Genomic DNA, 72,089 nt, shown 5'->3' with positions numbered 1-72,089 from the left:
GAAATGCTGCAGTTAATTTCTGTGAGGAAGCTGTGTTTGGAGATGTGCCATTACCCACATTCTGCAGCGGTACGGCCCACTCACCAGCTACTACAAATCTTTATGTAAGTCACACATTATATTGGCACTAGTTTAAGAGAGTTATATGAGGCACCCAATATTAACAACCTGTCTATTTGCAGATGAGAAACAACCAAGGTTCAGAAGGCTGGTGGAGGCGTTTTCCAATCCCCTGACGGAATTCTACCTCCTGTTCCTTCAGGCCACATTCCCAGTGTTCTCTACAGTGAACCTCCTTCTCCAGAGAGAAAAGGCCTCCATTGGGAAGGGCTGGGCCATTTGTGGCTATTTCGATGTCTCCTTTCTTAAGTGCAACAGCCCTGTGAAAAATAGGTTGTGTTACTTTGTCAAGAAAGACAATAAAGCTATCTGATTTAAAAACAGATGACATATCTTTTTGATTCTGTGCACTACATGTGTGCCTTGATAAATTACTTCTACAGCTTGAAAAAATAACTTAATTATCTCAACTTAAATCCACTCACAGTCATTGAACTGAGTAGCAATTCATCAAGAAACTCTGTTCGAGGTTCATGGCACCAGCAGCACTACGAGGAGGAGAAGTCCATGACATCCCCTTCAAGGACCCACTGCACTAACTGCCAGGTAATGCTTTAAAGTCACATAGAGAGATAAAACTGAAACTTGTATAACCCAGAGATATGCCTGTATTTGTCTAGCTTTCTCTATGTCTTCTGTCTCACTGACAGGAGAAACTCAATGTGGATTTCACCTTCAGAACTACGCTCAACAGGCTCCTTGAGGCTGGAGAGGTCACATCACAGAAGGCTCAACGATTCCAGCAGGCAGCACTGGCCTTGTTAGTGGATGAATAATCTCCTGTTGAAGATGCTCTCCTGAAGCATGCAAGATTTATTGATGTGCAGCTGAGAGCTGAGTGTCAGGTTGAAGATGCCCTATACTTTCTAGACAGGCGAGTGTTTTCACATACTGATTATATATTTTTTGAGTTTTACAATCAAAATTCAACTATTTCACAGAGTCACATGCAATATAATCTTGATCACAATATTGCATACTGTAGACACAAGTGGGCAAAATACACACATCTCTGTCTATATAGATTTTTCTGTCCCACTCTTTATGTTTCATTCCCAGATTTAAAAACCTTTTTGAATTTGATATATTCTTTACCTCGCAGCTCTTGGTGTGCAGCAGCCCGTGGCATCAACTGCAGCACTACATTAGATCAGTCAAAGTGAGCCAGTTCCACACATTTTCAGTAATCTGTACATCTTGTCATGGTCACATAACAATTGTTTAATCAGCTAATATATGTCCCATGTTTGTTTTAATTTCTATTGTCACAGATGACCTCCAGCAGTATCAGCAGCAACATCCCCAGCAAACCCGTCAAAATCAGCTGCTCTCTTTAAGTTATGACGGCCCACAGTGTTTTAAAGCCTGCTGCCTACAATCTTACAAAACAATATGTCAGGGGCCACGTTTATCTTTAAATAGTTAAAATTTCCTACACAGCTGTTCTTTATTATTCTGTATAACAGAGAGAGAAAAACCTTGAGGTTTGAACAACTAAACACACGTCAATTTCTAATCTCTGAGTTATTAATAGGTCCAAAGAAAATAGTTTTTACCTTTTAAACATTAAAGTAGTCTTTTCTGTTATGTTTCTTTTTCAAAACTGCATTGGCTGGTATATCAAAACAGAAGCCTCTGTATGATACGTATATCCGCAAGGAATTTGTCACTATGAACAGTATTGTCACAATAAATCCCTTTTGCGGGCCAAGCATGGCAGGAGCTCCATCTGTGGCAAGGCCACTTAACTTTTCAAATGGTAGTTCAAATTTGTTCATTGCTTAAACAAATCCTCACGTTTTGTAGTGCCATACTTGGCTTGCAAACACAGCAATTCCTTGGTCGTTTCAAACTCTGCAGTAATCCCATGCATAAAAATGGCTAATTGGGCAGTATTTGTTATGTCTGTTGTTTTGTCGCAGGCCAGTGAGTAAAACTCAAGTCTTTTGGCGGTGTCCTTCAGTGTTGTCTCGATGTCTTGTGACATATCCGTAATTCGTTCTGCGTTGGTTCTTCGAGATAAACTGGTACTTTGGAAGAGTTTTACTTTGTCTGGTGCTAGCAGCTCCGCAGCGGCAACAAGGCACTCTTTCACAAACTCTCCTTCCGAATGTTGTTTCAAAGCTAAGGGAATTCATATCAAAATTCTTCATAAAGAAATAATCCGTTTGTTCTTATTCGTTTGTAATATACAATTACAAGATCATTTTGGTTTTGGTTTCACTTTTGATTTTTAAATCTTTCAATAAGTTGATTGACGTCAAGGAAGAAATGGTCCTGTGTTTATACTCAGACACTGACTCTATTGAAATGGACAATGCTATTAAAATGTGATGCATGCTTGGGAAAAATTACATACATAAATGTAAAGTTAAAGGCTTTATCCCTAATATTATAATTTTTTGTATCGAACTAAAATGTTTTAAAGAAAACGTTTGTAAAATGAATAAAAAGAAAGGAGTTAAATCTCTCAAAATATTGAATTTACTCACCAAGGAACAGAAACCCACTATTTGATTAAAAGCAAAGCTGGTTTGGTTATAATCCTCTTTTTTGTTTTTCATGTTTTCATTACATTTTTTTATTATTTATTTTAAATAAATTATCAGAATAACTAATGATCTACTGATGGCAGCTGACTCTGGGCTTTTAACCATACTTGTCCTTCTTGACTTGAGCGCTGCCTTTGATACTGTCTCACATCAGATACTCCTTGACAGGTTAAATTCAATTGGTATTACTGGCACTGTTCTGTCTTGGTTTAGGTCATATCTATCTTGACGCAGTCAGCGCATTTAATTAAAAGGTTTTAGCTCAAGAATATCGACAGTCACCACTGGTGTTACCCAAGGTTCTGTTTTGGGCCCACTTCTCTTCATTATCTATATGCTCCCTCTTGGTTAGATTCTAAGGAAATATGGTATCCATTTTCACTGTTATGCGGATCAGTAGCGGCGCCAGGATTTCGATTGTAGGTGGGCCTCCAGAAAACTGGATGGGCCAGTTAAAATAAGCCCAAAAAACGGGTTCCCCTTTATCTCCTTTCAGCGCTTTGGACAGAGGACAGCGACTCAGTAGCCGACCTGTGTGGCTCTTGTGTCGCTGTCCTCAGCTCAGTGCTGAAGCGGACAGAGACGTACACCTTGGCAGTAAGCCTAACTTCATTTATCTCTTTTGAACGTTCAATACACAAAAAGACTTAAACGGAATTATATCTTTCGAGGGTCTGTTTCTCTCTCCATTTATTCACCCAGCACGGCGGGAAGGGAACTGTCCAAAATGGTTGAACTGTTTCTTATGAATTCAGACATGAAATAACAGCAGCATTGAATTTGACACAGCTGCTAAACACAAACAGCAGGAAAACGATCAAAAATTATTTCTCCTGTATTATTTCTTCAGAATAATTAAGTGAATAGCATATCTAACCATATAGGATTAAACAAACAACTAAACAACATCATAACAATCCGAGATAGCTGATAAATAATAACACATGCACAGAAGCCCATTTTAATGAATCTATCCTCATAAGCTGCTTCAGGGAAATTACGACAATACTTACAAAATACAGCATCTCTTGATATGCTGTATTCCAGCCACGGGAATTTTGAGTACCACCTGTCAGAAAAACTCCTATCTTTCCCCGATATGTGTGTGGCTGGAAATGTACGGAGTTTGGGCTGGCTTGCGGGCTCATCTATTGATGACAGGTCTAGCGGAGGTTGTGACAAGTCTTCTTGGGGAACGGCGTTTGTGCTAGGCTGCTGAACCCTGTCTCCTCCTATAACACATAAAACGCTATCATAATTAGCCTACCTCTGCTTACTGCCAATATTATTTTTCCCTCCAGAAAATGTGCATACAGACAACCAGACACTAACGTTAACATTAGCCTAACTGTTAGCCTACTTGCCTTGCTGGTGTGAGTGGGTGGCTATGAGAGGACTTGATGGAGAGAGGGCGGCCGAGCAGGATGGTAGCTGGTCACTAACCGCATTACTTATGGCAGGAGTTTCCTCCTCCTGCTCCTCGGAGCGTTTCTTACTGAAATTAAATGAAAATAAGCTGCTTTGCTTTGCTTTGCGTTTCATAGCTACCGTGTGCAAAGAAAAACTTGGCTAGGCTACAGAAAAAAAGAGAGAAGAAAAAAAAGAAGAAAAAGTAGCGGCTAGTTTTTCTTCTTTTTTTTCTTCTCTTTTTCATTCATTGAGCTTGCTTGAAAAGCTTGCGCGCCAACGTCATTCATTTCATTGGATCACTAGCTGGTGACGATGCAGCCTGTGGGCGGGCTTAAGAGTCCACACGTGGGGTAGAAGGTTCTCTTAGCCGCTGAAAGCTTTCCTCGGCCTGGGTGAAAATGGGCGGGCCCAGACCTAAAATGGGTGGGCCCAGGCCCACCCGGGCCCAATGATAGCGCCGCGGCTGATGCGGATGATACCCAACTTTACCTGTCTGCCAAACCCTCCGGATCTTTTCCTCCGCCATCTTTGTCAAGCTGTTTGGCTGAAATTAAAGTTTGGCTATCAGCAAACTTCTTGAAGCTAAATGGCAATAAAACTGAGGGCCCGGTTTTCAAAAGGTTTAATCCGGATAAAATTGTTCCGGATTTAGTAATCCTTTTTTTGCGATCCGTGATCACGTAATCCATTTTACTTTTTGAGCCAGTTTTTTAAACAACATCGGATTGGATCAATCTGATCCGGATAGGAACTTTTCAGGATCACCAAATCTGGATAACCAGTGCTGGATAACCAGTGCTCAAACAGGACAGGAAATCACAATGTAGAACTATAGATATGTAAAGAGCAACAAGTAGAATAGCCAGTGTGGGGTCAATATAAATTTATTTGAAATGAAAACACACACATTTAAAAAAAACTAAAAACAAGAAAAACCATCACTGCATCACTAATAAATATTCTAAAAACAAAAATATTTTCGATTGTGATGAATATATATATATCAATTAGTGACAGAATAAAATTTATTGTTTTTGGTCAATTTTGACAGCTGTTTAGAGGATTATTTTATGAGGCCAAACTCTTTCTACTTTGCTGTAGGCCTATACTGAAAGGCTGAATACGTTAAAGCCTACCTAATCACTGTAGCCTGACGGATGAACAAATAAAATGAAAACCTTATGAATAAATAGGGTATCTTGTTAGATACTGCATGATCCAAATATAGTATTATTTGATAAATTTTTTAAGTTTTCATTACATTTTGGGCATGAAATCCACGCTGAATCCACCCTTCTGATGGGATCAGTTTAATCCAGATATTTTGTATCGAAGTGATCCAAATCCTACAAAAAAGTTCTGAAAAACCCAAACTAAAGGTTTGATCCGGATCAAAACCAAAATTGGATTACGTGATCTAATCCGATTATGTAATCCGTTTTTCTTTTGAAAAACACATTTTCAAGATTTGATCCAATCCGTTATCCAAAATCCTAGTGGATTACTTTTGAAAAACTGGGCCCTGGTTGTTGGCACAAAATCTGCTGTGTCTAAATCAAACTGCTTTTCTTTATACATTGACAATATTGAAATTTGTCCTTCTTCTGAGGTCAAAAGTTTGGGTGTCATCATGGATGGCACACTATCCTTCAAAGCACACATTAATAATATCACACGAATTGCATACTTCCATTTGCGCAATATCAACCGCCTCCGTCCCTTTCTCTCAAATAGTCATACTGCAGTTCTTATCCACGCACTAGTCACCTCACGTATAGACTACTGTAATGCTTTTCTCACAGGTATTTCCTCTAAATTGCTGTATAAGCTTCAGTTGGTTCAGAATTCTGTAGCTCGTGTTCTCTCTAGAACACCCTATACTGACCACATTTCTCCAGTTCTCCAGCAGTTGCACTGGCTTCCAGTAAAGTAAAGAGTTGAATTTAAAATCTTGCTACTCACTTATAAGGCACTTCATAATCTTGCACCAAAATACCTCACTCACCTTCTCCATGTTTACACTCCTTCCCGTGCACTCAGATCTTCTTCTTCAATTTCTCTTGTTGATCCGACTTACCACCATGGGTGCTAGGTCCTTTAGTTATGCTGCCCCCCCGCCTATGGAACTCTCTTCCTCTTGATGTTCGCAATAGTGAGTGCTAAAGACATATCTTTTTAAACAGGCTTTTCTTTAACATGTTTTACTGAGACTTATCTGCACTGTACATGTATATGCTGTAGGTTTGTTGTTTGTTTTGTTTTATGTGATCTGTATATTGCTTGTGAGGTAACCTTGGGTGTTTTGAAAGGCGCCATGAAATAAAATGCATTATTATTATTATTATTTTATTTGGGTTTATGTTATATTGAAATGTCTTGATGATAATTTAAGTTTACGCTGGACAGTTTTAACGTGAATGTAATATAATATACTAAAAGGTGTTATTCTTTGTAATATATTACTGTTTTCGCATACATTACGTGTATTATGTGAGAAGCAAAAAAAGAAGTTTGTTCCTGAAACTGCAGCATCCAGTCCGGTAGGTGGCGCAAACATCATTGGTGCGCTCTGACAGTGCAGCCCATTAGCGCGCGCTTCCGCCTGGAGCCTGTAGTTGAATTACTGCGGCTGTTGCTTCTGAGGAGAAACGCAAACCGTTTGGTTGTTACTGTGGATTATGCGCTCGGCTTTTATATCATATTCAAGACTCGATGTGCTGCTCTGGTGAGTAAATGATGTCTGACAAACACTTCTGAGTTTCTAACGACTTGACTTCGGTTTCATTTCGTACGTCAGTGTAATCGGACAGACGTGCAAATCAAGTGACGCGGACACGTTTCGGGAAACCTAAAAGATTCCTGTTTACGCTGTTTACAGTGAGAAATAATACATATATAACAGACGACTGCTATTGAAATAGCATCCCGTTTAACTCGCGCGCGCTGTTGAATCTCCTCTCCTACAATGTCAGTAACGACTCCAGACTTCTCCAGTCTTGTTGTTATACTATAAAGCCTGGTTTTTATAAAGAAAATATGTTATTTTACTAATCTATTAAAAACAATAACTTTATATGAATTGTACAAGTATATCTAGGTCTGCTGTCTTGCCATTGGCTGTTGTTTTGCATAATTAATTCACGTACGTCTTTGCAGGGCTTTTGTGCTGTTTTGTGGATGTTTTTATTCGTCGTTTAGAAATAGAATCACGTGTCAAGTTCCCTTTTTTGCTAATGTGTATAATAAGTCATTCTGTTATGAAGTTCATGTTATTTATTTGTAGTCACCGTTGATGAGACTGTGGGTTCTTCCCGTCAGATTGCTGACGTTGTCCGGTGATCTTCAGAGAGTTTCGGGTGAAGCTCTCTCGGGTTGCTGGTCGTTTGTCTCTCTGAATGCTCAACTGAATCTGGTGTTCAGAGGATCTACGTCAGCCTCCTTAAACTCATATAGGGGGACTGTAGTCCTTCTGGTGTTGAGTGCGCCCATCTCTGATCACCCCTCGGGTTCACTCCCGTGTTCGAGATGTATTTCACCTCAACACTGATAACTCTGTGAAAGACAGAAACACACTGACACAACTCTTGACATCTGAAGGGTCTTTTGCTTCATGACTGTTTTCAGATCGATGTGTAACATGACGTGTGCGCGTGCACGATCACTGGTTTATTACAGACGCGCACGAACATGACCCCTAGTGAACTTCCGGTTTGTGTTTGGCTGGTGTCTAATCATTTCACTATTTACATTCAGATGAACTTTATTATTGGATTGAATAAACGATTTGTTTAATGTGTCCTGCAGTTTGGTCGCAGTCAAACCAACCGACAGAAACTAGTTTGGGTTAAGCAAAGACTTTTATTACTTTTGGGAACAGTGGTTTAAAGTTACATTCAGACAACAGACATCCATACGTCATTGCTTTTAATACAACACGTTGAGAAAAGCTACTTGAATATCGGCACGACCAATATCATTCTGTACAACAGTTCCTTCTGGTTCTGGTGTTTTCTTTACAGGGATTTAACTGAAATAATTCACACGGTTCTTTTACATTGAGACTCACTGCGTTCATGTCACTGAGCCTAAAATCCAACACTTGAAAGAAAAGGCCGGCCTTTAGTATACGAACACAGAGCCTGAAAGAGTCAAGAACCGAACTTTACAAAATATCACTTTGGCATCAGTTTTACAGAGAAAGCTGCTCATGAATCTCCCGTTTGCTTGATCAAATAACAGTGAACTCGCAGTTGTCTGGATTTGTGTGGTTGCGGTAACATAAATCTTTGTTTGTCAATCATGCTCGTATATCCTTTTAAAGTGGTTAGGGTTAGAGTGAGTGCCCACTCACTCCTGCACTGATGGAAACAGTAAAATACATGTTTAATCCTCTTGCCACATCTGACTGTTATGGCAGAGATATTTATATATCTTTGGTTCAATATTTTGAAAGTCTTTTAAATACTCAAACAGCTGTGTGAGACAATTTTAAATGTTTATTTAACAATTTGTGTACATGTTAACAACCTGTGACTGTAATGAATGTAAGTAATTTCTAATTTAACATTTTTAAAACGAATTGAATTTGAATTACTTTATTAACATGAAGATACTCTTGTCAAATACTTCTTTTGTGCCAATAAACATTTTACAAATTGAATTTGTAAATGAAATGTCACAACACTTTAACGTTAACACATTAGCATGAAAAATCTCGTGTCACATACTCTCCAAGAAACAGTTTTACTGTTTTAAAAAAAAAGTGACTCAAAGGGAAGCTGAACATTGTTGAAATCAAAGACATTTTAAACATTATCAAATGACTCGCCATATTTTATAGCCATTCCCATAACGCTTTTAAACTCATTCAGTGTTTTCAGGTGAGCTGTGGGAAATGTAATTGTGCGAGTACATGCGCTCACAGTTGGAAAACACATAGTATGAAGTGCGTCACAGTCGTGGTTGAATTTAACAGTGATGTTGAAGTCCTTTTGGTCACTGGGGAGAATAGGCTTATGTCTCTGGCCAGTCATCCATTGCATAACTTTACCAGCAGTCATTTTTTCACCTTCGCCTTCTTAAAAAAAAAGGAGAAAACTTTGTGGAATGAAACTTAGTCCTGTTAGTCTAGTTATGTTGTGCTATTATAATATACATACCACAATCTTCAATTTCCTGTAGGAAGTCCTGGAGAAAGTTCATTACATTGATTTCTTTGCTGTATTTCACAGAACCCTTCTCACTGAAGACGGGGTGGGAATTCTCCAGAATGAAGGCTGCATCAACCTTAAATAAGAGATTGTGTTAGCATTTCTGCATGTCACACTTAAGATGCCCCTTTATGGAGACACCATAAGAACAAAAATGGCTTACCGGGTCATCTTTTTCCCCTGGTACAAACAGTGTCTGGCATAGGTCTGGATGCATTCCCATGACCTTCTGGAGATCATAGAGCTGTAGGCCTTTTCGAAGCTGCTCTAGCATTGGAACAACTCTCATAGTGGAATGTAGAACAATGGCCCTAGAAGGAATATTTGTGGTTGTCATTTAAACCATTAATTTAGTAGAAAACTCATTAAAAAATGTATGAATGAATTTAACTCCTTTTGATGTACTATCCATGTATTCAACTATGTATCCATATAAAAAAGGTTCACCGTTTCTGTACTTTTTAGAGAATAAAAAAGTATAGTGCACCTGATGATGTTGCTTTTCATGTCAACGGACACATTTCCAGTGTATCCACAGCCTACAATCTCATCAATAAGCTCACTCATGTCATCTGTTGAGTTACATGAGTTAACCTGAAAACAGAAATAGAACAGAGTGTAATTGGAATCCCTTTTTTACTTTTAGAGAGCTGAACATAACTATACATAACATGCATATTTCTGGTTATAATTCACCTTCTCAATAAGCAGTGAAAATTCCAAATCTGTGACATCACTGGTAGACACCCGTATACTGTCATGATCTCCAGAGCAAAGATATTGGAAGCACCACTCGCGTAAAAACACAGGTGGTGGTCCACCTTGTGCCAGACTGACAGCCATGATTTCTCCTGCACTCCTAATACCACAGTGGATGAACAAAACCTTAAAGGGTTAGTTTACCCAAAAATAAAACAAGTACAGAAACAGTGTACCTTTTTGATATGGATACATAGTTGAAGTAAATCACATGGATAGTACATAAGGGATGCCAATAACACACTGTTCTATTTCTGTCATCATTTACTCACCCTCATATTGTTACAAACCTGTATACATTTCTTTGTTCAGCTAAACACAAAGGAAGATATTCGGAAGAATGATCTCAGCCCCATTGACTCCCATAGTATTTATTTTCCCTACTATGGCAGCAAATGGGGGATGATATCCGTTTGGTTACTGACATTCTTCACATATATTTCTGTGTTCAGCAAAACAAAGAAATGTATACTGGTTTGGAACAACTCGAGAGTGAGTAAATTATGAACTATCCATTTAAATCAGTCTAAAATGTTTATTAATGTGTAAACTGAGCAAAGCTTGCATACCTGAAGTAGTTACGATCTAAGCTGTTGAGACAATAGACAGGATTTTTCCCTCTTTTATCTACACCACTGACAAACAGTCTCATTTCAATCTCTGCAATCATTTCTAGACAAGACAGAGAAGACAGACAATTAGACAAAGTGTCTGTTTTTAAAAATAAAACCTTTAATAATAAACATAGTAAGCTGTACCTGTTAGGAACTCTTTGCTAAGAGCACCAGAGTCAACACCTGCTTCGCCAAAAAAGGTAACCTTCAGTCTGCATTTTGGAGAAGTTTTCTTTTGACGCTGCCACTGCTGCATGCCTCTATTAAAGATGTCACTCCGAGAAATGCAGATGGGAAAGGTGCTGGTTTGATCAACTTTACTGCTGATCCAATTTAAAATCTCCCCAGAACTTCAAAATAGAAAAACAAACCTGAAACATGAAGTGTATCAGCAAAGCATGATAGTTGAATATAAATGTTTTACCTTTGAAGTGTATTCATTGGCTCACTTAAACTGATCATATCAGTTTCATGATATTCTGCTGTTCTGCACAAAGACAAAATTAAAAAGTAAATGCTTTAACTTAAGAGTTTATTTTTTCAAGTTGCAGGATAGGAAACATTTAAATGATTAATATTAGATAAAACAATAAGTGATACTAAAATCCTTTTAGTAATTTACCGTAATCCACAGTGGGCTGCGTGTATCTCAATAACATCACAATTAAATATGTCCTTGCACAGTGGACACTCTGCAGTCTGATGTGACATTCAAATACAGAGTTAAATTATATACATAATATAATTCATAGTTCCTAAACAATGGTACAATTGTTTAGAAACTTATCAAATAAAGTGAAAATTCATATTATTCAAGACATAAATAGATCCATAAATATTCTTCTCACCTTCTCTGTCCAGACCTCATTTATATATGAATCACAACTTTCAAATTCTGGTGATTTTTCCAATTCCTGCAACCAGAAAATTCACATCAAAATAGTGTTTTGATTTCATGGCTATAAAATATATACAAAAGATCAGTATGTGCCAAATATTTGGAGCAAAAAGAAAATAAACACCTCTTTCAAAGTGTCAACAGAACTTGAAATGTCGTCTTGTGGGGTCTTTTCCACTGACTGAAATGAAATAGAATCACATCCACCTTATGTTTTCAGAGGTAATTTGTGACTAAAATAAACACCTTAGACTTACATCATCACTTGAGGTACACAGATCCACCTGTTTCATCTCACATTGCTTTATATGCATTGGAAGGCACTGAAGAGGAACCATTTGGCTGCACATTGTACACCGGGCTTTGGGCATTTTCTCAAATTCTTTTGCATCAGGTGGTAATGGAGTTGTATCAATTTGCTCCTGCAGGGGTACTATATACATTGTGCACTTGCCATTACTGCTCACTGCTTTTAACTGCTGTCCATTATATCCATCGGGGTCAGGAGGGATGACGATCAATTTCCGCTGCCCACCTCCACCTCCAATTAAAAATATATAACGGAATATATAAATAAACAATCAACCAAAAAACTTCAATAGATAAAATCTAATATCTATAAACAAAAAAATCTTAACAATCTTACACACCTGAGCACTTGTGCAGTAACCATCCTCCACAGATATTTGCCAGTTTTGGATAGGCATTAACAAGCACCTCTGACAGCTTAATTATCAATGGCAGAATAAAACAGAGTAAGGAAATGCACCAATAAACAAAATTAAAAAAAGACAAATAACATTATCGATCCTACCTCTGAATGAGTGATGTTTTCACTTATTGTCAATGATCTTCTCCCAAGTCCTGCAAGTGTAAGGTCTAGTTCTGACTCTCCTTTGGGTGTTTTTTCAGATTGTTGGTCAAGTAGGAAAAAAACCATTAACAAACTTTTCTCTGGGCGTTTATATGGTCCAAACCGTTTTTTACCCCTTACTTCCTTTCTGAAAAATCCAGGGAATGACCTAAAAATATTTTTTTGTCAGTTTAGAACATTTTAAACCAAAGAACATACACACACTTTTACTGAAGAAACTGTATTCCTCCAGTACAAACTGTATTCTACCAGTAGGCTACACACATTAACAAAAACAATTACAGTCAATCTCACACCTAGCCATTTCTTGCTGTACCGAGCGCCCATGGCAGTTTGACTTGGACCCTCTTTCATGTTGTGCTGACTGTCCACTGAAACTTGACTGTTCTCCCTCGTTCTGTTGTCCAACAGCAAGCTCAGCTGAATTAGGCCTACCCTGTCTGAGTGGCCTCACGTTCCCTGGCGAACTTAAGGTGTCCGTCAACATCGACACTAGATTCTGTGCTGTGCTTAAGATGTCGCCTAATGGCGCCTGATGAACAATTAAATTAGATTTTAACACTTGAATTAAATTAAGTGAACACTTGTATTATATAAATTACAGTGCATGTAAATACTAGTTCAAGACTTAAAATAGGTAATAATATTCAGCATTTCATCTCGCTATAGGCTGCAGTGAAGACATCCTAAACCAGCGTTAATCTATAGGTTCGCGAGATCCACTACCTAAAACTATTCTTTGAGCAGCTAAACGTAACCGAATCTGTCTCTATAATATATCTCCTATCTGTTACAAGAAATAAGTAACTGTTAATCGTGTCCGAATTAAAAGAAAAACTTACCTGAGACGATGAGTGAGCGCTTGGCTGTTGAGCTGTCATTTTGGCGCTAATTGTTTAAGCGGGGGCGCATGCGCACTACGTCGTGGAATCGATCAATCTTCCTTCGGATAGTAATGCCTGTGAGCTGATGACGTATTTTTGACAGTCTCTTCGCACACAGTGCTTCGTGTTCGTAATTCGCACTTCGTGCACGTAACGGAGTTGTGGTTGTGTCTGTAAAATGTCATAGTCGTAGAATTTGAAGTTGTACTCTAACAAATAAAACACAATGTCGTACTTGTAAATTGTTGTGGCCGAAGATTTTGGAATCAAAGTCTCACAAAAAGTTTAATTACGTACAATTTTTTAAATTACGCACGAATAAAATAATAATACACACAAATTCTTTCAGTTACGTACATTTATTTTTGACAGGGATTTTATTTCATACTCGCTGCAGAGCTTTTTTGTAGCTCCTCCTCTCTAGACGTCCAGCGAGGAGGAGCTTCAATGTCCAGCGAGGAGGAGCTTCAGCCTCGAACTACACCGCTGTGCAGCACGTGATGCGCCCCACATGGGAAGATGGCGGAGAGTCAGAGACAGTTGGAGGTAGTCGGAGTATGCAAAAAATGATCTTTAAAGAAAAAAAATACTTTTAGTTGTGTGCAAATGTTTTCTTAGCTATTTTTGAGTCCCTGAATATGCAATCGTGCATAGTTTAACGTTAGCGTCAAAAACCCAAGAACCTAACTAACGTTACATGTCACGTTAATCTGTGGGGAATTATTTGAATGCATGACATGGAGATGAAAAAGCACCCGAAATGAAGCACACATATGTGAAAACAGGCATGGATTATCATGGTCATGCCACCATTAATAGAGAAAACTGTCATTGATTTTGGAAATATGATGTGTCTATGCCAACTAGACTGGAATTACTTGTGCAGTAAACTGTTTAAATGCACAACACCTTCCAGCTAATAAGAATCCAGTGTTGAGACTGACCATGGTATAATATAGCATGTTAAACTTGTCTTCTTACATGTGACTGCTCCAGATTTATTGTTGTAATAATTGCGTGTATTGATTTGTTTTAGAAACTTAGCAAATCATATTTCACCTTGTATTTGGACTATGTCCTTCCTGAGTGACTTTGAGCTACAGCTTTTAACTTGGCATCTAAACCATTATCATTAGCAGTGAAATACCATCCTATAATATATTCAGAATACACTATATAGCCCACTGTACGTCCACTCTTAATTAACAGGGTGCACCACTTCAGCTTCAAGGGACTGACTGTGGAATATTTATTCATTTCTAGTTATTTGATCACCAAAATGAACTACAAAAGTGATTCCAAATTTAATGACTTAAGATTTTCACTTGGCATCTATTAGTCTGATATGCCTGCAAACATGAGGTGGTGGTGCCATCAGTTATTACAAGCTGTTCCTCTGGCAAGGTAAGATATTGATAACTATACTTTGAATGAAGATATGCATTATGAGCATTCCTCTGTATGCAGGTAATTTGTCATAAATAATACACATTGGAAAAAAGTGTATTGTTTTTGCACTCTTTCTATAAAGTCACGTTTCTGTCAACAAACAAGTGATCCAACCGGATCACTCCAATTCATGGAGGTCATCCCAACTATGCCAGATGTCATGGAGGTCACCCCAACAACGAGAATCCATGTATGTACATAGATATGTTTATCTATTGTTTGACTTATTTATGCAATTACCTTCCTGTTTCATAAAAGTGTTTGAGCAGCAATTGAATATTGACATTATTATTGAAATGTCTTATCTTTTTGCACAAAAGACTCTGCTGTGATGAAACGGATTCAGCTTGCCAGTGACCGGGTGGAGGAGAACGAACACAATTTACTGGGAAAGTTCACCTACCACAGATCACAAGCATGAGTGAGGACGATGCCTTGTTGGCCATAACAAGGATCTGTTTTTTGACACCATTTTTTATAATGGTGAAATGGATGAAGACAAGATCCGGGCTCCCTTCCTTTTCACATTTGAAAGAATGGAGGACATGATGTTTTTCATGAAGGAAATGTATGATAGAAGAAATCTGCGTGTGTCTTGCCTGCATAACCCTGACCTTTGAAACAAAAAGGCTAGCTGATAGATCTGTGTAAATATTATTTTATAAATGTTTTTCAACAATTAAAGTTATGTAGGGAAAGAATTCTGGCATCTTTGTTTACTAATATTCAATTTTGTCTTTTACAATTTGTTGCTAGTGATAGATCCAACTGCGGAATATGGCTTGCCGATCTTATAAATTTGAGTCCAGTTTCACTAGATCTCTCTCCTTCAGGAATTTATTAAATCCGGGAATATCAACTCCGTTGTGAGTCGATACCTAAACATAGCTACCAGGGAGATAAAGAGCTGAAGGGAAGAACAGCAGGCAGGAGACGAAGTGATGTTAAATAAACTGAAAAATGATTAATTGGATCATCTCAGTTGTGCTGTAATGTTCAGTCTAGGATTGTCAAACTTAGTCTGACTAGAAACAGATTCAATAGGTGTTGTTAACCATGCCAGATAACAGTATCAAAATATTGTCTCCTGATGTTATTATGAACCTTGAGATGGAGACCATTGGAGACTCATATCAAGACAATACAACTCCCAACGAGGTCAAACAATATTGAAAATAAGGATGAAATGTAACAAATAATATGAATCAAAGTGTATGATAAAAGATATGAATGAATACATATGATTAATGAATAATGTAATGAATGAGATAAATTAAATAGATCTGGATAGAAACTTTCATTGAATTATTCTATCACTCGACTGAAGTTTGCTATTAACGATAATAAATACAGTAACATATAAGGGCAGTGATGTATGTGACTAATAAATTGTAAATGAAGTAACAATCCCTGTCTACTAATAAATATTCCTGCAATGGTAGTCTTAGAGCACACTTCTTGTTTTTATTGTTCTTTAGTGTGATGTGGCTGGTTTCAGACTACTGGACTTGATCCATGTCTTCTTAATCAATTAGTTATGAATCCATCCAAAATGATATTCCTTATACATTAGATTCCCATCTACCCTGTGTACATTTAAAAGGATGAAACGGGAAGAGACAAGCTAATAGGTTCATTTTGTTTATTTACTTATCACTCACGCAAGGACAACGCAGTTTCCACGTTTAAACGATTGAGATAAATTCACAGGTCAGGCAATCTAATGTGCATCAAGGATTGCTTAAGTACGATCTGACGTAGCGCTTTCAGGAACAAAAATGTGCGGCGCTTCGATATCCACAGAGGTGAAGCTTTCATCTAGCTCCTCCTCTCTGGATGTGAACTGTAGCTCCTCCTCGCTGGATCTGTAGCTCCTCCTCGCTGGATCTGTAGCTCCTCCTCGCTGGACGTCTAACGTCCGCCCATATGCTCTGCAGCGAGCACCACTTGGAAAAGTGAGCCATGAAACTGTCCCGAACCCGGATGGCCTCTCTGGCAGAATTATTTGCTGCAACCCGACCAAGACTCTGCAGCGACTCCTCTGTACCTTGCACCCCCCCCCTCACAGCAGGTGCCTCTTCAGATCTCCTCAGAAAGTTGTGGAGGACACACGTCGCCTTCACACACCTCTCCACAACATCAGGCTGAACCTCTATGAGGCGGCGATATATCCTCCACTGTGAGGACAGGATCCCAAAGGCATTCTCCACCACCATCCGGGCTCTGGACAGACGGTAATTAAAAAACTGGGATCCGGTATTGGGAGGTGACTTTATCATGACGTGCTTGCCGTCCAGTGCTCCACAGCAGAGCGGGAAGTTCCACCTCTCCTCAAAACCCTCTGCAATGGACCTCCATTCATCTGTGGAGGGCACAGCCATGAACTCCTCTACTAAGCAGTCCCAGATTGCAGTCGCCACATCTGGGACTATCTTGCAGACTGTGGAGACACCAACACGGAAGCTGCTGGCGATGGTCCGGAAGGAGTCTCCTGTGGCAAGATATCTGAAAGAGAAAATAAAATGAACATGGTTATAAATGCAGATTGTGATTCCATATTAGAAAATATAAATTGTTTACAGTTAAATTTATTGATAGTGGCAAGTAGAAAACCACTATATTGTGTTTCAAAGTTTCACATAGCATCTTAGCATTTAAAACTGCAATAAATACATTTAATCAATTTAACCGTTATTTTTCATATTGAAACTGTCGAAAATACACAAGAAAGTGAATTAATCAACATGACAGCCTCTGAACTCAATGCAAAACTAATATTACATACAGGCAACGGAATAAAAAATAGATTCAGTCAGTCATCGCTACTAAAATTAATTTGAAACAAACTCGTCATGTGTATGTGGAGGTTCAGTCGTTAATTACTTGTAATCACACAGAATATTAAATTATTTACTGACCGGAGACAGATTGATAGGCGCTCTGCAGGTGGAATACAGCGCCTGTAGTTAGTGTCCTGGAGGGAAATCCTCCCACCGACACGGGACAACAGGTCATCGAACTGGGGCCTGCTCAGTCGGAAGTACCGCTAAAAGCGGCCGTCATCCAGGCGCAGCTCCTGGAGGAGTTGGTGAAACTCACCAAGCTGGGTGCGCCTCCAAAGGATCGGGTGGACCCAGACACGGCGCCGAACTTGTTTACGCCGTTTTTCAGCCTTTCACAGCACATACAGTGCAGCTATCCTCTCAACGTAATCCATGTCCGCCATTTCGCAAAGACTGGATTCGCCTGGCTCCCATGAAGCGAATTTGACGCGCGAATGGCGTGAATAGCGTGAATGACGCGAATGAAGCGAATGACGCGAATGAAGCGAGTAAACACAAAATGTTCAAGCGTCCAACTACTCGCGAATAGCGCGTTTTTGACGCCTCATTCGCGCTCGGTGTGAACACACAGTAAAGATCAGGTTACGCAGAGCTCATCGGAATTTAGGTTTCGTGTGATGCTCCACAAAAGGTTGGGAAAAGCAGTGTGAGCTGATTTGCTGAGGCAGAACAAAGAGAGAGCGGATTGGACATGTGCCCAGGCTTCCCCGGCTAAGAAAAGACACCAGCTTCCCTTGCTAAAAAAAAGACACCAGTGAAACATTATAAATATGCTGTAAAATTGTTTCTCTGGGTCGGTTCTTTGTGAGACCTGTTTGCGTCTGAGGACCCACCGAAACAGCTGTTTTGTTTGAGACTTCTGATCAATAAACTTCAAGATTTTACTTTGACTGGCATCTCTCCAATTCTGAACGCGCAGAACATTGAAGAAATGTTCATCAGATGGTGACCCTAGACGCGATTGGAGAAAAAGGCATTTAAAAAGAATTGTAAAACTCGGGGATTGACCGAAAATCGGGACGAAACAACTCTGAATTCAACACACTGTCGACAGAATAAAATAAGGTAAGCAGAGACCTGTTTAAACAAACTTCTGCAGATTGAATATTCCAAATTTATGTGTTGAGTTTGAAGTATATCCGTACCATTGATTACAAATTAGAAATTGGTGATATTTGTTGATCAGAATAAAATAATATTTTTTATATTGGAAGACGGGGTGAGAGGCCCGCGTCACGATTTTTATATTACGGGGTAACCAGGCCCACGATTTTTATATTACGGTGTAACCAGGCCCACGATTTTTATATTACGGGGTAACCAGGCCCACGATTTTTATATTACGGGGTAACCAGGCCCACGATTTTTATATTACGGGGTAACCAGGCCCACGATTTTTATATTACGGGGTAACCAGGCCCACGATTTTTGTATTACGGGGTAACCAGGCCCACGTCACGATAGTTAAGAAGAACTATTGTTGTTAAATACTTTTGAAACGCCTATAAGTAACCAGGCTTATTGCACGCCAAAAGGCATTTTTAAAATACCGTTGGTATAAAGTCCACGGCATGATAAAAATGAGATAATTGTGAAATCCTTTTAAACACCTGCAAGTATAAAAGTCTTGCGGCATGATAAAAGTGAATAAACAGGGATAAATGCTTTTAAAACGCTAAAGATACGCTAAAAGCCGATTAAACTGTGTATATTAATTGTGTATTGTATACTGTAATATTATTGTGTAAAATGTCTGAATTTGAGAGGAAGTGTGCGGAGTATGGGTTTTCCCCGGTAGCTATGCAGTGGAATAAAATTGTGGAATTGTTAATGGCTCAGTCGGAGCCGAAAAATCATAAAAAGGAAAGAAAGATTTGGGAAAGTAAATGGAGTCAGATATGTATGGAAAATGTATGGAAGGAATCAGAAAATGTATTGATTAAGATAACACCAAAAATCAGGGAAATGGAAAAAAAAGCACATGCAAGGTTAAACCAACATGTGCAGTCGGAGAAGTCAGAGAAAGAGCTGATGTTAGACAGGAAGTGAAGGACGGAAACAGTGAGCCTGAGTCATCAGCACCGCCCCTGAACAGTACCGCCCATTGTATCCAACCCTCACTCAGCCCCCACCATACACTTCACCAAAATCGACTCTCAGCAAACAACAGAAATGAGGGCATTAACATGGCAGATTTGGTGGAGGAGGGAGAACCACACGACTGTGCACCGATCACAGAGAGGGCGTCAGTGGTCAAACCAGGTTTGTTCGCAAAACCACTGACTGGCCCTGAGCCAGTCATGACTTTGTTCACTTGCTGGTGCTGTTTCAGGGCTGAAGACGGAAGTTTGAAAGCGGCTTATGCAGTGGTAGAGCAGGTAGGACATGAGATGATTACGAGGGATGCAGCAAGGTTAGATGGGAAGCAGTCAGCACAGAGGGCAGAAATGGTAGCAGTGATCAAAGCCTTGCGACATGCTGGTGGACACCGTGTAAACATCTATACTGATTCTGATAATGTTGTTACAGCTGTAAATGTTGAAATGCCCTTAAGGCGACGATGTGGCTTTATCACATCGTCTGGTCGACCAATTACGCATGCGCATGCAGACAGAGACCTTTAGAGACTCTGATGATCCCTAGGGAGGTGGCAGTAATTAAATGCACTGGCCACTCTATGATTGAAGGTAACGATGCTGAAGATCTGGCAGCGAAAGCAGATGAACCTTAATTTAAAACTAAAATTGGCTAAAATCTCTGCACAGACAAAACTTAATTGGCTATCAGCTGTCACTTTCGCACGAATGTCTATCAGCTCATCTGTTAATAGAATCGCTGGTTTAACTAATTTTGAATTGATTATAGGTCGTCAGTTTCCAGCACCCAAGACAGCGCTGACGGAGGAACCTGGACGCCCATTGTCTCAAACTGTATATTTTGACAAACTAACTGATCTGATTAAAACCTTTTCCCATCAGGTCAATCATGTTAAAGCAGAACCGTTAACCCCAGTCACAGCAGACTGGATAAGGATTAGAACATTCCGAAGGAAGTGGAATGAGCCACGCTGGACGGAGCCTCTGAAAGTGACGGCAAGGACGTCACATTGGATCCGACTATCTGGCAAGGGCAACACCTGGTATCACTTGTCTTCTTGTGTTAACTGTGATCCACCAAACAGGTTACTGTCAGAGACTGCTGTGGACCTGAGGGCTCTGCTGTGGACCTAAGGGCTCTGCTGTGGACCTGAGGGCTCAGGTCCAAGAGAGGGAGGGTATCTCTGGAGCAGAAAGTGGGACACAAGCATCAACAACAGTGGCATTAAAAATCTAGTGCAAAAAAGGCTGTGGTTTGGACAAATTAGATTTTCAAAAAGTCAAGAGTATATTGAGACAGGTGTTCACAGGAGTACAGATAAGTGATAACTATACACTCATTATAATCAAGGGTTATCAACATTTTCGTATTTATTTTTAATCTCTATATCTCAACATTTTCGTATTTATTTTTAATCTCTATATCTTAATTTTCTTTCTAATTCTTTATTTTTCATATTCATTATTGCTATTGTGATTTGCATACTGCCATATTCATTAACGTATAACCATTTATTCCTTACAATTAGGTAAAGTTTGTGTGATTTTAACTATACATTATTGCCTTAATCGCATATTCCCATTAAGTATACTGTGTGTTCAACCATTTAAATTTTCAAGAGTGTGTTTATTGTTCCTTTAAAGTCCAAGAGAGGGTAACGAGATGAAGCTGTGGGAAAACTGTAAGCAGTTGGGGATCCTATTAATAATCTCAGGAGTTGTAGTAGGAATAATTTTTAGCCTAACTGAGGGTCAGGAAAGCAACAATTGTTTAAACTACAACTCAACTAGAAATGGCTAAGGCAGACAGTAAAAAACCAAAACAAATGCCACAACGTCCTGTGGGCAGCGGCTTTGACGTGCAGCCCGGGGTAAAGACCCCACCTTTTCCCATAGTCACACCTGAAACTTTTGGCTATGCTCAGGGAGGACATGTCCCTAATTTCCAATTGATGGAACCATGGGGAGGGTATAGGCCACGGGGCAATAGCGGATGGGCTAGGGGAAGGCCGAATGGAGGAGGGGTGCGCCAAAGGGGTGTATGTTATCAGTGTGGGGGGACTGATCATTGGAGGAGAGATTGTCCCATGGCAGGGGACAGCCAGTATATGGGACCACCTGCGGGGGGATGGGATCCTCATAGAGGTGGGTCCAGTGGTCGTGGCAGAGGACCACAAACTCCAAAACACCCGGAGCAACAACACCCACCTCCCCACTCGATTCAGGCGCCCTTGAACCCATCATGGGGCCAGGGGGTAGGCACGGATTGTTGAAGAGGCCAACAGAGAACAATCATGCGAGGTTTGGCTGAGCCTTACATTATTTTAGTGGTCAACAACAGGCCACTAACAGCTTTGGTAGATACCGGAGCAACATACTCCACAGTAACGAGGGGCACAATCACTGACAAAGATCTAAGTGATAAGACTGTTGGAGTTATGGGATTCTCTGGAGGGTTAGAACACTGGTATCTTACTGTTCCTCTTACCACGAAAGTGGCAAATCAGTCCCTGTCACACTCATTTCTGTACTCCACAAAAGCACCTGTTCCCTTATTGGGCAGAGATCTGTTAATTAAATTGGGTGCAAACATTTTATGCTCACCAGAGGGTATCACAGTCACGTTCCCGGACGGCGCTAAAGTCGACTGTTCACAGGCACACAGTAGAGAGGGCCACCAGCAGGTTTTGTTGGCACTAGGCAAATGGAAATCAGTAATAATGTCGATTGTGGTATCAATAGCTGTATTTGTAGGTATTTTGGTCTCATGTGGATGCTGTTGTATTCCCTGTATCAGATCACTATGTAACCGATTAATATTAGCGGCAATAGAAAAGACAGACCTAACCCCTCCCAAATATACCATGCCTCTATTGTCTGGTGACCACTTCCTAGATGAGGATGATAACGATGATTTATGACCACTTTCAGTGGTCAAGAGAGGGACTTTAGGATTTTTATTGTGATTTTTATTATGGTTTAAACGTGCTTTTACATTTAATATGCTTTATGATTTCATTATTGATCATTAACTGTGCATAATATGTTAAAAATATAACCGGTGTGTGTGAGTCCAGTTAAGGACTGATTTTGAGTGAACTTTCTGTACCAAAATAACATGTGTGTGTGTGTAAAGATCAGGTTACGCAGAGCTCATCGGAATTTAGGTTTCGTGTGATGCTCCACAAAAGGTTGGGAAAAGCAGTGTGAGCTGATTTGCTGAGGCAGAACAAAGAGAGAGCGGATTGGACATGTGCCCAGGCTTCCCCGGCTAAGAAAAGACACCAGCTTCCCTGGCTAAAAAAAAGACACCAGTGAAACATTATAAATATGCTGTAAAATTGTTTCTCTGGGTCGGTTCTTTGTGAGACGTGTTTGCGTCTGAGGACCCACCGAAACAGCTGTTTTGTTTGAGACTTCTGATCAATAAACTTCAAGATTTTCCTTTGACTGGCCTCTCTCCAATTCACGAGTTCGCCCTCGCCAATAAACAGCTCCTTGTTGGGATAGATGGAAAAGCATGGGAAAGAAGGTTATGCGTATTCGGCGTGTTGTGCAGGGAGTGGGCTCCGAGCTCGCCGGATCTATCCGAACCCGGAGCACTCTACCCTGCTCAGAGCAAGTGCTCCGGGCTCGGAACCGGCTCGAGCCCAGAACACCCCCCCCCCCGAGGGTCCTGCGGGACTTAGAGAAAATGAGAGGAGCTGGGGTGGAGGAGGGATGCTTATCTGGCAAGAAGCTTTAGGTAAGACTGTTTGTCTATTTATGATAGAGCTTGCTGGAGCTGATAGGTTAGATACGGTGATTGCTGATGGTGAACCAGCCTAGATAATTAAGTAGAGATTGCGTGCTCGGCTGATAGGTGATTGCTGCTGATGGAACATCGGGCTGATTTATATGCTTAGGTTCCTCCCGAACTTTGTTAATAAAACATCATTTCTGAACGCGCAGAACATTGAAGAAATGTTCATCAAAACAAAAACTCAGTTCCTACTTTATGGCTCCTGATGGCCTTTTTCGCCTCAATCGGCGGCCATAGGGGTGAACAATTACACGGCAACGCCATCTTTCACGGACGTCCATCAACACTCATGTAAGTATCCAGAACCCCCGCGCTGCCTCGTCGGCTTTAAACGCTCGCCTGTCTTTAATAACCAGCATGCTGTACAGATAAAAACCGCCACAAAACGCAGACAACAGGCAGGAAGTGGCACAGTTCGTGTGCCATGAAACGTCCACCACCAGTTGTTAGAGGATGCGCTGATGGGCGCCACGATAAAGGCCCAGCAACCCAAAATCGAAATGAGCGGTGACAAGCGGTGCAGCACCAGCTCGGAGGAAGATTAAAAGGTGCAGTACCATGGGGGCCGCCGCCCAGAGCATTCTTCCTCAGAGCCGCCCGTCAGGAAAACGATCACCTCCAAGAAGGCAAAACCAAAGCTGGGCGTCAACAAAACTGAGAGCGGTGGTGATCCTGACACCCCTGAAGATTCCGGCAACCTTGCACAAGAGACTTTGGAGCTCAAGGAAGTCCCGTTATAAGATTTTTAAATCCTACCGACTGTCAGGACTGGGTCAAGCCAACCAGGCCAGAAAAATTGTCAATGCTGATCTGGAGGAGAAAAAAAAGGTCAGAAGATCCCCGAACGCGTCAAGCGGCTCTCAAACGCCGAAAGTTACGGTAATATTTCATTCTACACCACACAACTATATATACATAAACTATACGCAAAGCCTTGTCATGTCCGGGAAATAAGTCCGTAAATTTGAGTAAATCTAGGCTTCACTTCTCACGTGCGAGTGCGTCACATGGAATACAGATGTGGGAGGTCATTTCTAAATCACACGAGATCCCCAGAAAATACTAATCGTGTGCAAAAAGTGCTTAAGTTACATTTATCATAATGAACATAAAGAGAGAAAGAACAACCTATGAAACTGTGTACCGTCTGTAACACACGCGGCCTAGCAGCCGCCAGCCGGATCCTCTTCGTTCTGTTCACGACATTAACATTACTTATTAACCTATTAAAACTAAAATAAAAATGATCTAAAACGTTGTCTAAATAAGATTTCTTGAATAAACTGTATTTTAAAATATAAATAACTTCTCTGTCTGTTCGATTTAAAAAAGCATTACATATTCAATATCAAAAGAAACGTAATAAAATAAATTAATACAATTATTGTTTTCAACTGAAATCTGAAATTTGGCTCTTTTATTTTGAAGCTGAAACCGCGTGGATGGATATTAGTATGGATATTTGGCCAATTTTACGGCAGACCTTTCGAGTAAGTTTTATTGCTTTTATTTTCACTATATTGTTGTGATTAATTAGTTTATTCGTTTAAAAGTGTGAAAAGTACTTCATCCTATCATGGTGCACGGTTAATAGGCTAATTATAAATGAAGTCATTACGATCTCTGACTTTTCTGCATTTCTCGTGTTGGTGCATCATGTGACAGTTTTAAGCTGTTTTGCTTGACATGTGATGTGTAATCCAGCTATTCAATGTCACACGATGCACATTTTCATTTCAGGACCTTCCTGTGTGTTCTAAATGATGCCATTTGACCTTTGACACATGCATTTTGGATCTCCACACACTGTTTTCTTTAGTCTTGTGGCAGTTTAACTTGTTTTGCTTTTATCATTTCAGCAGCATTTCCTCTTCGGCATTGGGCAACGTAATTTCTTCCACTATTCTGATGTACTAAAACTAATCCATAATATCTGCTTTAAGATTAATAGGCCCATGTGATTTGAATTCTGTACCCGGAGTTTGCGTTACATACTGACACCGATCACTAGACCCGAAATACATTTTTTACTTTCATCAGTCCATTTCTCTTTTCGTCCATTGGTACATTTTACTCTGATTCAACAAATGCTGTTTTATCAGTCGTGCTTATGGGGGTTTCTTGCTGAAATCGGAAATCTGAGCTTCGATCAAACATCTTCTGTAATTCTGTAATTGTGTTACAGAACTTCTGTAATTGATCTACAAGTCAATTATTTGCAATGCAGAAAAACCACTACGGCTAGTAACCGTGGTTCATCAGATTGGTGATGTTGCGCTGCTATTTTTTTTAACACAATTGTATATCAAGTATCAGTGTAATAAGCAGGATACTGTACATCCATCACAAAAAAAACCTCTTCTATTCAAATTATGTATGTTGCATATTTTTTTCTGTACCTGTGCCTCCTTTTTATTTTGACATGTTTATTAATTTTAGTGGTTCATTATCCCATATTATTTATCCCATGTAGGTGCTCGCTGAAAAGGCCGTTGTGGAGCAGTGGGTGTGTAGAAATATTGAACATCTTTTGCAGGATGTAAACACCATTCCATTTATAGTGCGCCACAGAAAGAAGATGATCAATTATATGGATGCAGATGCCGTCCGAGAAGTGTGTCTTGTTCTTGAAGAGCTACGGTAAGATACTGGAAGGACAGGCAAAAAAGAGGTTATGGATGGAATAAGACTTAATTTTGTACATATTAAAGAAATATTACTTTAAAGATTTCTCTGCTATATTTGATATACCATATACAGTACACATTTTGTATATACTCATAAACCAGACAGTTCACCTAAAAATGACACAACTGATGTGTAATTTGGTTTTCTAGGTAATTGTGTGCCTCTTGTGTAAAGGATTGTTTTCATTTAACATTTGCTTAAAAAAATTACTATCATCAATTCACTGATTTGGTCTCTAGATGGCGACGCTAGATACTTTTTCTAATTTTCCATGAAAGTAAAGTAATGAGTAAATTATTTTACTTCTTTATTTAATCTTCTGGAGATATGAGGAATTTCAGATAGGACTTTTCAAAGCTTATCTATTGGTCATATATGATCGTGTATGTGTGTCTTAGGTCAGTGGCAAAAAAAAAGCAGGTCCATTGCTCGAAAGCTGAAAAAGGAGTGCGTTCTAACTTCACAGCTGGAAGATGCTTTAAAGAACCACAAAACAGCTGATGAACTGGAACTTGTGGTAAGGACAGAAACAAGCCAAAACATAAAAACTGTTAACTTATTGCCAGGTTTATATTAAATCGGCAGATTTCCTGAGATTTAAAAATGTGTCATTCTCAATTTTACATCTGCCCTCCCCTTTCGTTCATGTTTGTTGACTTTTTTATATTTAGTCAAACTGCCACCAATGAATTCTACATAAGTCTATGGATTCGGTAAACTGTAAACCTGATGATTTGGTGGGTTTTTAACTCTGCATACTCTAATAATAGCATGTTGTCTACAGAATGCCCCCTATAGCAAAGGCAGTACGGTGTCCAAGGCCCAGCGAGCTAAGGAGCTTGATTTGGAACCTGCTGCAATGACTTTGCTTTAGACGCTCCAGACACTGAACCTGCACTCGTGGATTCAGCCCAACAAATGGGTATTGCCTCTCTGCAAATCACTACAAACAATAACAGGCAGTTTCATTACGAGTTTGTTTAACTTTAGAGGTTTCTACCAGGTGTCTTGCAGTTGGGCCCTGGAACTCATCAATCGGTTTTATATAACTATATGAAAATAGTGCACAAAAATATGATTTTTCAGGAGTTTAATCAGGGTGTCTGCGTGGTAGTAAAAGGTAGTAAAAATTATCTACCACAATTATGTCCCTTTAAAGGTAGTAAAAGGTAACAAACACAATTTGACTTAGTAGTACATTTTTCATCACCACCTCAATATATAATAAGTTTCAATTTTTTGCTTAATATTTGTATCTTCATGTTTTAACTTCATCTAGCCTGGTTTAAAAATATATACGGTGCTAACAGGACCCTGAGTGAGTCGGAGTTGATAGCAATGACGTAGAATTAAACTGTAGAGTTCCGTGGCTGATAGGCTATCAGCGACGCCAACAACATTTTCCACCTTTTTGCCTCAGTTGATATTAGCCACTTGCTTCCATTTTCTACCAAATTTACAGTGTGAAATGGGGAAATGTAAATTTAGCGAATTTGGGTTGATGAGCCGTCATTTAAAGACTGGCTTAAGCCCATCAGGGGGAATGACCGGGAAGCATTTTGCACTGTCTTCAAAAAAACTATGAATTCGCAGTGTATCGAACATTCAGCAGCAGCGGCTTCACGTGAGGGGGAGCAGCTCCCTAGTTCGTTGTTTTGCGATGCTGGCAGCACTACACAGGTTGCGGCAAATCATGCCAACTCAAGGTCAGCTGTCGTTTGAGAAAATTTTTACATTGGTTCTCTGCTGAAGTCTATCAGTTTTTCCCTACAGAAGACAAAGGAAATCAGGATGAAATGCATGATCTGTCATGATTCCGCTATCATGTCATGTTTATTCTTGGTCTTGCAGCGGAGTCATGGCATAGCCTTAGGTTTTGTGTGAGAAAGACATGGCTTTGTTTTGATTCTGACTTGCCATGTGCTTTCTCGTGTCTCGTCAGTGTTTCCCGCCCTTTTGTCTCGTTAGCCTTCCCATTAGTGTTTCATTACATTCACCTGCCCCTTAGTAATTATCCTGTGTTTGTTCCCCTATTTAATGCCCTCTTGTCTATTGTCTTGTGCTCGTTCGTTGTACTTGTATGCTGTTCTTGTCCCTGAAGCCTTCTAAAGTCAAGTCAAGTCAAGTCAAGTCTTAGTGTTTTGTATTTGCTAGTCTTGTTGAGTGTTTAGTTTTCAGTTGTGGTATCTTGTTTAGTAGTGTTTTCCCCATCGAGGGTGTTTATGTTTTGTCCTGTTTTATTATTTATTAAAGTCTATTCGTTAACCCCTTCATCCCTGCTGCCTGCGCGTGGGTTCTCCCTCTGTGATTCATGACATGATCTTTTTTTATTATTACATTTAATAGTGTACAAGTAAACGGTAGTGTTGTGCATCGATACTTTGAAGAACTGCACATATGTATAGATTCTATACTTTAGAAGCTACGGAAAGACCTGTACAAAGCAGAAACTTCAATGACTTCCAATATAGTAGTCTTGTGGAGCACGCCAACCTCCTGGTAATTATATCGGACAGTTTACATGTTCAGGTAATTCATTTTATTATTGCAGTACGTTTTGCGCCTAGCCATTTTACCTCAACTGTTTACTAGGGATGCACCGAAATGAAAATTAGTACCATGGAATTTATAGCTATTACCTTGTACTAACTTTACTAAAATCAAGGCATTGCAATTGCATAAATTAATATTAAAGTTTCAAAGAATAAATCAATTACAAATTATGCAAATATTTATTTAGCACATTGCAACAATGCACAGTATAAAATAAAATTCAAACTTAAATGTTTAACTTGACCCTACTCATTAAATAATAATGTACAGCACTTCTGGGGTCTTCAGACAGATAACCATCTAGCGGTTGTGCTTGTCATCTGCATGACATTTTAGAAAGATTTGAGCTATTGTATTTAAATAGGGCCAGTGCATAAACATTTTTATCAAAAAATATATATCTAGCAGAAATATGGCTACAATCTTATAGTCACATATATAAAAGCCTAAGAACAGAATAGACTTCCTATTATTTGAGGCACTTTCTTGCAGGATTTCACTGAACATATCAGACAACGAGGGTGCATGTCCCTCATCTGGTGCAGAGAGACGAGTCTTTTTTTCTCCGCTATGATCTCCTTCTGCGCTTTGCGCTTCTCCGTCTGCACGCAGGTTCTTCGCATACATTGCGGCCCGGATCGCGATGACCTACCCTTGAAAATTTGTGCCGCATTAACGAAAAAGGACCTCCCATGACGCGAATTCACGAATTTCACGCGCGAATGATGCATATCTACAGGGACTGCAATGATGGTTTACTGGTTGGTTGTGTCTGACCGATTGTGGTGGGCCGGACTGAGCAAAAAGGGCCCTTTTTTTGTCCTAATCCAGCCCTGCCTCATAGTAAGAGCATACTCCCCCCCAAAACAAAGGGCTGCTGCTTGATGTTGTGTTGGTAGTAAAACATATTTTGTAGGTGGTAAAAAAGGTAGTAAATTCATCTCTATGATTCCTGCGTATACCCTGTTAAATCAATTCAACAGGGTCTTTAGAAAATGTATTACAAGTAATATTATGTTTCATTGGCTCTTTCTTTTCCTCTGTGTTGAAATGTTTGTCCAGTTTGGTGGAGGTGACACAGGGGTGCAGGAGATCCTGACACACATGATTTCTGAGGACAAAGAATCTGTCACAAATGTCCAGTCACTGTGAGTGTGACACATTTACTATTTCAACAAACACATTTTCCCATAGCTTTTATTTACTCTCAGTTTTCATATTTTTCTTTGTCTAATAATCTGTTAATATCTTCATATCTTAATATCTTATGAGTATGGCAGTCGTGGCCTAATGGTTAGAGAGTCGGACTCGTGACCAGAAGGTTGGCAGTTCGATCCTCAGGGCCGGCAGGTAACGACTGAGCTGCCCTTGAGCAAGGCACCTTACCCCTACTTGCTCCCCGGGCGCTGCAGTGATAGCTGCCCACTGCTCCGGCTGTGCGTGTGTTCACTACTCTCTGGATGGGTTAAATGCAGAGGGCAAATTTCAGGTATGGTTCTCCATAACTGACAAATAGGTCACTTTCACTTTTATATAAACATATCTCTTATTAGTTTTCTGACCTGACGTCGCTCCCCGTGTGTGGTTTTCTCTCAGGTGTGACAGGGCATCCTTCAATCATCAATGTCTGAAACAGCCCTTAAAGAGCAGCAGAGCAAAGCCATTTCTAAATTCCGCATGTATGCTGTTCAATAACTTCACAGTATTAAAACAATCTTTGTAGGATCTCTAGGAGTATTTATTTTAGTGCCACTTAAAAGGTGTGGATTTGGATGTTATAGTAAATATAATAAACAGAAACAAGCTAAATAAACATCGAACAAGATAAAAAATATATAATACAGGAGTTCATTTAACTGCTTTCCCTTTTTGAATTCAATTTATGAATTAGGCTAAATATAAATAAATATAATTAATTTATTTAAATTGTGTTTTTTCACAATCCATAATTCTAAGATTACTATAGATTTATAGTATAATGTATAATATGTCTCCATTTTTTTGCAAAACATTGTGCTAAAAGTATTGTAGTTTGTAACATTTTGGGGGGTTGTTGTTTGTAAAATTTGTGGTGTGGTTTGCAGATGGAAGCCGCTGAGATTTGCATTTTAAAAATGCTGCTAAGGATTCGTAAGAGACATTTATTCTGACGAGCATACAGGTTCATTCACCTGTCAGGAAACCTCACTGATCCTTATGGTTTTTCTAAAACGTTCTGTTATTTACAAAATTTCATATCTTCTCAAATGTTTACTTGTGCTGCTCTCCTCTTTTGCTTCCTGTCCCAGGACTAAGTTAACTGCTTGTGCAGAGAAAGCATCTGTATCCATGTTTGCTTGTAATCTACAGCAGCGTCATCTGATGTGTCCTGTGTGGGGAGGGTCATCATGGGAGAGGATCCAGGATCTTGCTTTGACTTTATTGTGGCTATCCTTTCCCCCACTAGTAAGAATGTCAGACTTATTTATTTGGAAAAAAGTATTAAAAATATGTTAACATTTTTACTTGTTATCTGAAGTAGTGTAACTGTGCATCGCACAATTATAACAGTTTGAATCTCTATTAACAAGCATCACAGACTTCTGACATAAAAGTTTATTTAAAATGCAGCAAAATGTTAAAGTTGAGTCTTAAAGAAGTTAAAGAGTCTGTGATTGGCAGGTGTGATGAAAATGCTCATTGTGCCCCTCCTGAGCAGAGCTGCACGCTGTGTGTGCTGTGGGGGGTCAACGTGGGTCCTCACAGGAGAGCACAGCCACCTTCAGCACCATGGAGAGCACCATCAGAGGAGGATACAAGACACACCCTTCAGGACCAGAGATAGCTGGACAAAGAACTGGTCCAACTCTTCAGCTGGGTGGGGATAGCCGACGAGATCCTTCAAACGGATGCCTCAGAAGTGAGGATTGGAGCCGTACTATCCCAGTTGCTGGATGGTATGGAACACTCTGTTATGTTTATTAACCGTAAGCTGCTGCCTATGAGAAGAACTATGCCACAAGTGAAAAAAAATGTCTTGCTGTTAAATGGGCTGTAGAGAAATTCAGATAGTACATTTTGGGTCAAAGAGTCATCTTAGTAACCGATCATGCTTCACTGAAATGGAGGTCTCAAAACAGAGGGGAAAATGCACAAATCCCCCGCTGGTTTCTTCAGTTGCAAGACTTCCAGTTAACCGTGGAATACCGAGCAGGACATTTTCATGTGAACACAAATGCCAAACAAGATGTAGGGGATGATTGCTGACTAATGGCTGACACCGATACACATATCTAGCCTTCATATAATACATACAGTATATGTGCCGTTTGAATTCAATTGCAAGATTGCATCATTCACTCTAAAAGGAGAATATAATATATACATATGAGGGGATGGGCGTGTGACCCACGCTATGTTATTTTGAGCCATCAGAGTTGTTCATAGCGCGCTCATCCCAAAGCGCTTTATCTCTCCCCAAAAACTTCCAGAAGACAGGAAGAGACGCAGCCTTGCTCTTGGGCCTTGTGAGCGTGTGGAGGTGCTGATAAAAGATGTAGATCGGATGAGGAATTGGATCAGTCTGGACCTCATCAGGGTCCTCAGATTATCTCATTTTAATAAGCAATGACAAGAGGATACGTCATGTATATAATAAATAAAGAAAAACACTTGAGTGCAACTCTGATCTTGTAAACACTTGTCACAGGGTAGTGCTTCTTGTCTGTAAAGTCAAAGGACCAAAGTTATGTAGTTGATATATAAAAGCATTTATTAACAGAAAGAAATGAAAATATAGTATAAAATTAATAAAAAAAATATGAATATCAATAAAGTCATTAACAGTTTAAACTGTATTGGTAGATTCAGTCGCCTTATTTACAACAACAGGCATTTAAAGGGTTTAAATGAAGAATCACAAAGAATCCTCTGAAAATGGAAAAACAATTTTGGTTTGTGTCTAATAATACACCTTATAATTCAAATATTTGATGTATGCTTATGTTAATTTATATAATTGTTTTATTGTGTAATAATTATATGACATAAAAATTTTGTTGTATAAATTAAATAAACAATATTTGTTGACTGGGTCTTGTAGTGGTCGTGGGCAGATTGATATCTAGCGGTTCAGCTTGGTATCGCAGTGTAAATTTCATAATATTGTAGAGACCTGTTTAGCCAAGGAACGGTTCTTATCTGGGTTTTAGCTTGTTATCAGAACAGAAATAATCTGCGGGTTTATAGATGTGGTGAGAAGCAACAAAAAAGGGAAAAAAAGAAGTTTGTTCCTGAAACTGCAGCATCCAGTCCGGTAGGTGGCGCAAACATCATTGGTGCGCTCTGACAGTGCAGCCCATTAGCGCGCGCTTCCGCCTGGAGCCTGTAGTTGAATTACTGCGGCTGTTGCTTCTGAGGAGAAACTCAAACCGTTTGGTTGTTACTGTGGATTATGCGCTCGGCTTTTATATCATATTCAAGACTCGATGTGCTGCTCTGGTGAGTAAATGATGTCTGACAAACACTTCTGAGTTTATAACGACTTGACTTCGGTTTCATTTCGTACGTCAGTGTAATCGGACAGACTTGCAAATCAAGTGACGCGGACACGTTTCGGGAAACCTAAAAGATTCCTGTTTACGCTGTTTACAGTGAGAAATAATACATATATAACAGACGACTGCTATTGAAATAGCATCCCGTTTAACTCACGCGCTGTTGAATCTCCTCTCCTACAATGTCAGTAACGACTCCAGACTTCTCCAGTCTTGTTGTTATACTATAAAGCTTGGTTTTTATAAAGAAAATATGTTATTTTACCAATCTATTAAAAACAAGAACTTTATATGAATTGTACAAGTATTGCTAGGTCTGCTGTCTTGCCATTGGCTGTTGTTTTGCATAATTAATTCACGTATGTCTTTGCAGGGCTTTTGTGCTGTTTTGTGGATGTTTTTATTCGTCGTTTAGAAATAGAATCACGTGTCAAGTTCCCTTTTTTGCTATAATGTGTATAATAAGTCATTCTGTCATGAAGTTCATGTTATTTATATGTAGTCACCGTTGATGAGACTGTGGGTTCTTCCCGTCAGATTGCTGACGTTGGCCGGTGATCTTCAGAGAGTTTCGGGTGAAGCTCTCTCGGGTTGCTGGTCGTTTGTCTCTCTGAATGCTCAACTGAATCTGGTGTTCAGAGGATCTACGTCAGCCTCCTTAAACTCATATAGGGGGACTGTAGTCCTTCTGGTGTTGAGTGCGCCCATCTCTGATCACCCCTCGGGTTCACTCCCGTGTTCGAGATGTATTTCACCTCAACACTGATAACTCTGTGAAAGACAGAAACACACTGACACAACTCTTGACATCTGAAGGGTCTTTTGCTTCATGACTGTTTTCATATCGATGTGTAACCTGACGTGTGCGCGTGCACGATCACTGGTTATTACAGACGCGCGCGAACATGACCCCTAGTGAACTTCCGGTTTGTTGTGTTTTCTTTACAGGGATTTTACTGAAATAATTCACACGGTTCTTTTACATCGAGACTCACTGCGTTCATGTCACTGAGCCTAAAATCCAACACTTGAAAGAAAAGGCCGGCCTTTAGTATACGAACACAGAGCCTCAAAGAGTCAAGAACCGAACTTTACAAAATATCACTTTGGCATCAGTTTTACAGAGAAAGCTGCTCATGAATCTCACGTTTGCTTGATCAAATAACAGTGAACTCGCAGTTGTCTGGATTTGTGTGGTTGCGGTAACATAAATCTTTGTTTGTCAATCATGCTCGTATATCCTTTTAAAGTTGATTTTGTTGAGTGAATTTATTTCACTCTTTCTTCACTCATGGGACCTCTGGGCTCCTGGAAATGATCTCTTCTCTGGATTATACGTCATGTTGTACAGTCACATCACAAGCTGAAACCAGGTCTGGTCTCAAACGAGAGCTTGAATCAGAGATGATACCAAGCGTGGAGGAGCAGACCCCTAAAGAGAGCAGTCCGGAGTGTTCCCCCCTCTTCCGTGAGTGTCCTTGTTTGACTATTTTCATCATATTATCTCGGCTGAATGTTACGCTCACAATGCCGAGAAAAGATCCGTGTTTTTTCCCCTACATGTTCCTTGTAGGAAAACCAGATGCAAATACCTTCGGCCTAATGTCTTTTTTGTTTTGTAAAGCACCTCTCAAAAAAATATCTCAAATCTTTAGAAGAGGTCAGAAGAAAAGAGGATTGAGAGAGCTGGTCACGATTCAATATCAAAAGAAACGTAATGAAATAAATTAATACAATTATTGTTTTCAAATCGATGTCACGCGTAAATCAACTGAAAGCTGAAATTTGGCTCTTTTATTTTGAAGCCGAAACCGCGTGGATGGATATTAATATGGATATTTGCGCCAATTTTATGGCAAACCTTTCGAGTAAGTTTTATTGCTTTTATTTTCACTATATTGTTGTGATTAATTAGTTTATTCGTTTAAAAGTGTGAAAAGTACTTCATCTATAATTAGCCTATTAACCGTGCACCATGATAGGATGAAGTTAGGGCTGCACGATAAGGGCCAAAATGACAATCACGATTATTTTGATCAATATTGAGATCACGATTAATTAGCACGATTATTTGTTGATTTTAACCAAAACAATTTTTTATTGTCACACAAGCTAATTACATTTACTGCCTTCACATCCATATTGTGCAACATTCCTGCTAATGTACAGATATGTGCATCAAAATAAAATAGGTCGCTATTTTAAACGCTCTATTTCCCCTCTGCGTTTTCTGTACATCGCAGGTAGTGCCACCTTTGAAAAATAATTACGCGAGGGGATCACGTATCGTTTATCCAGAGTGTTGACCAAGAATTTGAAGCCTTCGTTTGTCACCGTGTTTATTGAGCACATGTCTTTAGCCAAATGAAATGCGACTGCATTCGTTATTTCACTGTGTCTTTGGGAGGTGGATGGGTATGGTGATGCGCTAAAGAGGCTCGCTTCGATGGATGTCTGAGTTGATGTTGTGGGATGATTAGTCTTTGCAACGCATTTCTTCGCCCTCATACATTAATCGTATTGAACTTTATGGTGTTTTTTTAAGTGGTTAAAGAGGTTCGTTGTGTTGCTTTGTGGTGCCAAAACAACTTTATGGCACTCTTTGCATATGACCTGTTCTTGTTTTGTGTCACTTGCCTGAAACCCAAAATGTTTCCACACAATGGATGACGATCCGATTCTCGGGACAAGCCCCTCGGCCGCTCCCTCTGCTACGTTAGACATTTTTTCTTTGTTAAGATAGATTATAGCCTGCTATCTGTTGTGGTATTTTCCTCACGCTACTCTGTCTTCTGTCTGTGACTGTCTACATCTGGAAACTGACTGAGCTGCTGCGCGCTGCAGGGAACAACTCTTATTGGTGCTAGGGATGCTCCGATCCGATATTCGTATCGGGTATCGGCGTCGATACGTAATAAAATTCTAGATCGGGTATCGGTGCAATTTGTCACCGATACCCGATCTGACATCAAATTTGTGCTAGGCGATGTAAAAGTTCATGGAGACACCGGCGCTTAAACTCTCTCGTGGGCGGCTGCGCATTGCGCAACGTGCGACATCATACGCTAGCAACGTGTGACATCATACGCTAGCAACGTGCGCCATCATACGCTAGCAACGTGCTCTGTACGTAGTGCACGTGAACAAGTGAACATATAGCAGCGAACAGCATGGAGCGAGACAAAATATCTGTCATTTGGAGTTATTTTACAACAGCTACGCCAATAAGTTCCACCGCTTTCATTGTTATGGATGGGCAACCGCTGTCCGTCGTTGCGAATAATGGCTTCAGACTACTTATAAACCACCTGGAGCCGCAGTACGACACGCCGAAGCGTAAATATTTATCTGATATTTAACTCTACCTTGAACTGTACCGAAAAGTCAAAAAGCAAACACATATCCGAAAAAATTAAAGATGTCAATGCGGTGAGTTTTACAACAGATATCTGGAGCTGCGACGTGTCGCTTTTAAGTTTAACCGCACACTGGTTGGATGAGAATTTTGATGCCACAAAATGCCACGTTAAATGCAACAAACATGTGCAGTTTTACTCAGCTAGGGAAGCTAGTGTTTTATTCATCTGTTTCTGTGTTGGATGTTACATTTTATTTTCACTAAACTTTAGTTTAGTTAAGTGGACTTTGCTTTAGTGACTAAAGCATTAAAAAGATCTGATTCATGTTACTTTGAATATCTAAAGCAGTAAAGCTAGTACTTTTTTGCTCAATTTCAGCAGCTTTTTTTTGCGAATTGATTTTTTAATTATTTTTGCACTTTCTTAAAAATTATTAAGAGATTTTGTTTCCATTTATTTATACCCGTTTATCAAGCTAGTGAAGCTGTTGTTTTATTCAGCTGCTTAATTTGCACTTTAATTTTGAATGTCTTTTGTCCAAAGATAGTGAACACTTTTGTTTTATTTTTCATTTGTTTTGCACCGGTGCTGGTTTAATAAACTATTTACTAAATTTGTGAATCATTAGTTTGTTATTTTGTTTTACGGGGTCAGGAAATTTAGGTTAAGTCGAGCCTGATGTCTTGCACAGCAATGCACATAGTTTATTAAGTAATTGTGCACTTTAAAATTTTTACCTTAGTATCGGATCGGTACTCGGTATCGGCCGATACTGAATCTCAGGTATCGGAATCGGTATCGGAAGCAAAAAAGGTGGATCGGAGCATCCCTAATTGGTGCATGGACGCACGTGATCAGACAGCGGCTTTACAGCGCGCTAGACTGGCTTTAAAAAAAAAAAACTTTAATACAAAGCGTAAATGAATGACGCATTTTAAATATCGCTCGATCACGCGAATTTGATCGTGGGAAGCCAAAATCGTGATCGTGATTAAAATTCGATTAATTGTGCAGCCCTAGATGAAGTCATTGCGATCTCTGACTTTTCTCCATTTCTCGTGTTGGTGCACCATGTGACAGTTTTAAGCTGTTTTGCTTGACATGTGATGTGTAATCCAGCTATTCAATGTCACACGATGCACATTTTCATTTCAGGACCTTCCTGTGTGTTCTAAATGATGCCATTTGACCTTTGACACATGCATTTTGGATCTCCACACACTGTTTTCTTTAGTCTTGTGGCAGTTTAACTTGTTTTGCTTTATATACTTTTATCATTTCATGACCCTTGCTATACACTTCTGCCGCTCGCTATGTCATAATCACGTTCCTACTAGAGCAAGCTCCTGGTTGGTAAATGCGTCTCTTTCTCTTCCTCTGCGTTTAAAGGTTTGTCCAATCTGGTGGAGGTTTCCACAGGTGTGCAGGAGATCCTGGCACACATGTTTTCTGAGGACAAAGAATCCGTCACATATGTCCAGTCACTGTGAGCCACTTATGATTTCAAAAACGTCACTATTTGTCCATAGCTGTTTCTGTCTTATGTTTTCATCTTTCGTTTTGTCTAATAATCTGTCTGCATCTCTTCAAAAATTACATTAACATATCTCTTACCTGATGTCGCTCCGCATTTGTGGTTTTCTCTCAGGTGTGTCAGGGAATCGGTGACCATTCGATCATCTTTGTCAAGAACAGCCCGTCATCAACAAGCCTCATCTAAGTTTGACATGTACAGGCACTTCACCTGCACTGTTCAGCTAATTCAGCACCATCAGGTATAGTCACTTATGAATCATGTGTTTTATTTTGAAGACAGTAAAGTTAGGTCACTAACTTTTAACATGACAATTACCCAGAGATTTGAAAATCATGCAGTACAAAATGAGGTGCTGTTACAGTAAGGACTCTTATCAAATGTGTGAAGTTTGGGGCAGACTGAACATTGCTTGTTTGAGTTTGAACAACTTCCTGTTTCAGGAAATTAATATTAACACAGAGCTAAGTGTTGCTAGCATGTTTTATCATGTTTCACGTACAGTATGTTGCTAGGAGTGCAAAATAATGTAAAAAAGCATGTCACTTTCTATTGCCACTAGGTGGCACTATGACTATAAGTGAACATTAGCATGTAGTTGTCATTATCCTATACCTGTTACATAGGTATCTGCAATCGAACCAACAACCTTGCGTTGTTAACGCAATGCTCTTACCACTGAGCTACAGGAAAGCTAATTCAAATGTATTTATATAGCGCTTTATGTTGCATAATATGCGGTCTTCAGCGATCTTGTGTTCTCGCTCTCCGTCATATTATACCGTCAACATCGGGTTCCAATTAGAGCCCGACCGATATGGATTTTTGGGGGCCGATGCCGATATTAACTTGAAAAGAGCCGATTTATAAGCCGATATTTTGATTTTGAAAATAAACTGGATATTAGACCCATTTCCTATAAACTGCACTTACACAACATTCAATAGCAAAATATCTGCCTGTTCTAGGTATGTGGGCTGTATAAACCATTTTCCAGAAGGGATGTTAAAAAAAGCCTTAGATTACAGTCTCAATGACTAAACAATTGCACATTTAAAGTATATATTTTTCAATGATCACAAAACAGTCTGGTTTTAAACATTTAACACTTTTATTTACTTCCAGTTGAAGCTGGTTTTAACAGTGTGTACTGTAAATAAATTATAAGTTAAAGTAAAAGAGCTATACCAAACAAATTCAATATTCCACAAAACCATAATAAAATTAAAATAAGTTAAATGTATAGCTACATATACAATAAATAAATATAAAATAAATAAATAATACCAAAATATAATTAAAACAATGTAGAATGTTCTCAAAACGTTGTAACCTTTAGATAACGTTCCCCTAACGTTGTAACCTTACACAACTGTCTGTGCATGAGCAGGAATTAATTATTATATATTGGCAGGAATGAATGAACAGGCAAACTTTAACTTGATTAGCGTTAGAATAACGTAACAGTTGTTTTTTCGAGGCACGCTGTACATAACTTCTAGTCATTTACTACACGCGCCCCCTGCCACAGATACGCGGTCATTATGTGGGAAACACTGCAGATATATTTAGAATAAGTTAAACGCTAACGTTATAGTTTGACGTCTTATTAACGTTCGCGTTCTTCCACTGATAAACATGGTTTTAGTTAGCTTTGTGGCTAATCTAATATAGCAATGCATTAGCGGCTGTAAGTGATGTTACAGAATATTTAGAAGTGATAATGATAGGACCGTTAGCTAGAACTACCACACCGTTTTTATATGCAGTGTATGAACTAAATCAACAATCATTTCACATGACGAACGACAAAGTTGTTTTCGCCAGCTCTACCTTAAGAGAGTCCCAGCTAGTCCCGCGATTCACCCGGGGGACCTGCCCGAGCAGCGGGCTGACCTGGGCGGACTCGGAGACCGCCAGCACCCGGCGGAAGAAGACGAGTTTCAAGCTAGCGGCTCGCCGGGCCGGCCGATCCGGGAAAGAGGCGCCATTTCCGGATTGAAAACGGCCGACGTTTCGGTCCGTATCTCCGCGAGGGAAGGTCGCAGCGATGCGTGGCCGGGCTCGTTGGAAAGGTCACGGCCGTTCCGTTCGAACGACGCCGCTGTTGTCAACTGGGGAGTTGCAGACCGCCCTCTGGTGGGCAAACTATGCAACACTCATAACATGAGTGAAGCATGAGACTCTTTTTCTCATGTTTTATCGGCCGTTATAAACGCCGATGCCGATTTAAATGCCATTAGCTCATATCGGCCGATAATATCGGCCGGCCGATATATCGGTCGGGCTCTAGTTCCAATACTCAAGATCAAAAGAACAGAGAACGCATAAAAGTACCTCGATGTGTTCTTGATATCAAGAATGCATCGAATGCAGCCTTGCGCGGACCGAACCTGCTTGAAGTCCAAGAAGTCATTGCGGTGCATTCATCACATGTCCTCTTTCGAGGTTGCCTCGCAAGACTGGTCTTTACGAGAACACTAGTCTGTTCTTTGCGTTCTTGGTATTGAGAAATGGCCGTTGTTACAAAGCAGCTTTACAGGAAAAAAGAAAGCACAAAAAATGTACCGTAGTATGTTACTAGTGTTACTAACAGTGTAAAACAGGTGGCACTCTGACGAAAAGTGAGCATTGGCATGTAGGTGTGTTAAATCGACTCATATCAAATGTGTGAAGATGATGCAATAGTTGTATATTACTTATTAAACGTCAATGCATTGCTTTTATGTCAAATACGAAATTCAACCAATAAGAATGTAGTATAGAATAGTTCAAATATTATCAACATCAACAAAAGCCATCTTTAGACTGCAGAGGTTATATATGTCACAGCTTATTACAAAGACAGTTAAATGCTGCTCAAATGTGCCATAAATGTATTTACAAAACAGTTGTACAATGTTGTCTTATATCATATTATGCCATTTATGCATTAGTAAATCTTTACATTGTTTCTCTTAGTTCATCCCATCCCTCCTTTTTGTTTCTGTAGTGGTCATCCTCTGTTGCTTTGTTCTGTCGCAAAAATTAGTTTGATTCGGAATAGCTCAGTCTTAACAATAGTATTTGTTTCTTATGCTTACGTTCCTTCTTTCCAATTATGATTTCATTGTTATTCAGGAACATGATATGTTGAATATTTAGACTAAACTTATTTCTGTCTTTTCTTTCTGAGTTGATATTTGAAATAGGATTCTGAACTTGAATATGTAAAAAATGGTTTTTCAAATTTCAATATAGCTGATTCAATTTTTTTTAATTCATTATAACATTTATTTAATAGGGGTGGGAGAAAAAAAATAAATTTACAATGAATATCGATTAAATCTGTTTAAACGTCACTAAATATAATAACGTGACGTCTTTGGAACAAATAAGGTATAAGTCAACTGCAAGAATGGTGCAGCACCCCGACCTTTTACAGAATGCACACCTCACGTGCAAGCATAGCGGAGCATTGAGGAGCAGTAGAGAAAGAGAGAAAACAAACATGCATTCAGCCCTGTAGGACTAAACTGCAAGATAAGGAATACATTTTTAGGATAGTATTTAATGTTGTTTTATTTTTTTTAAATGACAATGTTCCCATTCAGTCAGTTTTATGACAAATAAAAACATTTGAATATGCGAGTCGATTGAATGACATTTACATTTTACATTGACACATTTGGCAGACATACTTTTTTATCTAAAGTGACTTACAGTGCATTTATGATATACAGTTTGTATCAGTTTCATTGGGAACTGAACCCGTGACTTGTGCACTGCAACACAATGCTCTACCAATTGAGCAATGGCAAGTCTGTGACCTGTGATCATTACAAATTTGTCCTCTTCAAATGATAAAGATGTAGGTGTATTTTTCCAAAGACAGCTGTAGTACACATTATGTTGTTACCTCTCACAACAGGTATGCTTTAATCACCCAAACCCTAAAGGGCTGTGCCCACTGGGGCGTTTCTACCAGCGTACGGCGTGTTTTTTCAATTGCTTCACAGCATGTCACTTTCGCTTAAAGGGCCAGTAGGAGAAAGTGAGAGAGGCTTCTCGATGAGAAAACAAGTGTGTTTTAGCGCTACCACACCTTGCCTTGTGTCAGCTGTCCCTACTGGTTACTCTCTCGTTTCAGACGTTAGCCATTAACCGTGGGGAGAATCTGAAGATTCTGAATGTGAAAGTCAACATCCCTAGCCGCGTGAAGGAAGAATTCTGTAGGTGGTGCATCAGTGTCAGGTCAGCACGCCAGACCCCAAACACACCCACAACACACACACATCACTTCATCTTCCTCTCATCCTCATGCCAGTGTCTAATACTTTAAATATCTCATTTAATAGGGCAAGTATCAATATTTGATAGTATGTAACAAATTATGTGTTTATTTTAATTGCCATAATTGATAACTTCCCAGTATTAAATCAATATTTGTGTAGGATCTAGGAGTATTTATTTTAGTGCTATTTAAAAGCTGATGATTTGGATGTTATAGTAAATATAATAAACAAGAACATGCTACATAAACATTGAACAAGGTATTAAAAAATATTACAGTGAGATCATTTAATTGTTTTCCTTCAAAAATTCTGAATGAAATTTGAAAATTTGCCTTTTTCCACAATCCAAAATTCTAAGATATTCTATAGAAGTGTAATGTATAATAAAAAGCATCGGTAAAAAAGCATCCTGTTATGTTTTGAAAGTTGCTGTTTTCTGTACTTTCTGTCTTATTAGACAATTTCTGTATTGTAAGTTGTAACTTTTTCGGGGGTTGCTGTTTGTAAAATGTGTTGTGTGGTTTGCAGGTGGAAGCCAAAGAGATTTACACATTTTTTTGAGTGAAACAGTCACTCTATTATATGGGCACAAAATATCCCTAATTGGACTTTCAAGGAATGTTGGTTAGTTTAATTTAGTCATGTGTTGTCCATGTGTTGCATTTAGTTGCTTGTCTTCTCTGCAGACAGTTTTAGCTTTTTACAAACTTTCTGTGTCTTCTCAGGTCAGATACTGCACACAGATGTCGTTTACCTCTATGACTCTGCAAATAATGAAAGGGATGCAAGGAAACTGCGTCGTCTCATGCTTAAATATAGGTATTACAGTCAAAGTGATGACAGTGTTGCATGAGTATCAAAAAGGTTTATGAGTAATTTCTCTGTTTTTTTCTTGCAGCTGTTACACTGTAGTTATAGGAAATGGCCAAGCATGCAGAGAAACTGAAGCCTTCTTTGCTAGGTTAATCAAACGGCGCTTCTTCCGAACACTCGATGTTTCCTACTGGTATGACTTATTTATTTTTAATATCAAGATTTACTAATTTCCTCTATAGTTATTTGTTTTTCTGAGAGCATCTTTTTCAATGTTGGGTATTTTATGCACAGCAGAGATGTACATGCATTAAACGGAACCCTGGGGTATAGAGAGATGTGTGGCTTAATATATTAACAATGGCATTGACTTTGTAAATGTGACATAAAAAAGCAGTGTTACTGTCACGGAATTCATAAACTTATAGTGTTAAACAGTAGTGTTAAAAAAATACTTTTACTCGTGCCCACAAAGTTAATAAATCCCCCCGAAAAAATATATGGATCTCTTTTCTTTTCAGCATGGCCTGTCCTATATCCATCGTGCCATAAAGTTTGCCAGAACTGTAAATAATGCGCTTATTCACCGTTAGATGGCAGTATTGACCCATATCTTCATTTGCTTGTCAGTTTACCACTAATATTAGATTTAGTAGATAAACTCTTTACTAAACAAACATCTAAACATGCCAATAATTAGTATTTTTCAATGAAATTAAAATCCATAAAAATGTTTTGTGTTTATAATTTAACTTGAATATTTCTTGTAATATATTAGAAATGTTAGTTCACTTGCCTTAAAGAGCTGAGCTGTTAGCATGTTAAGATTGAAAAAGTAACTGAAAATACAATTATGATCTTATTAGCACTTTTAGAGCCTTTTAGGAAGGCATCTCATCCACCTCTTATTTATCCTTAAAATATCCCTGTGAGGTCATTTAGATTTTTCTCTGTAAAACCTATACACATATTTTAAAAATCTACTTGTATATTAGTATGTTCATTTTTAAGGAAAGAAAACTACTATATGTAATGTAATAATTGGTGTGATGAACACTGATTAAAAATATGTTCTGTCTTTTCATTTCATGAGCGTTTCTTCATAAAGCTGTAGTCTAGTGAACTATTCAGATCAAGTAAAAGCTTTAATAAAATTAGTTGTTCCAATTACCACATAATGACCCCCATAGAAAATCAAACGAATAAACACTCAAATTAATAGTAGAGCTGTCTATCGTTATCTTTACACCTCGTCCTCCAATTCTAATGTATTAATAATACAAACACTTATTACCAGCTGTTTTCACACTAAAGAACATGTTTTTCTTCCATGTTTTTCAAGTTAGTCAGCAGTAATAGTGGACACAAAACACGTTTCTGCAGGGCTCTGGGAATAACTCTTGGTGAGCATTTTATAACTTTGTGGGACTTGCAGAAAGACTAAACCTATATTAAAGACAAGCAATGTGGAAAGAATATTTAACGCTTAATAAATAATTAATAAATAATAATACATATACTTAAACATCAAGAGTATATAACAAACACAGACTCGCACTTTCCTGCACGATCAAAACATCGATTTAACCTCGAGAAGATGCAGATGTGTGTTGAATTAGCGATTCACTTTGTGTTCTGATGACCACAAAGAAAGATATTTGGAAGAATGCTTATAACAAGACAGATTTTGCCCCCCATTGACTCCCATAGTCCCATAGAAATAATTCAAAGGTAGTCAAACGTGCCCCAGAACGTTTTACTGTCATACATTCTTCAAAATGTCTGCATACAGATTTGAAACAAGTTGAATGTGAGTAAATGATGACAGAATTAAAAAAAATGTTGGTGAAGTATCCCTTTAATATTGCACATAGGCTATATGACATGTAGGCTATTCCACATTTATTTATCATGTATTAAACATTTTGAATTGAATTTAAACCAAACACGAAATGTAAAATATAATATAGTTTTCTGTCGTGTCACGTACCCCCAGGGGTCTCTCCAAGTACATTCCCTACATTCGTTCACTACTTTTTCCCACAATGCATTCCGATGCACACTCGCTCATTCCCTATTTTCCGTGATACAACGGGAATCTACCGCTTGATTCGAATCAGCTGGAGAAGAGTAACCGTTAATGCCACACCTGTATGTTTATACACATATGTTTGTTCTTGTTGAGAGTTATTTTCTACTTTTCGAGTAGAATAAAAAGGATTAAATGAATGTTAAAGACAGTAGTGTTTTATTTTAAATAGGCCTAAATTAAATCCTTTTATTGAAGTGGAGGTTTCTCATATTAATCTTGAGTAACTATACAGTATTGCATACTTCATATCTTCGAAGAGTATTTAATTTGATCACATTTATAAAGACAGATACAGCTGTATGATTATTTCCAAAAAAAGTAGAGCTCCAGGAGGCGTGCAGTGTGCGTAACTAAAGCACAAGCACACAATACGTCATCGCATGCATTACCCCTGCATAACTGTTGATTCACTACAAGTTTGTGTTGTTTACATTATGCACCTACTTGCTGATCGCCAACAAAACAGAAAATGTACTTACCACGTGAGGTCCATGGCCAGCATCTTTTAGCACTGGGACGGCTCCATCAATCAGTTTCAAACGATCCCCAAATCCAACGGTACATTCACTGTTTCTGTAAAAGCTGTTAAATACTATTAGAAATCTATTTAAATAACATGATCAAATGTGACCAAATATTTAAAAAATCTATTAGTATATTATCACATTGTTTTCATTGGTTTCTATATCTGAGTTTGATTCAGAAAACTTCGATCACATCACACTCTTGTTTTCTTGTTTCACTTTCCTTCTTTTTGTTGTGTTGTTGGAAGAGTCAGTCCCAGTTACTTTCATTTAATAAACAGCCAGCTGTAAATGTCAATCCAGAGAAACAGAATTCAATCATTCAAGAAGCTGAAAGACTGTTGGTGTCCAATATAAACAACGTTTCATGGAGCATCTGTGTGTTGTAGCACATGTCCTCTGTGCATTGCTGTGTACTGCAGGCTTCAGGTCCTGCAGGTTCAGCTACGTGCTTTCTATGGAAATGTATTTAAATTGTCTGTCCTTCTAGAATAACTGGGAAGGGAATTTATGAGACCCCAGATTATCTGGGGTCTTCCTGAGTTTATCTCAGCAATTTCCTAGGAAACCTGCTTTATTCTCTCTTTGTTTGTTGTTTCAGCATAACAGATGAAGCAGGAGCATCCATCTATAGTGTGAGTCCTGAGGCTGTGAAGGAGATGCCTGACCTGGAACCCAATTTAAGGAGTGCAGGTGATGACATAGTGTTGCTTTCTATTTAGTCAAATAATGGCCAAATCTGAAATGAGTCGCTTTTTTCTTTTACACAAAATGTAGACTACATGTACATGCATAAACTGTTCAAACTGACGTAAAAGTATATTTTGACAGCTTTTACTTTTTTCTATTTTAAGTTACTAGCTAATAAAGGTTACTAGCTAATAAAGGTTACTAGGTCAAGATGTAGAACTTATTGGACAAAATAGTAGAGAACTTGGCTTTGGATTTTGAATTTGGAAGGCAAAATTCTCCCCTTATTTTTTCAAGCGGACACAGCACATGCAGTTTCTGTCAATCCTATCCGTCAATATTAATCTTGAGAATTATAGAGTAATACTGCACAGGGCCCTATGTAGGAATTTGAAAATACAGAGGTCCAAAATAATTTCCTTCTTGATCTACAGCAGGGGTATTCAAGGTCTGGACAATATGTTTTTTTGGAAATAAATACATATTTAATCAGTTTAGCCCAGTTGGATACTTTATAAAACATATGATCTTTTATCAGGCCATTTATTTTATATTTTGATATACTGTATGTAGCCTATGTATAGGCTCTGTGCTTTTAGGGCAATGGCCTTTTAATAGAAATCTGATAATTAATATAAACAAAAACTGACAACATGCAAACAGCAAATGTAATGTAACAATTCAAATCATAACCAAAATAGTCAAAAGTTTGAAATGGTTTCTGTCCGGATGGAACGAAGCAAAGGTCGGGATCCGGACCGCGGTCCGCCTATTGAGGATGACTGCTCTACAGTAGGCCTATGTGCATTTTAATACGTTTGGAGTGCAAATTACATAACAACTGCTAAAACCATGTATGTCTTTTCGTGTTTATCAGTAATGACAGTAAACACATGGTCAATTGATATTTTTATACAAATATGTGTGTGAGCGTATAGGCTTCAGTGGGGCAAATATATTAAAAGGTACACTCACGATGCAATAGAAGCGCTTTTTTGTCTAAATGCTTCCATAAAGAAGATATTTTGAAAAATGAAAACCGTTGTCACCCATTAACGTGCATTGGTTTTGTGTCCATTTGCAGTAGAAGTTAATTTAGCAAAATATCTTCTGTCGGGTTTTGCAGAAGAAAGAAATTCAAACGTATTTTAAATGACAAGAGGGGGAGTAAATGATGACAGACTTTTCATTTTTTGGGTGAACTATACCTTTACCACCGAAGAAACTTTCTGTTTCACAAAAGGTTCTTTGTGGTGGAAAAGGTTTTAAAAAGTTAAGAAAGAGATTGATCTTTAAAATGGTTCTTTTGTGGCTTTGCTGTTTCTGCCACTCCCTTATTCTCAATATAGAAGATATATAATCTTCTATAATCTCCCCCCCCCCGCTCTCCAATTATTTAAATAAATGTGATATTTTCTCATAGTATGGACGCCTAAATAGATTTTTAATGCTTGTGGTGCTCTTTTCATTTACACAAAACTCAAGTTTATTATGCCCCAGAACTGGTAGTTGGTAACAATCTCTTGTTGTGCTCAACAGAACAAATACATTTATACAGGTCTGGAACAATTTGAGGTTGAGTAATCCATGATAGAACTCAATTTAATTTTGACAAATGTACGCTTTAAGATCTAAGCTCACCTCAAACCTTGTAAGCGCAGCTATTTGCTGTAGTAAATGCAAATGTATTCATTAATTTAATCTGTTAACCAGTGATTAGTTCAGTGAAGGCATTTATGTGGGCATCATTTATTTTGAATTAAGTCTGTTGGTTAATGTAAGAGTAAATATGTATTATCTCTCGAGACAGACATTATTAAAAATGAGAGAACTGTTCAGTTGTGAGGTATTTACTCATGTGGTTAGCTTTGTTTGTTTTTCTATGCAGTTTGCATTGGGAGGCGTGTTCAGGACCCATTAGCAGAGCTGATTAAATCTGACCCCAAACACATCGGGATTGGCACATATCAGGTGAGTCACATGATATCCTCTTTTCTTAGGGTTATATCACAAGCATATTAAATATGAATTGCTGCTTTTGTGTTTATATTGCGTTAAGGTTTTTGGTTACACTTTACAACAAGGTTGTATTTGTTAACATTAGTAAATGCATTGACTTACATGAATTAACAATGAGTTTAACACAGTGTTTTTAAACTAGGTACACACAATTGTTACATTCAGGTGCATTGTTTCAAGTTTTCCATGCTAGTCTGTTGTATTATACTGCACGGCTGGCCAACTGAACAAAACATACAACTAGAACTGTGTTTGAGTGTTAGTATAGATTTCAAAGTGGAGTTCGTATGTGTGTACTGAAAACTGTATCTATAATACAGCATATCCAAGACTGTAATGATAAAGAAAAAAATCGATATACTTTTAAAATAAAAAGCAAAAGGGGAACCATGTAAAAAATGTTTGTCCATTTTAAACCTAAGTGTGAGCTGTTTTTTTAAATTGATGCACGAGGGCTTAAAATGTATAAGTGAAATGAGTGAAATGCTGAAATAGAGAGGATCGGAGACAGGGGCGTAGCCAGAACTTTTCTTTAGAGATGGCCCGGTAAGAGCTAGTGATTTTATTAGGGTGACCAAAAAATCCTTACAGACAAAAATTCTTTAAATTCTACTGTAATTTACACCAATTCTTCATTACACATAGTTTACACTGCTCTAAAAAAATACACAAGGAACGTCAAATAAACCAATTATTTGCAATGCTTTCTTAGGTCTTTTCCTGCTTACTCTTACAAACACACAAAAACATTCATATAGTGTTAACGTATGTGTAATGTTATTTGCCCGACTTAAATAATAATTTGTAATTCATGAATGAAATCCAGTTAAACTAGACTTATATTACTAACCTGATCCGCGATGAACTTCCATGGTATACAGTACACTGTCACAAAGTGCCTATGCATTTTTCACATAAACTTTTGGAAGATGGCAAAAATAAGCTCTTAAGTGATTAACAAACCCTGTTGAAAAAAACAGCATATGCTGGGTTAGGTATGTATTGATGCTAGTTTGCTGGTTTAAACTGGTTTAAACTGGTCATGTGTTGGTTTAATCTGGTCATGTGCTGGTCCTTAGGTGGTCATGTGCTGGTTTAATCTGGTCATGTGCTGGTCCTTAGGTGGTCATGTGTTGGTTTAATCTGGTCATGTGCTGGTCCTTAGGTGGTCATGTGTTGGTTTAATCTGGTCATGTGCTGGTCCTTAGGTGGTCATGTGTTGGTTTAATCTGGTCATGTGCTGGTCCTTAGGTGGTCATGTGCTGGTTTAAGATGGTCATGTGCTGGTCCTTAGGTGGTCATGTGTTGGTTTAATCTGGTCATGTGCTGGTCTTTAGGTGGTCATGTGCTGGTTTAAGATGGTCATGTGCAGCAGCTGAAACCAGCTAAGGACCTTCTTAAACCAGCTAAGGACCAGCACATGCACATGCACATGTCCTTAGCTGGCTTAAACTAGCACAAACCGCCATTAAAACATACCTAACATAACAGGGGACAGGTTTCAACAGGGAAGGTCTCTGATGTTTACACGTTTTGTTTATCAAGATCATCTTTACAAAATAGTATGATAGTAGTTCAAATTTGACAGTCATTAGTTCACAGTACCGCATTCCTGACACAGACTGCCTTCAAGAGAGAGTCCAAAAGTCCACTTGTCCTCATTTCTAAAATATTTTTTATTAGGAAAAATGTCTTATTATTGGTCAAGAAAACACAGTCTCATGAATAATTATGAGACACCGCCATGTCATCAGTGTACTATCGTACATAGCCACGTCACATCCTTTGACGTTGGCCAGATGATGATTTTAAACCCGGTAGGCAAAAATCGCTTTTTGACTAGTTTGAATAGTCAAAATTAACTAGTTTCCTCTACTGTAATAACTTACAGTTACTACAATTCTTTCTATGATGTGCAACACAACCAACTCTGTTAACATCTAAATACATGTTGTTTAGGGTTTTGTAGCGCTTTACTGGTCTTTTACTGGTGTAGTTCTTCAAAAAACACAACATGAGAATCTCTCCAGCAAACATGCAGGGTTTAAGAATCGATGACTTAAAGTTCTTTACTACGGAGCCCGTAACCTGTCACACGACATTTTTTATATATATCGTGGCCACGAATTAAGAATTCGTTCCCACGAATAATTAATACGTGTGAACGTTTTGCTTATTCGTTACCTCGACTTAGGTAAATCGTGCCCACGTTTTATTAATTTGTTCCCTCGATGTACGTTTATCGTGCTCACGTTTTACTCATTTGTTCCCACAATTTAATGAAACCATCGGTATTTTACTAATTTAGACGTTGCTACCGTTATGGACAGAGAAACGTTAATTGATATATATTTTGAGCTGGGATTGAGTTATAAAGACATTCTCTGCAGCCTTACATTGCAATCGTGAGCATGGGCTGTTAAGGGTGGGCTGTAACGAAGAACCTGTCCACAGACAGGGAAACAAAGGAAACACGTGGGTAATTCAACGTGAGCACGATTAACGTAAAGCAGAAAGTAAACTTTGGGCTAGGCGCGTGTGTCTGACGAAACCATATATGGATGGAAGAACTTGACATACTCATTAACACAGTGAATGCTGCCACCTACTGTTTTCACATACAAGTTTCATATTGAAAAAGTAGCCTTTTTTAATAAGTTAATATTTCTACATTAATCCTTAATCCCTTTACAGAATAGATGCAGTTTGTAAATGTGTAAATCCAATACTAATAATCTGAACCAGAATGAACCAAGAACTCAGACCTTCTCAACGTGTTTCTCGAGGTGAAGCGATCCACAGACCATCTTTTTACTGTTTCTCTTTTCTCAGACCAGCATGAAACCCACAAAGTAATTTTATCAGAATTGGCCTGTTGAAAAATAATTGTTTTGGAAAAGTGACGCATTTCACTGGATGAGATATTTGTGAGGTTTAGACTTTCTTGACATTACACAATAGAATTGTAACTGTTTAAAGTGAGCTTTCATTTCCATGCTAGACCAATAATGTCAAGGTGCTTGCCTTTTTGAGTTCCTCCCTTTTTGCAAACTTTTGTAAAGCGTGTGGTCACTCTTTCCAGCACGACGTGTCAGAGAGTTTGCTGAAGGCAGCGCTGGACGAGGTGGTGCAAGAGTGTGTGAGCTTTGTGGGAGTGGACATCAACATGTGTTCAGAGACACTGATGAGGTAGGGTCCAAATTCATCCAAAATGCTTCCCATTCGCCTCTGTTTAGTCTGACACCCTTCATGCCGAGCACACGCTCCAAAGCGTGAACAGTTAAGTTTTTCACATTTCCACTACACAAACATTACATTGTGATCTACATACAAAAACATTGCTGTTTCCCAGCATACTCCCAAATTAAGACAAATTAAGAATTTCATTGATACACTAAATTCACATCCATGTAAGCAGTAGGTTGGAGTGTGACTTCTAATATTGGCTTATGATAGATTACAAACACATCACTAGTCCGACCCCGAAAGCTGTATGTTGCCATCAGGAGGCAGGGTTAACCTGGGATCAGGTCATTTGTTTATCTGACTTTAAATGAGCTCTTAGTACCAGAGCTCCAGAAGTGTTCATGAATTCTGCATTATTAAACCATTATTTATATGTGAGAGGTTTCCCAGACAGTGCATAAGCCTAGACTAACTTAAATGTCAGAGATGTCTTGATCGAAATCCGATTCACGTCAATCGCACCATTCGTGTCTATACGCGTCTTTGCATTGACTTTGTATGTAATTTACTTTTCCAAAACGCTTAATTCGCGTTTGGTGTGAACCCGGTGTAAGATATCCTTATTTAACTAAGACCTAGTCCTGGTTTAAACTAATCCCTGTCCGGGAAACTGCCCCATACTCTTTACATAGCTCTTTTCGCTGGAGCTGCCACTTCGAATTGCTCACACTGTGTCACAAAAAACTTCTCAATGCCTGTCTGTTTCGGATGAAAAGTTCAAAAAGATTATGAGATCATAGGCAGTTGTTTGGTAATTCTGTTTGAAAATGTTCAAATTTTTTTTGATGGTAGTATTTCATCAGTATGAAAAGGAATTTCCATTGCCTTGGGTGGACTTTTTTATCCAGGATGTGTGGTTAATGCTGGGTAACGACTGTTGAATCCGTGCGGTCAAACGAGAAGATATGAGTATATAAGATTTTTTCAACAGAATATGTTACAGTAGATTTCCGCTCAAGAATAACTTGGGCTCAACAGACTGTTCCTTAATTTCCTGAACTTTAACCAAGCCAATTAAAAAACGTAGATGTCACTCATCCTGTTGAGCTGAGGCCTGGAATTTTAGTAAAGTAAAACTTTTAATAACTCCAGAAATCACGTTTGTTTCTATAGTATTTTTTAGTACAGTTTCCCTTTTTGCAAATAAAAAATAGAACTAGAAAACTTCTAGTAAATTTGGAAAAGTTATGAATTACAAGAGACTTGATACAGAATGTGTTTTAAATGTACAAGTGAGTTATTTCAGTTGGGCTTGTTGTGTTTTCAGACATGTAGCAGGTCTGAATGCTGAGATAGCTCGCAACATCATGAAGTGGAGAGAAAAGAATGGGCCTTTTCTCAACAGAGAGCAGCTAAACCTGGTGAAAGGCATCAGCCCTGAGATTTTTCAGCAGTGTGCCGGCTTCATCAGGGTCCACCCTAAGATAAGTGAGAAAAGGTACACTATAAACCCTCCTTAAGGTCCGGATCGGTTCACTTGTTTTTCCACCAGTCTTTCTATACATTATGTATTGTATGACTCTTCCCTGCTGTAATATTTAAGCTTTGCTGTTGCAAATGTCATTTTATAAATTGCATCCTTAAAGCCTGCAGGATTCTTGAAAACTTTCAGGCTTTTTACACTGTATTTTTAATTGGTTTATCCAATTACAGGCCTGGAGGAAACAAAAAACATGATGTTTCTCGGAAGAGAAAAGCCAAAGCCTCTGGTAGCATCTCTAACCAGTTTAACCCGCTGGACCAAACCTGCATCCACCCAGAATCCTACAGCATCGCCCTAAGGTGAGAAGAGAGCATGGCATTGAACTAACGCAATTACCTCACCACTGCAGTCGATCATTGGATGTGCATTGGACAATGAAAATCTAACTTTTGGAAAGCGCATTCGAAAGTGGATACATTTAAAGTCGAGTACTACACCACCATTACCTGAGACAGAAGTTGTGATTTCTTTTCTAGTAACCTGACAATTACTACACTTAAATTGTTCATTTATTTATATTATGCATAATTCTGCATTAAGTTATAGCAAAGCATTTTCCCAACAAATGGACAGATTTACAGAGTTACATTGCTGTGACTGTGGGTCATGTCTTGCCCTGGACTTTACAGATTTTCGGTGGAAGTGGTGGGGCCAATCAGTGAAATGGGAAGTTGATCGTTCAGGATAGTTCAGACCCTCAAAAATGACAAAACGTGCCTTTTAAGAGTAACACTATGATATATAATATGTTAGAGCTGTCTAAACTGAAAACCACTTGTGTTGACATATCCTTACCCAGCCAGCAATGACACATGGGGCCAAGATGGGTTTCATGTGGGCTTTCTTCTGGACCTTAGCTGGTTTTGTCCGCTGGTTCCATGTTGACCCCACATGGATTAGCCCAGATGAAGAACACTGCTTAGTGTGCTTATTTCAGGCTGCTAAATGCAACACTGAGTGTTTAAGTCTATGAGATAATGAAATAATTACTAGCAGATTCACTGATGAACACAGAAACAACAAGAACAGAAAGAAATAAAACACTACAACTGACTTCCCACAAACACCATTAACATATTAACTTATATAATATTGATACGGCTCCCCCATGTGGTTGATAAGTATCTTTTACCAGTGTCGTAAATAATGTCTCAGTATAAGCTTCCCGTGGGCAGCGCTGTATACGTGAATCTGATTACTACGCTGATGAAACCGGTGGATGCTGAAGCGTCATTTGGAAACCATTTTGCATTCTTCCGTAGGCAGGGGATGGGCAGGTGTACGGACCTGAACACATAACTAACAGAGTGCGGTTCTAGTCGCTAGTGGAGCAGCAGGAGTAGAATTGGTCCAGTTAAGAGGTGTTCTACTACTGAAATAATTTTAGACACATTATTTTAAGGTGGAAAAAACTACAAGGTGTTGTTTTAATGGTGTGTTCACCATTCCCAAATCATCGCTTCTCTCGTTCAATATTACTCACAGGATTTACTAGTTTTATTCAAGCGAGGGATGGAAAAACATTGCGCGATGGGGAGTCTTTACTCATCCGTGTAAATGAGCTCTTCTGGTGAACAACAAACTATATTAACAAAAATATAGTTTAACTTGGTCAAGATATGCTGGCTTTCAAAACAACTGCATTTATAGATTGCATTTCTTACCCAGCCCGGGAAATATACAAGAATCAGTTTTCAGCGAAATCATGCATCTGATTGCTGGGCTGTTAATGTGGATCTGGATCTGGACTTTGGTTAATATAAAAGTGTTCACAGCCCTGTGTTTAATGGTGTGGTTGGTCTGAAAGAGAGTTCTTGATCAAGCCTTAGCACCAACCCTCTCTAACGTACTGTATGATACTCTCTAAACTAGGGATGGGCAAACTATCCGACTCTGAACAATTTAATCTGGCCCTCGAGGTGTTTTAAAAATGTATTCAATATCACTGTGTTACCGTTAGGATTTTGGTGGAAGGACGTACTCACACAGTTGTTCTGAATATGTGGAGTAGTTTCAGGCACAGTGACACACGGTTGATGCGTAATAGTGCTGTCACTTTTGTTTGTATAGACGTTTTTTACAGTGACAGCTGAACTTCATGGAGAAATAGACTCTATGCACGTGGGGTAATGATGTACTTCTGCTAAAATCTCAGCCAGCTAAGCCTCTTCCTCTCTCAAAGTGCTTGAGGTAATTTGTCACCAAGAGATAACAATATGTTAACTAAAAACATTTTCACATTTTAGCGAACCGACAGCACCACTGCTGAGCATTGTTAAGTGCCTCTGTGATCAACCTCAAGTAGGTACAAAATTGCAGTTAATGTTATTTATTTTTTTATTTGTGGATGGTGAATAGCTTGAAGCCTTTACCCTTTTGGTTTGTCGATGGACGATGTAGTGTTTGGAAAATTAAACTTGCATCATTGACCGTAATCCTAGGTGCTTCTTGAAGCGACTGAGTGAAAAATGTCATTGTTCCCTTTGGACCTGATGTAACTGCGCTGGGTGACAAAACGTGGAAGCGATCGTGCATAGAGTCTATTTAAGCAGTCGGACATAACTTCATGCTTTCAGTTCCATGCTCCGGCATTGGTTTGTGCTCACACTGTACCCTTTCCAGCCAAACTGCGCTCGAGCCCACCTCTTCCAAGTGGGCCAGGGCTGAGGTAGGGCGAGTGTGGTAAGCTTTGATTTACTGTAGCAAGTTGACATGGCAATTTCTGCGCGTCTCGAGACCGTCACATTTTGCGATTCAATATTTAAATCATTACTGAGCGCTGAGAGACTGCTGAATTTGTGTGTTTTAGTTTCAGACTCATAGGTCCGACTTGATGGAGTTAGAGAGACGGTGAAATGGTTCCAGTTATGATACTGGGGGAATCATAACTGGAGTTGATCTTGCAGCTTCACAAAATTGCTCAGACAAAGAGGGTCCAGGTGTCAAAGAGTTCACTTTATTTGCACAAGCCAAACAAAGTGAGATCTTCCCAAAGCATCTGAAGTTACAGTGTTTTCCAGCCCGTAGATATAGTAACATTTCTGAAAGGGGGGCTCTCTTACACCAACCAGATATGTTACATGTTACTTGACATGGCTTTCCACCACAAGATTTCCAGCAATAAGATACAGTTTTACTTGTGGTTAGCCTATTATTACGCCGTTTTTTTACATATGGCTTATTGTATACAATGTTTAAATTTTAGACTGAGAGTGTCATAAGTTAAACATCATGAGAATGTCACAAGTTAAACATCATGATTGCTCATGGCTATACATTAAAAAACTTGAAAAGTCATGAGTGGAAAAACATATGATTTTCGGACAATGGAGGTCTGATCTGTTCAATGTGAAACTAGGGAAAAATGGATTCCAACAGAACAAGACATATACTGAGAGCCTGGGGCTCTCAATGGTATTAATGCCTCAGGCCTCAGCTTCCATTCAGATAGATGGTCAGGCGCCTACAGACATTCCTGGATCTGATATTGCTGTGCTTTAAGTAAATCCTTATTGAATATAAAACATGCTTAATAAGTGTAAATAAATGATCAGATTATAGTGTTAAATCATACACAATCATCTTTGGTTAAATATGGTTTCAGATCACTCAGATCATGTCGCTAGTATATAATTATTCTAGTTCCTATGAATACTTCTTTGTTAAAAGTATATTTAAGTATATTACTGTTAGAATATATATAAGTGGTTAGTAAAGATATTGAAAACAAGTATATATGTGATATAAAGAATAGGTGATATAGTAAAATTATTGAAAACAAGTATATGTGTGATATATATTGAAACGAATGGAGATTATATATGTGGTTAATATCAGTATATAAAAGTATTGAAAACCTCCCAGAAATTACACAATACTCTCAGCCAATTAGATTTGAAAACCAGAAAGAACTGTTGTATAATTGTAAATATGGCTCACAATCGATATGAGAACTGTTTGCTATGCTAAATGTTTAACTCTGACTGTAATATTAAAATATTTTATTTTTAGAACTGTATAATACACATATTTCACATTTGTATGTATAACTAGGGATAGAGATACAGAAAAGTGTATTGGTGGTTGAAGTTTTCCTTTTTTAAATATAAAGGATTAGATCGTTTAAGCAGCTATAATTAAAACCATATTTGCCTAATTTAAAAAGCATAAAATTAATATTGAGCAGAATTTACTTTAGCCTTTTGGGTCAGCCCTGCAGTACACTCCCAGTTTCTCACGTGGCCCCATTGGAAAATGAATTGCCCACCCCGCTCTAAGCTGTTAGATTCATAGAAGGAGACAGAGTTTTCATCTCTGGAACTCTAGAAATCAAAATCTAGGACATACATAGTCTCACCTCACCTCCCCTCTCTTATCTCTTAACTGTCCTCTCCTTATCTCTGTGCGGTGTCCATCATGGTAGATCTGGGAATCGCTATTAAAAGCTGTTCATTAAGACACCACCTCCCATGGACCACAGTAGATATCCTTACCTTTCCACACACCGATGCTGTGTTGTGCGGCTGAATAGGATAGGCTTACAGAAGCCATACTGAGGTTTCAAGTGAAATGTTTTGACAAGCTGGGTGAATATGCACTTTTGTCATTTATATATATACCCCCATCTTTGTCTCTTCATGTAGGTTCTTGTCTCAGATTGGGAGCAGTTTGGATGAGGTCGGCAGCGATGCTGTTCGCCAGAGGATAAAGAAGGAGATTAAGAGGAGTGGTCTTGATGTCCTGGCCAAGTCTCTGGACACCACACCTGAGACTTTGCAACTCATTGTGGACGGACTTACTCAGCCTCCTGGTTTTGACATTCGGCAGAGTAAGAACCGATCAGTAACATACCCACACTGCCCTAGTGTTTGAAGTCATAGTTGAAACCCAACTAAAAAATCAGTCATCATAACTCATCACTAACCCGCATGTCATTTCAAACCTAAATGATTTTCTTCCGCAGAACACAAAAAATATATTTTTAGCAATGTTGTTAATCAAAACCACTGACATTTTGACCCATTGGTTTAGCGTTCATACAACAAGAAGTGAATTGGTGCCACTTTCTTGAATATATTTTCTTTTGTGTTCTGCGGAAGAAGGAGAGTCATACAGCGGGGCTGTACGTTAACCATTTTTGCACAAAGCACTGGTGCTACAGAAGCCAAACTGTTTTTGTCATCATTAAAAAGACACGAAAGTGCAGTTCATCACATGAATAGGCAGGTAAATGACAAATTACATTATGTAACATTAAAGATGGATAATTTAGGGCAATATAATTTTTAGTTTTACTAAATTTTTTGGTATCTTTTTGTCTCTATGGACGGTTTCATCTCAACAACATTAACAAATTTGACTGTGCATGTACTTTTGTGACCCCCAACTGAACTACCGGTACACATTCACAAACAATAGGGTGGCTGTAGATTATTTCTAATAACAATCAATAGTAACCAAGAAGAACTGTTAGATGGCTAAACTTGTCTCTAATATTTTTTATTTAGACTGCGTATGTCAATAAACAGAAGGGAACTATATAGGGACACTAACAAGGATGATGATACAGGGCAGGTGAAGGAAATGAACACTAACAGGAAACCAGGACAGAGCTCTGGGGGTCATGCGCGCCCGTCTCCTATGAAATAGTGCAATTGTTGTAAATTTGTCTACATAAAATACTGTAGTTAACTATAGTAAACTGCCATAAGATTTCAAGATACTATAGTGTTTTAAACCTTACTAGAGGAACTACAGTGTTTGCAGTTTATCAATTAAAAGGGCCCTACACTTTTCTATAGCAAATATAGTACACTTCAGTATATTTTCGTCTGAGTGTTCAAGTTATATTCCTTGTAGCTTTAGTTTACCCCAAAATTCAATTACTGTTAATTTATTCACCACCATTCCATCCAAGATGTAGGTGTCATTGTCTTTTCAAGAAGATATTTGAAGATATTTAGTTGAATTCATGAAAGTCAAAGTAAAAAAAATCTGCCAATTGGGAGAGAAAAATAAACATGAATTAAGTTTTTCTTTTGTTCACTGTATTTTCTTTCCCTCGCTCCCTACCATTCACCTCTTGTCTCCTCTGAGTCTTGTCGAATCAGAGATTAGACTGTTTATGTAAAACACACCTCCCATTGAAAATCTCTCAAAAAACAGACAAAAGGAGAAAGAGGTTTCAGAAAAGTGAGGAATTCCTTACACACAGTATACAGTAGAAAAAGCAAGCTGACGTCACTCTTTGTCATTCAAATACAAATCTGTTTAAACATTTTCTCTTTGCCACTTTCCCTGATTTCTGTGTAGATTGTGGGGCGCCAGACTTCAAGAGGGATATAAAGTCCGTAGGTGACCTGCATCAGGGGATGGTGCTGACTGGGCGTGTGACCAACGCTGCTTTATTCGGAGTCTTTGTCGACATCGGAGTTGGTCATTCGGGGCTCATCCCAAACTGCCTCATCTCTCCCCATAAACTGCCAGAAGACAGGAGGAGACGCAGCCTAGCTCTTGGGCCTGGCGATCCTGTGGAGGTGGAGATCATAAATGTGGATCGGAGGAGGAATTGGATCAGTCTGGATCTCATTAGGGTCCTCTGATAAGGCAAGTTGATTTATTTATATAGCACATTTCATACACAAGGTGATTCAAAGTGCTTTCCATAAAATGATTGACAAAAGAAAAATAAAATACATAATGCATAAGACATCATTAAAAAGCAGATGATATAAAATAACAAATACAACTTTTAAAAGACAATTTTGAAATTAAAGTGATTTATTAAATTAAACAATTTATTTGTTGTGTTTATAAAAATATAAAAAATAAATGTGCAGTTGATGTATACCAGCACAGTACTCAGGTTGTAAATCCACATCTTAACAAATGTTTTTAATCTGGATTTAAAAATGGCTACAACATCTGATGTCTTCTGGAAGCAGATTCTGGAAGCGGGTGGCATAATGGCTAAACGCCGACTCGCCTTGTTTAGAGTGAACCCTTCTTATCCTCTAACTGACTTGATCCTAATGATCTGAGAAGTCTGTTCGGTTTATATTCCATTAGCATAACTGAAATCTGTCTTTGTCTTCTAACAAAGTATGCAGACAACGCGGTGTTCCTCCGGTGACACTGCGTAAGATCTGATCCGTCAGTCTTATTTGTATAATGAGCCCATGCACACATTCATATTCATATTTCACAAGCACACGATAAGTTTGTAATTTCACAGGCATTTGATCACTATGGTTTTTTACGAGCACCTTTAGGTCTTGCGCCCTGTGTATGCCATGGGTTTGTGTCCTCAATTACATTTGTTTGCATCTGTACTGCAGGTTTGTCTGAGCTCACTACAGTATAATCTTGCAGTACTTTTGTAGAAGTTTGTAGCAGTTTGAGCAGTATGTCGATGTTGATCCAGAAGAAGGCATTTTCTCGCCTGTTTGAGTGTGGGCAGCGATGTTATCCTTAAAATTTTGTCAACTCTCTGCAGTAGGCTTGTAGACCACTATCCCAAAAATTTCCAAAAGTTTTGAAGTCCTTCCAAGATTCTTTACTTTTAGTGCCTAATTGAGAACTGCTGGTGTTTAAATAATATAAAGCATAAAAGCAAAAGCGCACATTAACTTTACTAAATATAAAAGGCATTTATTAGCAGAAAAAATGAAACAGGGTGTATTAACATAATCAATATAAATATCAATAAAGTGATGAATAGTTTACACCAGGGCTAGTCAACTGGCAGCCGGCATGCCAAATGCCCACCAATCAGCTTTACCTGGCCCGCCTTAACATTTCAAATAAGTGGAGAGACTTTAAGAACAGTAAAGAAAAAAGGTCCAAAACGCTGCTATACAATATAAAAGTAATTCCCACGGCTCATATGATGTATTGACGTCTTATGAAGCGATTTGTCTGTCAAAGATGCGTAATGTTGTTTATAGCATTATAATCCACAAACCACAGTTGGTATGCATTAGCGTTCTTGACTTTAACCTTATATATTCATAAATATCTAAATAAACGATGTCACCCACATGGATGGACTGGGGGTGAGTTAATTAACATCAAATATGTTTTGGTGTAAACTAATGTATCAAGGAATATAACAATTAATTTAAAAGACAATATCCCTTTTATCTAAATATGCAATATCTGACTGCATGTTTTAATATGTGACCTATAAGTTACAACAACAAAAACAGTATAATAGGGTCAAAAAGCAATAAATAACAGAAGAATTCAAGATTAGGTAAAAAACTGGCCCGCATCCTATGTATACTTTTGAAATCTGGCCCTCAAAGAAAAGTAGTTGAAGACCCCTGGTTTACACTGTATTGGTTGAGTACCCTTATTCACAACAACAGGCACTTAAAGGGTTAAATGAAGAATAGAAAAGAATCCTCTGAAAACGGATAACTAATGATGAGTGTAATGATAGTTTATAAATGGTAAATGGTGTCTGATGGTTATATATAAGCTTTGCACTTAGTGTGGTCACGGTAGCAAACATTTCAGTAGTCGGTACCAATAGCAGTAAAATTCCACGGTTCTCGGTACCAATTTCGGTGCCAAAGCAAAACAGCAGTATATGCTAATTAGGGTTGGGAATCATTAGAATTACAATTCCATTTCCGATTCTGCGTATCGATTTCGATTCTTATCGATTTCCAGTCTCGATTCCACAGTTGCAGTAAAACCATATTAACCTGTATGGTCATTTAGCCTGCTTATTCTTGTTAACTTGACTTGTTTCTAACAATATATCTATTTATCAGGCAATGCGTGGACTTTTCTGATATACACACCGGAATTGATAAGAGGAATTTGAGATTCCGATTCAAAATCCTTTTGTTTCCGATCCGTTTCCTTTCGATTCCAACTTGGAATTGATTTTCGATTCCCAACCCTAATGCTAATTGAAAGACAATTTTATTAATAAAGCACATTGTTAATATAAATGTATAAAAAGCAATGCCATTTTGTATACATGAAGTTTTCAAGTTAATTGTTGCTGAAACTGTTCTCCTGCTGTATAAGACAAATAGAACAAACTTCAGTTAGCCAAGTGACTGAACAAACATGTATATGCAATATTAGAGCAAACCTCAGGTTTATACTGCATTTACACAAGATAACTTACATGAAGATTCAAATAATAAATGCGACAGAGAGATTTTTCTTGAGTTTAAATGTTAAACCTAATAGAGTTATCTATCCGAGACATACACAAAGTCATACATCTATTGTTTTCTAGCACATATCTTTCAAATAGGCCAATATCAAATAGGTACTGTAAACCCCATCATGTCCTCACATTTATTTAACCCCATTACAGTTATAAAAGCATTAAATGGTTAATGAGGACACTTCAGCATTGGCGCTTACAAATTAACACGCAAACAGGGACGTTCATTTTAATGTAACCTTTAATTTAACATATGATACAACATTCATAATGCAAACGCTAACAGAATTTGAAACTTACCGCATGAACTTGTTGCAAAAAAAATTATGTTTCCTCCTTTCACAACAAAACTCTGTTCGTTTTCTTCGTGATATGACTTTAATCCGAAGTATTTCTGTGGGCATCTCTTGGATCGGAGCCACACATATCCGCTCATTGCAATCTCACACGTCTCATTGCGTCCACAAAAATGATTCCTTAATGAAAATGAGGTTCAGACAACTTTTTCAAGCCTACCGACTTGGACCCGAATGCCGGGACTTTTGACAACACTACGTGTCTTTTGAGTATAGTCGCTGTTCATAACAAATCATAAATGTTATGTTTTCTATTAAATACAAAGTTTTAAAATGATTTAAAATGAGTTTTAAAACACAAAATTGTTTTTAAATAAAGGAATGTTGTGAAATGCATTCAAATGAAGATCATATCCCAAGTGAAAAATAAATATACAAAATGAGTTTGAAATACAATTATTTCATGCCAGGTATATACTGCAAATCCATTTACATGTTATGAACGTAATGAAAATTCACTGAGATTGTATTTGTGGTATACTAAATCGGTATATATAAAGTCTGCTAAATTGGAACAACCAATTTTGTACTTTATATACTTTAATTGTGCAGCGATAGTGCTAAAGTGCAATTCAACTGGAACTATTGCAAGTACACTTCAGGTACACATTACATATTTAGCATTGAAAGACTGATTTTATAAAGAAATCTTTAAATCCTTATTAAAAGTGACACTAGAACACATTTTTATCAACACACGGGCTTAAGCAATGTGCACTGTGTATAAGTAGTACTCCAAATAAAGTTTAATTATAATTTCATATCAGTATGTCATTTGAGTAAATATATTTATACATTAAAACTGTACTTAGTATGAAATGAATGCATTTTAAATTAACTGTTTTAGGGATGTTAAGACTGCATTGTTTCTAAATGCATGCAAAAAAGTGTGTGCATCTTAACTCCGTGTTAACTTTTATATAACACACGTTACCTTTAAGGCAGGAACATTCTCAAATTATATAATAGTATGTTTTATTCTGCTTTGAACAAACTTGTGGAGCTCATGACAGCTAAAGTGCATGAAGCTTAACTTTGTCAGTTTTCATCATAAACGTCATTTTTTTTCTGCAGTGACAATGAGAGGCTGGATTAAAATGTTGATGCTGGCAAAGCTTGTCAATATATCCAGGACACAATCAAGCAGCTCCCTGACCTGGTTAAGTTACCCGCTCAACTTGGCTAACGGTTGACTGCAGAGGACGTGTCTTCCCAGCTTGATCACGGGCTCCACCAACGGGGTCTTCGACAATGCCCCGAATTTATCTTGGATCAGCCTTCTCATATTTGTTTTTATCATTTTCTAAACAAAATTTTAAATATATTAAAACAACTTTTTTAAATAAATCCCTCACTCTCACCCAATTGTTTCAAGTTGTTTCATTTTTCAACAATGTCTACAAAATAATCAGTTCAGATGAGGCCATGGTCTTCTTTAGAGATATCACAAGAACAGGCAACAACAAAGGAAACTAAGCCACAATGTGCATGTTTTCTATGCTAAAGTATACTTTAGGTTTACTCTGCCGCCGTATCAATCTCTTGTATGGTTATGTCAGATTCGCATAGTTCTTTAAATACACTATCAATAGACGGTATATAATTTTTTAACATCTGGAAAAGAGAATTAGAATTAACAGAGGAAAAAGAAGAGGAATACAATTTAGAGTAAAAGTTATGATTTGATTGTTCTACTTGGTCCACAATTAAACTATTGATCGAATTTTTCTCTTGTCGTCTTTTCTCCAAATTATGAGCTATTTTTTTCCCCTCTTCCAGCCACTTAGCTCTAGATCTCACGTATGCCCCTTTGGCCTTTTTAATATAGAATTAATTTAGAATGGAATGAAGCTTAATACGTTTTTCTTTTATCTTCATCTGACATATTAGGTTGACAACAGCATTTATTAATCTTTTTCACGTTTCTTTTTCATCAGATTTTTGCTAAAGGTCATTGAATATTCTCTTAATTTATGTTTTAAATACTCCCATTTAATAGCACTTGGTATCTTTTTTACTCTAAATTCAGCAATAATTTTTTTAATACATGTACAAAAGTCGATATGATTCAGCAAATCTGCATTCAATTTCCAATAGCCTTTAGTGTTACAAGATTTATTTTTTTGTTCTAAAATTAAGTTGATCACACAATGATCTGTTAAGGGGACACCTGAAATATAACATTTAGTTGCATTACTTGAAAGAGCAATAGATCCGAGCCAATAAGCAATTCTCGACCTTGAAGTAGCATTCGGTTTGAACCACGAAAAGTGTCTGGCAGTGGGGTTTAATTTTCTCCAAATATTAATTAATCCATTGGATAAGTTAGTGGAAAATTTTTGAATAATACTGTTAACATGAGAACTATCAAATTTAGAAGGTTATCTGTCTATATATTCATCTGGTGTCATGTTGAAATCACCACCGATTAAAATATAATCTGTTGGGTAACTAGATTTCAGGTCACTTATGACATTTGTTATTGTCTCTAACAGGCCTTTATTCTGGGTTCGGACATTATACCCATATACATTAACTAAAATGAAAATAATTTTGTCAGGGCGTAGTACCACTGCAAGCCAATGGCCATTAACATCAGCCTTATGAGTAATAATCTTGCCTGGACATTTATTCATGCATATAGCGACCCCTGCAGACCGATTTGAACCGTGACTAAATATCATATCATCCCCCCACTGCTTTTCCAAAAGGCAACATCTTCCAACTCTGAATGTGTTTTTTGTTGTGAATTTCATGCGCGAATGATGCAAGTCAACTCAAAATGTTCAAGCGTCCAACTACATACAAAAAAATGTATATAAAGTTTCACTAATATCATGTCTATATTTGATAATAAATATTGTCTTTCAGACTCAGATTTCGCTAAGTTACTCACATAGCCTAATTATTTGTTAAATTCATAACGTACCATTGTGATAGAACAGCTGATGCGCGAACCAGTTTCGAAAAATTTCTTAGAGACGACAAAATGACCAAGCGGTTGGGAAAGAGAAATGTTAATTAATATGCATAGGTAATTGTTTTGAAAAATTCATTATGATTTTAATAACAATGCTCTTTAAATAGGCTTTATCTCTTGAAAAGTAATTATTTGTCCGTACGATGCATAAAAAATTAACTATTCTACCATTAGGAGGCACAATAAATACATTTCAAATCATAATTAATTCTCCCCAATAATTCAAGTAGTACCTGTAATTTTCTGTTACAAACCGACCCGGCGCCCCATTAAAGACAGGGAGAATTATGTGGCCCTTGCAGAAAAAAGTTTGGGGACCCCTGGTGTAGACTATAAACGTGTAGAGTTTGTGGGATGGAAAAAAAACAAAGTCCAAATTCTTAATCATTCCACCTCACCTCATATCAAAAAGAAGCAGACAATACCCTTTTACGAGATACGTTTACCCTCGATATATCCAAAAGGACCTCTGAAGCCAGCTGCCTTGCCTTCCTTTCTGACTTGTGCGATTCTTGGCCATAAGTCACGCCTCATTAGTCTGTCTTCTTTCGTCAGGGCTTCGGCAAAACGGATGCCAGCTTCTTTGCACACCGATGACGACTTGGTTCACTTCCATACTTCATCCCGTACCAATCTGCGGGTAAAGAGAATGATCACCTCTCTCGAACGACCGATCTCCTTCGTTCCCACCCGATGCACGACATCCACAGCCTCCCCCATGTTAGAAGCAAACTCCGGCATGTTTATATCTTCAAACGTTCTTGCTGTTTGGGGGAGAAAAAATTCACGGGCGTCGAGGGGGTTGGTGTTTTTATGTTATGTGACATGACTAACGTTAATATTCCTTCATTGTGTAGCAGGAAGGGTTATTACCCCTCCTACTTGTACTTGTCATCATTTAGTGTTTGGCCAATGGTCTGGCGTCCGGTGCGTATAAGAGCACGGGCTATCAGTTCCTTAGTGTGCGTCATTTTCCGGGGCCGTGACGTCATACACGCGCCCTGATGCTTTTTGCTAGAGTGCGCCGCGAGGTGTTAGGGTAAAAGTTGCCAAAGCGATTTATCTACCGGCGGTGCTGACTGCTGATCTGTGCGCTTTCTATAGCGGTGAATGTGGACATTTGAGACAGGTAAGAGAAGTATTTGTATGCGGGGTGTTTTGTAGATTACGTTTTTATGGGTTGCTCGTACTAAGCGAGCAGTCTGACTAATTTGTATACCTCTGAAAGATCTATCTGCGCTTCCTGCCAATGAGCTTGTCGGAAACATCTGACTCCACCCACCGCATAGTTCGGGGGTAGTAATCCCGGGGCTGCATGCTTTGTTGTGAGTATACTGTTCGAGCGTGAAACCAAGGAGGAAGAACTCTCAGTGTAACACCTTCCGTTTCGTTTCTAGGCATGCGATAAGGACGATACCGAAGTCTTGAATGTGGATTATCTGCGCTGTGCGTCCTAGTAAAGCCCTGCTTGTGCTGTGCCTCATCAGCTGCTGTTCTGTTCTGTTCTATTTTGTTTCGTTTCGGTTTGTCTGTGTTCGGACTGCATCCCTTGGAGTGAACCGCCCCGAGCAAACCGTTCCAAACCGAACCGTTCACGTGAGCTGTTCCCAGCGAGCGGTGACTCTGTTCAGTGATATGCCTTGAGTTTTCACTGTTTACTTTTTCTTGTTTATTTCTTTCATTTCTTTATTTCTTTAATTTTCTTGTTTATTTCTTTACTTCATTTCCTTTAATTTCCATGAAGAGTGTTTTTGAATTTGTATTTTTATTTTGGATTTACTTATCGTATTGTTGAATTTGTTTATTTACAATGGTCTGCTCTGTGTGATTTGTGTCCTCGGGACCAAGGAGTTTGTTCCCTCCCAGAGCTGTACCATAATTCCTTTTATATTATTTTTGTTTCGCATAAAACGGCTCTTTAACGTTTGTTTTCTTTTGTTTGCTGGCAGGGCCTGGGCACCCGGGGGCAGACGAGTGACCAATTAGGTGGTAGCATCTTCACTGTTTGTCGTGGCCTTTTCTGACCTGAGTGGTTGAGTGTGTGTGCGGTGCTAGCGTGAGTGTGCACTGGATAGAGTAATTCCCCTAAAGGTGAATTCTTGAGACTGCCCCTTGGGTACGCCCGGGCTTCTGCTGCAGCCACATTGATATCCAGCAAACTGAACCGAGTGATTGCTGGTCAACACTTTTTATATTATAAATGATTGTTTAATTATTAATAAAATATATATTTTCCCATTTCCTATGTCTCTGACTCCAACTGTGATTAGGATCTGTGTGTGCCTTAAGTTTAGAGGTTGTTAAATTCTTGGGGTGAAATTCCCCTAGTGGCGTAGTCGGAAATAATAAAACTGACTTGAGCGGGTGTATGAATTGTTGCCCGTTCAATTCCACATAAAATAGAGCTCACAGGCGCTTCGCTACAATTGTAACGTTATTAATATTATACAGTAGCCTATTTATTTAAGAAACGTAGAGTGTCTTCAAAATAATTATCGCAGCACTTGTTAAACATGCTTGTTTAGATTTTTAAATCTTCCCAATTACACTTCTCAAAACTATTTTAATTTCATTAGCCTATCATTAAAAAAATTGGTCAAATCAGAATTATATTAACAATATGACAAAAAAAATGTTTTATTCAACAACATAAAAAACATTACAGCCTGTAAACTCAATAATATCCCTTTAAAACAAAAGTCAATATAAAATTATTAATATACCTGACTTTGCATCAACACGCAGAGTTATATGTTCCTATTTGTAGGTAAGGTATGAAGTGTCCAATTGTGTTTGTTCTACAGTGCAAAGATGCCTCGTAATGAGAGGAGAATCAAACAAAAAAAGAAGGAGCTTTTACCTTTATGAAAAGCATAACACATGTAGCTATAAATATTGAGGGTCAAGAGACAGAAAAAACACTGCAAGGAACAGTAAGCCATGAGGCAGAGGCTGTAGAGCAGAGGTTCTCGAAGTTTACATTCAAAGGTCCGAATCTGAATTATCGTCAATGTCAAAGGTCCGGTACAATTGTTATTACAAAACTTGCTTTTAATAAACATTAGAAACAACTTTAAATAACAAATCAACTCTTTATGAAGAGTTTTTTTGAAAAACGGATAACTCGGTTAAAAACAATTTTTTTTATTGGGGTTTATGGTGTTAGTTACATTATTACTTATTCAAAAGAACCCAATTGCAGTTTCATTGATATTAATATGAATGCACAATTAAACATAAACTTAAAAAGTCGTTGTCATTTACATATTTGGGAAGAAAAGCCACACGCTCACGGGGCTGATACCTGCAACATTTTATCTACGCGCTTTAGCTGAAGAACTCCGTAAACACTGCTATAGGCGGCAAAAAAACGAATTACCTCCCGGAGTCCGGACTTTGAGAAGAAAACCTCCTTGGACTTAAACACCCAACTGACCCTGCCCACGTCCTACAATTCAATATTAAGTACGATGAGGCTTTCATTCAATTGTGTGATAATATTGGACCCTGTCAACCAGTCTTATCTCTTCCCAATATTGGACCCTGTCAACCAGTCTTATCTCTTCCCAAGAATGTAGAGTGACGTTCATTTTAGAAGAAGTGGTATGAAAATAACCCATGGCTAGAATGTTCACCCAGCACTGATGCCATGTTTTGTTTCAGTTGCCGTGTTTTTATGAATTATGTGCAATACAAGAGTCAAACAACAGGGAAACTGTAGGGTTAAATCGCTGGAGGAAGGCTTTAGAAAAGAATTTAAGAGCGCAGTGCCTCAGAGGCTCTCATGTGTGGTATGGTGAGGTGGAACTCATTCAAGAGAAACATTCTAGAGGCAGCTTTTAAAGTAGGTGACAGTGAGTTGCAAGCTGAAAAAAACAAAGAGAGAAAGAGGAACCGAGAAGTGTTGTCTCTTTTGATTGCCATTACTCTTTTCCTGGCAAGACAGGGTATATGTCTTTTAGGGGAGATGATGAGACTTCACTAAGCCTAAATCAAGGTAATTTCTTAGAGTTAGTGCAGTTGTTCAGTAAGTATGACAGCGTATTTAATTTACACCTTGATGCCGTAAGAGAGAAGCAGGAAACACAAAAAATACAAACTTGTATGTAGATAACACTCTCACCTCTGACCGTAAATCTATTAATTCACATATTTCATCTTTCTATCAAAAGCTTTATACTTCATCGGATTATACTGAAACGTTTTATAAAAACGTTGATCAATTCATATCTAAACCAAATAAAGATGCTCATCACATTGAAAATTGGCGTCCCATAACTTTAATTAAACTCAGATTATAAATTGCTAACGTCTATATTTGCAAAACGATTAAAACCATGACTGGAAGAAATTATCTCAATTACCCGAACTGGATTCATGAAGGGAAGACACGTAGCTTGTGTTAGACATGGATTTTTCTGATCTCATTGAAAAAAATATTTTTTTCATAGACATTTATAAGGCCTTCGATTCAATAGAACATAATTTCATAAATACAGCTGCAGACAAGCTTGGTTTTGGACTCAAATTTCAAAAGATGGTAAAAACTATATACAAAGATATAAATAGTAGTGTGTCATTAGTTGCCGGTTGGAATCTCAGTGCCAGCAGGTCATGACTGAAGTGCCCTTGAGCAAGGCACCTTACCCCTGATTGATCTGCAGTAATGTGCCACTGTAAAAAACTACTTGTAAGTCACTTTGGATAAAAGCGTCTGCCAAATGAATAAATGTAAATTAGCGGGAGGTACCTCTAAACCAGGGGTGGGGAACCTTTATCCTACCAAGGGCCATTTACATTTTTACAACATCCCTTAAGGGCCATACTAAATTACTACATACTAAAATACTGAACACATATATCCCAAACCTCTATTGTGACAGTCGGAGCGGAATCGATTCTTTGCAAGAGTTAGTTTTGAAAAGAACTGCTCACAGCAGTAAGTTGTCCCAAACAGAGATGCAAACTTCAGTGCATGTCTTCTCAGAATGGGAAAATTCTCAGAACGTACATACTGTTTATAGAACTCGAGCACACTTATAGCTTTGAGCTCGTCATTGCTTTGCAGCTCAATTATTTCATGTTGCAGGTTGTCAGGTACATCTGATGGTTCCACATTAAACAGCGTGGCAAATATCTTCAGTTCCTTTTGTTTAATTTTCATGTCCTGAAACCTCTCTCCAAATGCCTGATGCAGTTTTACACACTCACCAGCATATTCATCTGTGACAGCAGGCTTTTGTTCTTCCAGAGAAGGAAAGTGCCCAGTGTTACCCTTTTCCAGTTGCAATTGCCAGAGCTTTAATTTAGCTTCAATTGAATTAGGACCTTGGAGCTTAACGTTAAGGTCTGACGGGTACTTGGTTATGTCCACCATAAAGGCTAAATCACACAGCCACTTGACATCGCTGCGTTCCACAACCGTTTTTCCCTAAATCTCCATGAATTGTTTTACTTCTTCCCTCAGATTGTAAAACCGTGCAAGCATATCTGCACGACTCAGCCATCGCACCTCACAATGGTAAACCGGATCTCCGTACTCAGACTCAAGACCACTCAGTAACTCTTTAAACTGGCAGCTGTTTAGCCCTCTGCTTTTGATGAAATGTATGGTGGAAACGACTGTTGTCATTACACTTTGGAGCTTCAGGGAATGTGCACACGGACTCTCTTGATGTATCATACAGTGACATACAACTAAATCACTTGGATCGAGACAGAGACGACTCATTGCTTTTTTGATCAATGCAGTTAATCCCTTTTGCGGGCTAAGGATGGCAGGAGCTCCATCTGTGGCAAGGCCACTTAACTTTTCAAATGGTAGTTCAAATTTGTTCATTGCCAAAACAACTTGCTTAAACAAATCCTCACCTTTTGTAGTGCTATGCTTGGCTTGCAAAGACAGCAATTCCTCTGTCGTTTCAAACTCCGCAGTAATCCCATGCATAAAAATGGCTAATTGGGCAGTATTTGTTATGTCTGTTGTTTTGTCGCAGGCCAGTGAGTAAAACTCAAGTCTTTGGGCGGTGTCCTTCAGTGGTGTGTCAATGTCTTGTGACATATCCGTAATTCGTTCTGTGTCGGTTCTTCGAGATAAACTAGTACTTTGGAAGAGCACTCCTTCACAAACTCTCCTTCTGAATGTGGTTTCAAAGCTAAGGGAATTCATATCAAAATTCTTCATAAAATGTATCCCTGCAAGTTATTTTTGTCTAAATTCATGAATATTCAACCAGAATGTT

At 38.5% G+C, this 72,089-nt stretch overlaps 1 protein-coding gene across 1 annotated transcript; it reads left to right on the top strand.

Annotated features, from left to right (window-relative positions):
* Positions 1–24,069: 24,069 nt before the first annotated feature.
* On the top strand, positions 24,070–64,230 carry LOC306900801 (S1 RNA-binding domain-containing protein 1-like; the record flags this gene model as incomplete). Its single annotated transcript, XM_079468114.1, has 18 exons — positions 24,070–24,339; positions 25,985–26,151; positions 33,825–34,012; positions 34,639–34,755; positions 38,036–38,132; positions 38,295–38,421; positions 40,008–40,199; positions 42,310–42,391; positions 43,180–43,273; positions 43,353–43,460; positions 46,485–46,576; positions 48,462–48,544; positions 51,675–51,781; positions 53,106–53,276; positions 53,492–53,620; positions 57,965–58,149; positions 59,634–59,927; positions 63,942–64,230. The coding sequence occupies 17 exons, from the start codon at positions 24,070–24,072 to the stop codon at positions 59,921–59,923; spliced, it is 2,499 nt and encodes an 832-aa protein (XP_079324240.1). The 3' UTR covers positions 59,924–59,927; positions 63,942–64,230.
* Between the last annotated feature and the right edge of the window lie 7,859 nt (positions 64,231–72,089).

The sequence above is a fragment of the Barbatula barbatula genome (genome assembly GCF_947034865.1).
Source record: "Barbatula barbatula genome assembly, chromosome: 11".
Lineage (NCBI taxonomy): Eukaryota > Metazoa > Chordata > Actinopteri > Cypriniformes > Nemacheilidae > Barbatula > Barbatula barbatula.
The sequence above is the reverse complement of the archived record's forward strand: the minus strand, read 5'-3'. Positions and strand labels throughout refer to the sequence as shown.